This window comes from Tachypleus tridentatus, chromosome 9, assembly GCF_004210375.1.
Source record: "Tachypleus tridentatus isolate NWPU-2018 chromosome 9, ASM421037v1, whole genome shotgun sequence".
NCBI lineage: Eukaryota > Metazoa > Arthropoda > Merostomata > Xiphosura > Limulidae > Tachypleus > Tachypleus tridentatus.
Genome location: NC_134833.1, coordinates 133492196 through 133564284, shown reverse-complemented (window position 1 = coordinate 133564284; position 72089 = coordinate 133492196). Strand labels below are relative to the sequence as shown.

Here is a 72089-nt window from a genome sequence, read left to right as displayed (position 1 = left end):
TTTTTCTACGTTTATTCTCAGTAGTTTAACTTTTAGTTTTAAAACTGTCATTTACGGTTTCGTTTGTTGGTTTCAGCAGAAAGCCGAGTCATCTACGCTCTGTCCACCTAGTGGAATCGGATCCCGGATTTTATCGTTGTAACGTCATAAGTTTACAGCTAACCCACCAGGAGAACGCTATTTTCAGTATTTCGTAAAAGGGTTTGGTGTGGACAATACAAGGATCACTTTAATAAAATAACGGCTCTACTTCTATGTATTACAAACTTCCTTGCATTCATATTGAAAGTATTTAAGTTGCTATGGCTCTCTAAGAAAATAGTATAATAATCATTCGTGAAAGATCTCTTATTGCTAGTGAAACGTAATACACTAATACTGGTTGCGTTCAGTATATACATATGCGAGGGCTTGCATATTTTCCTAAATAAAAAAAGATATGGTTGTATTTGCTGAAAGTTTCTGAATCGATTGTTCATAAAGTGTCTTAGCTATCGACAATATCTAGGCGCCCTGAAGTTTAATTAGTTTGCAATAACATTAGCTCAGTACACACTGTTTGTGGTTAATGACTTGAGCTTTAACAAAAACCGTGGATCTCATGTCAGCAGGATAAATATTATCAAATGCAACAAGTTATTAGCTTTATCTCTTCTCCTTCTCAAAGCACTCACGTTTCAAATCCGTAAGCTCACCAGCTGAGATTTACCTGGCGAAACGAGGTATTGATGTAAGATGAAACTTTCGGCATTATCTTTGAAAATAAGAAACGCAAGTCTTTGTTGCCAGTCATTGCTAATGTTTGTTTATATACTTCAACATCAACGAAAATAATTCAACTAACTTTCCTTAATACCAATACTTTTCCTAATAATCGGATTGATAATTTTCCCTTTGGTTATCCAGTGTTTTCTTCCATTTTGTAAAATGCTCATTACAAGACAAATTTGTCAAAAAAAATCTTAACTTGTATATTGAAAGGATACCAGGTAACTTATCTCTTTAAATCAAGAGGAATAAATATGGGTCCCAGGGGGTTAGATCTAAATGTTGATCTCCCACGTCACTCCCCGGGGGAACCTAAGGGTAGATATTAGGTTTGGTGATAATCGGTCAAGATCTGACAAGTTATAATAGACACATAAACAAGGAATTTTGGGTAACAGTAATTTAGTTATGTGAATGTTTATGAGAGTAGTAAACTTGTTGAGGACTGTTTTATGAGAGTAGTAAACGTCTTGAGGACTGTTTTATGAGAGTAGTGCACTTATTGAGGACTGATAATTCTCAGTACCTAACATTTCTAATGTTTGAATGAAGATCGCATATACGTCATTAGTATTTCTCTCTTTGTTTCTAGTTAATAATCTCAGTAAAACTGGGAATGGAATGATAAAATGCACGAATCTGAATGATTCATACACCAGTTTTAATTTTTCTGTTTGTTATATAAATACCGGTAAAAGAAAATATCCACAAACATAAGACTTTGCATGCCCATGGAAACTTAAGTCACTTTGATTGTAAGCAGTAATAGGAGATTATAAGCACGAATTTATAAAACTCATACGTTCAAGAAAACTTTGTTAATTTCAATGTAAGCTGAGATATGAGATTGTAGGTGGAGGGTATACACATCCATGAAGGTGTTATTATTTTGAATGTAATAATTGCAATAAAGAGTAAATTCACGAACCTGAGGAGTTCACACATCCATAGAGGCTTTACTATTATCAGTACAAAAAGTGATGAACAAATGTGAGTAAAATCTTAAAAGGCTTATACTGAGTCTTACCATGGTGGCTAAGCGACATGTTTAGCATCAGTATATTTTGTTAAAGAGAGTAATATCGTCAGTATTTTCAGAGAAATACTTCACAGCAATTTCTATGGAAGAATATTCATATAGCAAAATATTCACATGGTGTGGACCCGAAAGACTATTTTGTATAGAAGCAAAAACGCTTGCACAGCAGGGTGTTTAGGACAGCAGCAGGGTTTTAAAAAAACACCACTCAGGACAATCTGGTGTAATAGCCTTATCTGCAAAGTGAAGACTGCGGCAACTCTTCAAATCAAAAACTCTATTCTGAGGACAATCAGCGAGGATCTGAGGTTGACAAAAGCTCAAAAGCCAATAGTTTATAAACTTTCAGCCACATCTCAACTTCAAGTGGCTGTTTTTATGAGACAGTTGATTGAAGAAACCAGATCACACAATATTCCAATTTGACTACACATACCTTCACGCCTCATACAGCTCTAGTTGAAACTGCCGTGCCTTTAGTATGTTTAAGTGTAATCTAAGCCAACATCTATGTACAGTAGAGTGACTGAAAAAAGATTTGTCAGGATGTATGCTCAAAGTCTTATCTTACCATCTTTTATAAAAGCTTGTTACAAGGAAAGTTGTGCGCAATTATTTTTTCTGCAATCTATGTACTGAGAAGCAGGGAATGTGTCATTTGCCGTTGAGTTTTGTCAGTCTTATATTTTAGGCTATTGAACTCTAGAACGAAATCTAATTTTGTGGCTGGAGAACAATGGTAGCAGGACTATTATCGAATCAACCTAATAAAAACAGATCCATCTATCAGACTATGTTCAAGAGTGTGAAACATACATAACCTTAACATGAGCTGCATTACCTGTACAAGAAGACATTCTGGAATGGATAGTGTCTTCCTTGTTAAATTCATCGAGTGAACCCATGAGGCACCAACTGGTTGGGAGAGATGTTTCAACGCTGAACTAAAGTAGTGTTATGGCCAATAGGATATTCCTTTCTACCGAGCTTTTAGCAACAACACGAAAGTTTGGCAAACACTTGTTCCCACAGCTTTAGTGTAATTAGACTATTGAACCTTGAGTAGGTAAAGAAATCAGTTTGTATTCAATGGTGTGGCAGCCAGCACAAATAATTCAGAACTGGAATAGCATATCTCATCTCTTTGAAAATACACAGAGATGATGTATAGAGTCTTTAAAACAAAAGATTTAGAAGTACTAGAACTTTTTCTCGCCCTTTTGATGTAGCATAAAATGTCAACAAAGTTACAAATTTGGCATACTAATACTTACGTCATTCTTATGAAGATATGCCTTACCGTTAATACTTATCTTACTGTGGAAAGTTGTAATTTTGGCTAGAAAATCAACTTTTTATGGAGGGACCTACAGCAGAATTTACCTGCTAATATGGTTTGCGTCACAGAAAACCTTCAGTTCTATGGAAGTAATAATTAGTTTCATTTAAAAACCAAGCACAGTGGCATGCGCGAATAATTGTAAAAAAGGAGAGTTTATAATTCCTTCTATAAAGTATTTCCTAAGCAGGATGCATTTGGAATCCGCGGAATAACTCTTATATGCTCATGCCAATAAATTTCGTGATTTAAATTATTACAGAATTCAATTATTTTTATCCATAAGCCAAGCCGTACATGCTATTCATTTGTAACTATGGACAGATGGCTGTGAAACAATTAACTGGAATGGTTGTTGGCTTTCTGTGTGAAGAAACTGAAGCTAGAACTAACTGTTCGGTCGCCATTACTTCACCCACCACATGGTTTTCAGAGCATCTGAGATCATTAATCGAAGATTTTGCTGATAACCGTAATACTAATCTTTGAAGAGGAACCAATAGGTTGCTGGTGTAGCTTTTCGTATCAAGACAGGTCTTAAATAATCACAACTTATATATCGTTGGCATGCATTCTGTTATTCAATAACTGTGCTGTATTCCTTGATCTACCAGCAATCTGTCTAGTGATTAAACCAGTTGGAATGATAGTAATGAGCTACAGTATAAAGTCTCGTGCCCAGCTATTGCACATAGAACTCGGTGATGAAAGTAACGCTTTAAGCTATTTCGCACTCTATATGGACTGTATATGTTTTATGTCGTGTCTACGCTATGTGTCACTAACTTTAGAGCACCTGATGGAACTTGAATTTTGTGGCTTGTAGTGGAAGATGCATCTAATCATGTGGATTATATATTGTTGTCTGACAACAGGGTTCGAAATGCTGCGTAGAATCTGAGAATAGAATTCTAGTAAATAAATAAAATAAATATGAAGTTATGTTGGTGTATATCATGAAAGACACTATTAATTTTAAACACTGCTGTCAGTAGATAGCGGAATCAGAAGAAGACTGGTTCCAAAACTGGAATGTGTAGCGATTTCATCTGCAAGAAATATGGTGAACAGTCGTGAATACATTTACTTCGCAACAAATATTTATAATTGTATTACTTGTCAAACATTACATGCTGCAAAGAATGGTTCTACTGTACAACATCATCCCAGAAATCAACAGAATAATGCAGTTAGATAGCCCTGCCAGCTGGTGAAACCTTGTTTGTATGTGAAGTAATCTTAGCAGTGATAACATGCTACTGTAAAAGCCATCCTCATAACAGTAAAGTCTGTCTACGTACAGTATTAAAATAGGTGACTTACCAGAGACGAAACAGAAAAAAATATCACAGAATAGTGAATATAGCATGGAGACACGTAGTATCTGATCTGATACATGCGATATGATATTTTATGTTATTACTATTACTTGCAAAGTACAAATAGGTGCTGTGATTCAGCTTGTAGTTTCTATGTCTCTCAGAAAGGGAATTATTTCAATTTCGTATAATATAGGAATGGAGTACTACGTATAGTCAACCGTGGAAGCAATTTTCTGGCTACTTCCAGGCAGACTGTAAAGAGGTGGTGTAGACATTGAAACGAACGTCACAGTTATTTATTCAAGAAAATAGGCTTGAATATCACTTAACCAGAGACTATTGATGGTATTTAACATGCACTAATTGTTATTGGTTACTTTGCCACAAGGGATGACAGCTCGCGTATTTGTGAATGCTTGAATATAGACTGTGACTGATTTAGCAGAGCAATGAATAACGTGTTAGAGACTATGGCTGATTTAGCAGAGCAATGAATAACCCGTTAGAGACTGTGGCTGATTTAGCAGAGCAATGAATAACGCGTTAGAGACTGTGGCTGATTTAGCAGAGCAATGAATAACGCGTTAGAGACTGTGGCTGAATTAGCAGAGCAATGAATAACGCGTTAGAGACTGTGGCTGATTTAGCAGAACAATGAATAACGTGTTTTGAAGCACCAGAAAAAAAAATCCATACAGATTATGAAGGAAACTTGAACAGTTTAATATTTGTTGATTTCTGAAGAGGGTTGAATGTAATGACGCTTTGGCTAAATTCTTTAAGCAAACTATCGAGCAGTTAATGATGAGAAAAATACTTCAAATATTTACCTGTCCATTTATAATGAGCTGAAAACAAGCTGGTATCTAAGCAGTGTTACTGGAAAACCAACCATATTGATAACAACAACAAGCATCAAACTATATGGTGGGTAACGATACATTAGCAGATGGATAAAAGAAGGATTTCAGTAGTTTAGAGAACTTCAAGATTATTTGTATCTTTTATTTTATCTGTCATAGTAGACGTTTATAAAATATTATTTGTGAACCACTCGATCATAATATCTCAGCTAACTAAAGGTATTAGGTAAAAAACCGAGAACATCACAGCTAAGAAAGTAGCTCCAGATAAATATGATATCAAAAAGCCAAAAACAAATGCAAATTTTAGATGGGATTCTCTAAGTAAACATTTTTAGTTTTTTGTTTTTAATTCGAGATTTACTTCAACACTGTTTAGCATAATTATGTTCAATTTTGTTTCATATCTACACAAAACACGTTATGTATTTGTGCATGCTTTCCCGATGTACAGCGATATGTAGATTATGAACTTGGACTACATGAAAAGCAGTGAACACTAAGAAAATCACAGTGAAAAATTGATGATTTTACTGGATTTTGTTTCTCATTATTTATTTTTGTACGTGTATAGTACGATATTACTTGTGATTTCATGTTTAAGCTACAAGTACATAAATGTATACACAGAGTCAATCACAAGTCAGTAAAGGAACTAGTCAAAGTACTAAAACTTATAATGTGCATTTTCTGTTTTCAACACCAAAACAAAGTTGTATACACAAAGTCAATCACAAGTCAGTAAAGGAACTAGTCAAATAACTACAACTTATAATGTGCATTTTCTGTTTTCAACACCAGGTTGTGTGGCTTTTCCCAATAGCTTCAGTTTAATAGAGTTGAGATGTTGATAATTTTGCAGCTTTTCCGAATCTCTTTCAGTATTATTTCTTTTCGAGTCACAGTATACACACTTAGTGAGTACTGTTGTGTTGTATAACTTAAGGTATCTAAGTAACCCTATAGAGCATTGCACTGCTTTCCTTCAAGTTTTACGACACTCGAATCAGATGTATTTCTTGTACAAACTGAACTCTGGGTTTTACTATTTCTAGAAGTCCATGAGGAATAGTGGTAAGCTGCATTTGAAGTCAGTAACCCTTTTCAATAATGAGCATGCACTGTTTTGAAAAGCAGATTTTACCTAGTTCCTCACCAAATGACCACATTACTATAATAGTCGACCTAAGAATGAACTTTTATTTAACTTTTGACCTATAAATAAATGGACAAACACTGTTAAGATACACCCTATTTGTTGAATTAATATTAAGTTCTTGATTGCTTTAACTGTCTACATGCTCAAGAGACTACGCTTTATTACTTATATAAAGGAGGATACCTAAAACCCTTCCAACAATGAGGACTTCAAAGATTTATTGAAGTTAGCCTTCTCGATCGCTTTTGAGGCTCCACTTTATATGAAGAACTCCAATGAAAACCTTGAGAAGCCAAGAAGCAGTGACACAGAAATTAGACCTGCCCTTACATTCAGTGAGAAAATCAAACCCTAGAACAACGCTAGGAAGAAGGTTTCGACAACCGTGGTGGGCAGAGCACAGATAGCCCATTGTGTAGCTGTGTTCTTAATTACAAGCAGTCACTCGAAGTATCTGTTTTATTTATTTACGTAGTAAGTCCTAATTTTGTGTTAAAGTTTTATTTAAATACAGTTAATTTTATCTTCGTTGTATCCTCTATTGCTGGGTGCTTTATCTTACAAGTATCCTCTATTGCTCGGTGCTTTATCTTTGTAGTATCCTCTGTTAATGGGTGCTTTATCTTCGTAGTATCCTCTGTTACTGGGTGCTTTATCTTCGTAGTATTCTCTATTGCTGGGTGCTTTATCTTAGAAGTATTCTCTATTGCTCGGTGCTTTATCTTCGTAGTATCCTCTGTTAATGGGTGCTTTATCTTCGTAGTATCCTCTGTTAATGGGTGCTTTATCTTCGTAGTACCCTCTGTTAATGGGTGCTTTATCTTCGTAGTACCCTCTGTTAATGGGTGCTTTATCTTCGTAGTATCCTCTGTTGTTAATGGGTACTTTATCTTTGTAGTATCCTCTGTTGTTAATGGGTGCTTTATCTTTGTAGTATCCTCTGTTGTTAATGGGTACTTTATCTTCGTAGTATCCTCTGTTACTGGGTGCTTTATCTTCGTAGTACCCTCTGTTAATGGGTGCTTTATCTTCGTAGTATCCTCTGTTGTTAATGGGTACTTTATCTTCGTAGTATCCTCTGTTGTTAATGGGTACTTTATCTTTGTAGTATCCTCTGTTGTTAATGGGTACTTTATCTTTGTAGTATCCTCTGTTGTTAATGGGTACTTTATCTTCGTAGTATCCTCTGTTAATGGGTACTTTATCTTCGTAGTATCCTCTGTTAATGGGTACTTTATCTTCGTAGTATCCTCTGTTGTTTGGTGTTTATTATTTTTAAAACTGGATTACAAGAACTTCTGAGTGAAAGAATAGTGACCGATAAATACATCACCCAGATCACATGTTATATTCAGTGCCTTTCTATATTAGTTTAGCTATATCTGAAACTGTTTCACCCATTGTAATTGTATAATATTCCTGATTTTATTTAAGTGTCAACTACATTGTTTCCGTTCCCTGTTTCTTTATATTCGTCTTGCTTTTAATTTTTAAGAAGGACGTAGAAATAAAATCATGATACTCAGTGCTTACAATCAACAGCATTGAAAAAAGATAGTTGTATTTAATATTTAGATACTCAGTGCTTACAATCAGGCTTAGAACGCTAGAAACAGAAATTCGATACCCATGGATGACAGAACGCAGATAGCCCATTGTGTAGCTTCGTGCTTTATTCAAACCAACAACAACGACAGCTTACAATCAACAGCATTGAAAAAAGATAGTTGTATTTAATATTTAGAGCCCCGTCCACGATAGTGTACTTATGTTTATATTTTTGAGTTATGTTTTTTCATTCAGTTGTTTTTACTTGTATCGATGAAATATTCTGTCTCTAACTCCTTAATTCTTAGTTGCGTTACTCTGAATAAAACTTATGTGAATAAATTTTTAAGAACCTGCCGACCGCCGGTGGGGCAGCGGTAAAATATTGAAATCCAGGGTTAGATTCCCTGCGGTGAGCATAGCAGATAGGCCGTGGTGTCTTTGTCCTACAACAAATAAACAAACTATGAATCTGCTCAATTGGCTCAACAGTAAATGTAAAGGCGTATAACGTTAAAAATCAGGTTTCGATACTCGTAGTTGGAACATGAAAAAATATAAACCATTATATAAGTCTGTGCTTAATAAAAAACAAGTAAATGTTATAAGCCTTCTATATATTTATTAACCTGTATAGAAGATATTAGACTGACCATATCTTGGAGATCCACCTGTTATTTGTCAGTGGGAAGTTGTTTAATATTACTGTTTTATATGCATGAATGGTATCTGTGCGACATGCATTATTATTTAAAAATGATTTTGTTATAGAAACTTCAAAACAACGTACTAGTTGTAAATAGAGTTTTGAAACGTTTGAAATAGGTAATTTTATTATTTACTTAGCTCTTGTTTCCACCAGAAAGGTTTTAATGAGATATATAATTATCCTACTTCAGAGATAGCTCTTTGTCGGCATCTTTAATGTTAATATAATATCTTGAATCCTATGTATTCAAGTTAAGAAATAAACAAATTAAACGACTTCAGAAGTGGTGCGATACGTAAGATTGACAGATCTTTTGTCTCTAGCGCCCTCTGTTGGAATGCTGAAATATATTTCATACTATATGTAATCATTAAAAAAGTCCTCCAGTGGCACAACGGTAAGCAACGACTGATAACGCTTAAAATCGGGTTTAAATACCCGTGAAGGACGTAGCACATATAATCTATCCCATTGTGTAGCTTTGTTTGTAATTAGAAACAAGTGAACCACCAAAAAACTAATTATAAAAATTTCATATTTTCAATTGCTCCCTAATGATAAAATACAGACTGAAATTACCAGACACTATTCTGGCTGGAATTTTAGTCAAGAGTGATAGTGATATCCAGAGATGTGAAAATGAAGATAATACAATGTACAAGATGTGATAGCTATATACATACAAAGGTCCTTACTCTATTAAATATTTATATGGTCGTTGTTATAATTAAAATAATTGTTAAAATATAACGTTATAAGAAATAACTGTGGAAAATTGATAACTTACATTTTGCCTTGCTTACGTTACACTAGCATATATTCATTAGCTTATGAACAGTGGGCAAAATTTGTTTGAGTGGTTAGTACTTTTGATACGCATATTCGTACTGTTGCTATACTTAAATGAGTTAATTAAACCTAATAAAAACAACTCTATAAATGCAATGATATTTCTTTTAAGTGTAACCAGTCTGATGAAACATCACAAATAGTTTGGTAATAACTTTAGCAGTTCATTTCAAACTGATATAACAAACATCTGTGGTAAACAAAATATATATTAAAGTTGTATTTACGTTTAATGTTTAATAATTAAAATAGTGTTTGAACAAAAATGTTGAGCGTCGTGAACTGAAACAGCCTAATGAGTTCTGGTTTAGAGCGAAATGCCTCTCGGCTGCGGAATGCATCAAAGAAATGTAATTAAAATCTACTGTTTTCGTTTTAACAAAAGCCCAGTAAGCCAGATAATCTTTAATTACTTGAAATTAATTCTTTGTGCGTTATTTCAACACACTTATCGCCCAAAAAGGCATCTGCCCTAGGTGTTGTTCAGCATACGTTTCGATAAATCAATGACACCGTAATGTATTACTTTGCAACGTTTGCAACGAGTAGTTTCAATCTGGAAGAAACAACAAAAGAAAACCGGTTAACATTATTTTACATTATATATTTTTTTTCTGCTACTATAATACAGTTTTAATACAAAAAAGAACGGAGATTGATAATCAAAATAACATTAGCACTTTGCTTTTTTTTATAATTTATCCCCTCAAGCACAGCTTACAGGGAGCTGACTTCTTTCGTGTGATTATCTGTTTTGGTCTAGCATTTAATAGCACATTCCCCGTTCAGTTTCCTTCATAATTATTACCACTGTCTGTTTCGTCTTTCTGACGTTTGGAGCGACCTTTCTTTATAATCATCACTTATTTCAGGATTTTTAATGTCCGTAGAATAGAATAGTCACATGACATTCCAAGTCAATCTGTTTGAAGAAGTAGTTTTTAAACCCGTACACCTAGGGTGACAATATTGAGTTTCCGAGCAATGATCCGTAGGCAGAAGCAAAGATATAACATTTTTGTAAGTTTCACGTGTTATCAAACCACGGTCAAAGCGTGTAGTTGTTATTACAGCTCAGACAACGTCTGTAGGTTTTCTTTACGGAAGCCTCATGGTTGGTTACAAAGTCATATTCATTTTTATCTATTTTAAATGCTCCCTCCTAGTGGCCAAATAGTGAGTCTGCAGGCTTACGACAGTAAAATTCAGGTTTCGATAACCGTGGTGGGCAGATAGCTCATTTCATAGCTCTGCGCCCATCAACAACCACACCAAACTTATTTTAAGCGTAATATATTTCTCGTCGAATGAATTAATTTACAGCAGTTCGTAATTGTACACAGCTCGGTTTGTGTAGGTATATGAGCAATTTCTATGTATTTACCGACTTTATTTCTTTAAAGTTCACATATGGATTATTAACACATTCTGCTATTTAGTGTGCGATTGGAGGGCTTCCTCATTAAGAAAACAATGCGTTTATGGTCGGGATGTCATTAACTGTGTATTTCAATATACAGCGCAATGTTTTCGGTTGTTTATCATTAACAATTCATTGATAATAACTGCTTGCTACTTCAAATAAGTCGTAGAATGCGTTTGATTTGAGAAACAACCTATAATGAGTACGTGATACAATGAAAAAGAGGATAATGTTCACTTGACACAATGAGCAAGTGAGTATAACGTACTTGATACAATAAATAAATCAGTGATACGTGTTTGCTCTAGCGAGATACAGCCACAGTGTAAGCTTGATATAATAGCTTAATGGTTAACATATACAACTTCTACTGGTAAAAATACTGAATAGTGTTCTTATATATTTTAGTTTTGAAGTTGCGTGTTAAGGTATGATCTTCCAGGTGTATTAGACTGATTATTTTAAAATGCCCTACGTAAAGTCATTAAATAAGTTATATAAACCACAAACTTCAATTCTTTAATGGAATAAAATAAGTCCGAAAGGAATCATTCCTGTTGAAGAGAGATACATCCAACCACGCTGTTACTCTACCTGATCATGTCATTTCGATCCTAGAATATGGAACTCCGTTTACTTTCTCTTCATTCGACTGTCATAAGACACACTGACAAACACATTCCCATTATGAAAATACCATATAAAGTGACAGTTTACCCAAGCATCGTTTTTTGGCTTAGCATAATCATTTTCGTTTGTGAATATTTATTTATTAATATTGTTATTTAGCCATATCGTAACTAAACAACCAATGAAATATTTAAGTTAAATATAACTTAATTGTGACAACTTAGGAATCCAATAAACGTTCAGAATTTGAAATACTTGTTCAATTTAACAAACGTTAGGCAGTTTGTATAACAATTTTCATATAAAATATGACATTACTTTTCTTTGGCTCTGTTTTCCAAGTGTTTAGAATCTTAGGGTTAATTAATACTTTCTTATACACTACAAATCATATGAATAGAGGAAATGTGACATAAACTCTACACTTTTAAAACACAACATAAATAACTTTCCTGGAGGAAATATTTTAGTAAGATTGTACAGAACGAAACTTGTAAATAAATAATTAGTTGTTAGTTAAACTGCTAAGCCTAATTATGATGCGTAATGCCTTAAATAAATAGACAAAAATTACAGTTCACCAGTTGAATCTTGTTCCCACCGAAGCAGTTATTTGTTCAAGTACTGGTTGTGAAAGTAGCTCCATGACAATAACTATGCCTGTTGAGATCTGGGTTAGATTGATGACCTCCATTATTAGCCAAAGGCTTTACTGGTACTGGATATAACATATATGACCATGATTTCTGTATAATTACATTCTTTTGTTTGGTTGTTTGTAATTAAGCACAAGACTACACAATGAGCTATCTGTGGTCTGCACATTATGCGTATCGAAACCCGGATTGTAGTGTTGTAAATCCACAGACATACAGCTGTGCCGCTAAAGGTAGGGGCTACGTTTTTCAGTGATGTCGAGAAAACCCACTTGTAGAGAAATATATATGTAAAAACGGCTCGTTTGGGTTGAGAAACTTTTTACGTAGAGGAGTGAACAACGTTTCGACCTTCTTCGGTCATTGTCAGGTTCACAAAGAAAGAGAGAGGTAACTGACCGGAAACTGACCACATTTTGAAAGGGGTTGTGTAATGAGTGTCGGAATAATATACAATTTTATATTATTTATTTTATTTTTATTATTATTTATTATATTATATTATATTATATTGTAATATAGATATAAAGGTGTTCCTTTGTATTGGTTTATTTTGGGCTTAAGTTGTTGCATAAGTAAGGCTTCTTTAATTTTGCGTTTGTTTATGTTTGTTTCTTTATTTAGTATTTGAGTGTTTTCTATGGTTATGTTGGGTTTATTTGACTTACAGTGTTCGAAAACGTGTGAAGGTGACTTTTTTATGTTCTTTAAATCTGGTTTTCATTTTGCTACTTGTTTCTCCAATACAGAAGTCGTGGCAGCTATCACATTGTATTTTATAAATAATGTTGGTATGGTGTTTGTCAATGCAGTTTTTACATAGTATAGACCTCAGTTTTGTGCCTGGTTTTTGAATAAATTTGGTATTAACTGGAATGTCATATTTTGTTACTAGTTTTTGCCAAATGTTGGGTATTTTTCTGCTGATGTCGGGAATATATGGTATGCAGCAGTATATGGTTTCGTGATTATTTGATTCGTGAGATATATTTACTTTTGTTGGTTGATTTTGCTTTCTGTCTAGGTGTGTGCGTATAATGTTTTCTACGGTTTGTGGGGGAAACTTATTGATGTTGATGAAGTATTGTTTTATTTTGTCTAATTCATCGTTAATTTTATCTGGTGAGCATAGTTTTGTGGCTGTGTTTATTTGGTTTCTTAGTATGTTGAGTTTTTGTTTTGTTTCATGTGCTGAGATTATTTTTAATCATACAAAAACAGACATTAATTCCATTAAAAACCTAAAACAAGGCAAAAACATAAAAATTCTAAAAGCAGATAAAGGTAACGCTATAGTCATAATGAATACGAATAAATACATTCAAAAAATGAAGAACATCCTATCAGACACTAACAAATTTAAACCAATACACACAAATCCAATAAAGACACACGAAACGCAACTAAACAAAATACTACTAAAAATGAAAAAAGCCAACACAATTTCACAAACACTTTATTCCTACCTACGTAAAACCGACTCACGCACACCACAAATATACGGCATCCCCATAACCTCATAAACCAGATTGTCCATTACGACCAATAATGTCCACATATGACTCGTTTAATTACAATCTTGGTAAATACATAGCATGGGCATTCTCCAAATATGTAACATCAGCCAGCTCATTCATCAAAGACTCTTTTAATTTCAAGTCTAATCTTAATCAACTTAATCATAAAGCCTTAATGGCCAGTTTCGATGTTATATCCTTCTTTACAGAAGTTTCAACCGCTGAAGCCTGCAAGATAGCCTTAGAACTCTATATCCGAGACCCTAACCCATCTATAGACATTCCCAGCAACCAATTAGCAACCTTCATAGAATTCACCACGATGAAGACAAACTTCATGTTCAACAACCACAACTATATACAAACAAATGGCCTAAGCATGAGCAACCCAGTATCACCAGTTCTAGCCAATATTTTTACGACCACACGTTGAAACACAAGCAATTAACACAGCATTACATCCACTACTATACTGGTACAGATATGTAGACGACACGATTGCGGGATTCACATCTACAGAACACACACTTAATTTTTTCAATCACATTAACGCTATACATCCCAACATCAACTTCACATGTGAACAAGAAGGAAGCAATCAAATATCATTTCTTAACCTCAAAATTACAAGAACCGACACACAATTTAAAACAGAAATCCACCGAAAAATCACCCACACTGAACTATACATTCTTTGGGACTCAGCACATGAAACAAAACAAAAACTCAACATACTAAGAAACCAAATAAACACAGCCATAAAACTATGCTCACCGGATAAAATTAACGATGAATTAGATAAAATAAAACAATACTTCATCAACATCAATAAGTTTCCTCCACAAACCGTAGAAAACATTATACGCACACACCTAGACAAAAAGCAAAATCAACCAACAAAAGTAAATATATCTCACGAATCAAAAAATCACGAAACCGTATACTGCTGCATACCATATATTCCCGACATCAGCAGAAAAATAACCAACATTTGGCAAAAACTAGTAACAAAATATGACATTCCAGTTAATACCAAATTTATTCCAAAACCAGGCACAAAACTGAGGTCTATACTATGTAAAAACTACACTGACAAACACCACACCAACATTATTTATAAAATACAATGTGATAACTGCCACGACTTCTATATTGGAGAAACAAGTAGAAAAATGGAAACCAGATTTAAAGAACATAAAAAGTCACCTTCACACGATTTTGAGCACTGTAAGTCAAATAAACACAATATAACCATAGAAAACACTCAAATATTAAATAAAGAAACAAACATAAACAAACACAAAATTAAAGAAGTCTTACTTATACAACAACTTAAGCCCAAAATAAACCAATACAAAGGAACACCTTTATATCTATATTAAAATATAATATAATAAATAATAATAATAAAATAAATAAATTGTATATTCAACATCTAAGTCCGCCCTCTACATTCCGACACTCATTACACAACCCCTTTCAATCATGTAGTCAGCTTCCGGTCAGTTACCTCTCTCTTTCTTTGTGAACCTGACGATGACCGAAGGTCGAAACATTGTTCACTCCTCTACGTAAAAAAGTTTCTCAACCCAAACGAGCCGTTTTTACATATATATTATATTTTTCTTTACTTTCGTCTGTACGTTCTGATAATTACTGGAGAGTTGATTTAAATAAGCTCTGATCCTTATGGATAAATAAATTCTGTGTTACTCTGTGTAAACCATTTTCAACAATAACAAAAACAAAGATGTTTGTTTGTCTTTTGAATTTCGCACAAAGCTACTCGAGAGCTACCTGTGCTAGCCGTCCCTAATTTAGCAGTGTAAGACTAGAAGAAGGCAGCTAATCATCGCCATCCACCGCCAACTCTTGGGCTACTCTTTTACCAACGAAAAGTGTGATTGACCGATACATTATAACGCACCAACGGTTGAAAGGGCGAGCATGTTTGGCGAACCCGCGACCTTGTAACTAGTTTTACGGGCGTTTGGCTGTTGTAAGTTTCTAATGATAATTTTCAGGGTGTTTGGTTTACATTTTCAAGTAGTTTCAAGTAGACTGTAGTTCTATGGATGTTTGACTTGTACTAGTAAGTCTTATCTGTAGTTTTATGGGTGTTTGGTTGTGCTTTGTAAGTTTCCAGCTGTGGTTTTATGGGTGTTTGGCTTGTGCTCGTGAATTGCTATGAAACCTTTTGCCCTATGTACAATACTTGAGCGAATGACACTTATTAGTTTCATGCAAAATTAAGTATAATGACAAAACAAAATATTAGGTAATTAATTTTTTATATCGCATGCAGCATTGCCATCTAGTGAGGAATTGGATGTTTAATTATTTAATTATGTTTAGTTTGTTTTAAAGTGTTTTCTAGAGACGCTATCTAATAAATAAATAGAAAAACAAACATGCCGTAAGTGAATAAGTGAATAAAAGTTCAGAAAATACATTGATATTAAACAACTTTTTTCTAATAATTTAATATTTTCATTGTATATGACTAAATATATATACACTTGAGTATTGTTTGTAATTATTGAAAAAATAACTTACCAGTCATAGCCAGCATAAAGTCAAACAAATTTTACTTTCTATCAGTACTGAAAAATGAACATGTTTTTACTAAAATCCACGATAATTTTACAGAAACATAACAAATAACCCTAACATACAAATCATGTTTATACTAACATCCACAGGCCCGGCATGGCCAAGCGTGTTAAGACGTGCGACTCGTAATCTGAGGGTCGCGCGTTCTCATCCTCGTCGCGCCAAACGTGCTCGCCCTTTCAGCCGTGGAGACGTTATAATGTGACGGTCAATCCCACTATTCGTTGGTAAAAGAGTAGCCCAAGAGTTAGTGGTGGGTGGTGATGATTAGCTGCCTTCTCTCTAGTCTTACACTGCTAAATTAGGGACGGCTAGCAGTCCCTAGCAGACAGGTAGCCCTCGAGTAGCTTACTGCGAAATTCAAAAAACAAACAAACTAAAATCCACGATAATTTTACAGAAACAGCACATTCTAATACAAGTTTTTCTTCATTGTTAATTACGAATGATCAACGACCGGCCATTAAATTCTCACCCCCAGTAGGAGACTTACACTACTAGAAACTGTGTTTCGATACTCGTGGTGGGCGGAGCACAGATAGTCCACTGTTTAGCTTTGTACTTAATGTCAAACAAACGAATCAAATTATTTGCACTCGTTTAGAAAAATAAATAAATCTATTTGTGTTAATTTTATTTCTCACGTGTAAATAAATACACTTAGAAAACTGTTTCGTCAGTAACCTTCCACATGGGGTATACAAAACATAGTGCAAGTTAATGACAATCAAGTAATGAAAAATACTCTACTTCATGTGTAAAGCAGTAAACAAAGTACACGTAAGAGTATAAAGTATCCGTGTGTACTTGTAATTGTTTTGTCTGTCTTAAAGAAACATCACACAAACTTCTTAACCTTGCACATCTACCTATAATCCACACCGGTAAAGCTCTTTGGAAGGTACGAATAGGTAGTTTTTCGCTCGGGTTTTGGGTGTATAATTAATGTTTCTGAACAGTTTCGAATGAATTCTAGGCTTAAAGAAAACTATTAATCTCATGCATGAGTTAACATAAAATTGACGTTGCGTACTGCCGGGGGTTTTTGTTTTGTTTTCTATGTTTAAGATGTGGAGATCTTATAACAGTATGTCATATAGTACAATCCATTGATTACACATCATCATTGTAAATATTATAGTTAGAAAGGACAAATTGTTCATTCTTTTCGCATTTTTCCTCTTCATTTTCTGGGAGGTTATCGGTATTACCAACGGCAAACTATAAGCTTATATTTAGGAAAGCGAAAACGAAACAGTGTAGTTATCTGAGAGTTTTAGTTAGATTATTCGTGGAATCAGCTTTTGGAAGGCATACAACCTCAAGCTACTCGTTAATTGAAACGAACCTCTCTAAATATTTAATTACACATTCTAAATAAACACGACGCTTTGTATAGTCTTCACTGCGTTTCATCAAATTGCTTGCTGTATCGTAGTACACCGGTCATGATGTAACTTTTACAAAATATAGCTTCATGAACGTTCTATGTGGCTCTCTTTTTCATTTTCAACGATGAAGAAAGATTACTTTAATTAGAACCGCAAGGTCTTTATAAGTAAACGTGAGAAGTGAGTATACAGGATTTTTATCAATTAGCTATGAAGGTATCCAAAGTTTTGCTAATAATTAGTTTGTCTCATTGTAAATAACTTTGGTTAATTTCATAATGATGCTTCTAAACATTGATCGCTACGATTCACTGTTCTGTGTAAAGTGCAAACCATACAAAAGTGTTTAACTCACGTCTTTTAATTCTATTTTTTTAAATACAGAAAGACGAGTAGAGCGTCACATCAAGGTCTCTTTTGGAACTTCAGGGAAAAGTGTTTCAGTTTTACTAACGAATCAGTGACAGAAGTCAAAGAAAGTGAGTAATACTAACACTGGTATTTTAAAATAATTAAAGTTATGGACAATCTGTGAGAATGCTGGTAAATCGAGAATGTTGTTGTTTGAATACCGTATAATTTGTGTTGAAAGAAAGCTAATTCAGGTGATAATGACTCTGAGTATTTATGACAGCTTAACTATAGCGAACATAGGAGTACCTTTACTTGGTGTAAGACGTGTTTTTCGTTATTAATCTAAAGATAGCGATTGTTTGGGGGTTGGAAGTTTTTCTTTTTGTTTTTTTTAGCGCAGTGTTACTCAATGAGCGCCCTGCTCACATCGGGGAATCGAACTCTGAATTTTAAAACTGTACGTCCTTAAGCTTACAGCTGACCGACTGAAGAGCTCGGAAGGTATGGAATTAAAATATAACATTCTGTTGAAAAGAAACACTCATTACTTGTATTCTTCCAAACAAAGTTTTCATTTTCTCATCATTCGGTACGTAAATGTTTTGTTTTTGTTTGTTTGAAGTTAAGCACAAAGCTTCACGATGGGCTATTTGTGCTCTGCCCACCACGGGTATCGGAATCCGGTTTCTAGTATCTTAAATCCGCAGACGTTCCTCTGCGCCATTGGCAGGGCATTACGTAAATAAGTTTGGTTTGTTTTTAATTTCGCGCAAAGTTACACGAGGGCTATCTTCGCTAGCCATCCCTAATTTAGCAGTGTAAGACTAGAGGGAAGGCAGCTGGTTAGCACCACCTACCGCCAACTCTTGGGCTACTCTTTTACCAACGAATAGTTGGACTGACCGTCACATTATAACGTCCCCACGGCTGAAAGGGCGAGCATGTTTGGTGCGACTGGGATTCGAACCCGTGACCCTCAGATTACGGGCTCGTAAATAGGGTATCAATTCGAAAGCCTGCAGATGACAATTAGCTGTACAATATACAAGAACGCTTTCAAAAATAAGCCTAGAATTTACAGCTGTACTCTATAAACGTGTCTGAAAATTTTACAGATATCTTGAAAGAACATATTCAACAACAAATTAGAAAAGCTTCGTAAAAACGTAACCAAAAGTGTTGAAAGACGAAGCATAATACATTAGAATATAACTGCAAACTTAATAACAAAGAAGTAAGAAAACACTGTGAAAATGAAGAAATAAAATCAGAGTTTCGCTGGAAGAATGTGTGTAGGATAAAAAAAAGAAACACGTCTTTAAAAAAACACAACAGAACTCTGTAGGATGACAGTGGAGTACCAAGTTTTAAATCCATTGAAATCAAGCAAACATATCTTCGAAAGCACGAGACTCCCAAGAGATTGTGTAATAACAAATGTATGAAAGACCAGGTTAATTGGTGGTAAGATATAGATTTCCACAACACGGAGAAATGTGGATGAACTGAATATCGCGCGCAGTACACGAAGAATTCTGAAGCCAGCTAATGATCATGAAGAGACAGCTTGCAGGTTTAACAACTGACGATTTATAGGTCTCCTCTGTAAGCCAATACCCAGGAGCTTTCTCAAAGAGTAATTCAACTTTGGGCAACAACTGACTTCTCCTGTTATTATAACCTAGAAATCATCAGCCTCTTGAGTGTGTCCAGCAACACAATAGATCCAACCTCTTCAAGAGCGACATAATTTTTTATATCAACGCTATGCTAAGTTCGTTTTTAAGACTCTCTGTAAAGTAAATGGATAGCAGAAAGGAAAGTCTATACCATTCTTAACACTAATAAGTCAATTACCGTATTTGCCGGTGTATACGACGACCTCTATTGTTAAGCAAGTCTTGGATGTTACTTTTGTAAAGAAAATTTATAATCTATTTTTTAACTGTGCTAACATACGCTCTGGGGGAATCAATACAACCACGTGTGTGATTTTTAATGTTCTGCAAACGCTACTGACAGCTTCCTACGGTATAACTTAAGTCACAACCATATAATGTGTGTGTTTTCTTGTAGCAAAGCCACATCAGGCTGTCTGCTGAGTCCACCGAGAGGAATCGAACCCCTGATTTTAGCGTTGTAAATCCGTAGACTTACCACTGTACCAGCGGGGGACAAACGTATAATAAACAACTTTACAAAATTTTATCACACTTGAGCTTTTTTTTTTCTAATAAAAAATACTAAACCTTAAGATACAGTGATTTACTACAAAAAAATTTACTAATTTTGTGTACGTTAAAGAACCTAACTTTTGCTTCAGTTATAAATACGTTGTTGTAATGCAGTAGGTGGCACGATAACAAGGCACTTACTCAAAAAAAGAAATAATAATAAATGGAACAATGTAGTTTTAGTTAAATATGTTATTAACTAGAGAGTTCTTACTAGAACTCTATCTTTGAACCTATGTATGAAGGACAATCTTGAAACTGAAAGTTTCAACGTACAATATGGTCTATGAATGATTCTCATATGGAAGGAATGCTTTGGGGGTATAGGATTTTTCTTTAAATGGCTTCTCAATATTTCTTGAAAAAGTTCCGATGTTCTGAATACTGAACCTCGCGATAAACATTATTTTTTTAAAGCATGGAGAATGAAGTAAAATAGAATTCAAGAAGTTTACTTGGGGGATGTTTATTAATTTATGTAGTCCAACGAACATCTTTAGTTTAAGTTATACATGATAAATATAACTAACAGAAAAAATTTCATGATAGACAGGAACTCCCTCCAAATTCTTCCTATTTATGTTTTGTAAAACTTCCTATACAATAAAATGAAAAGACACAAGAAACGGCAGAGAAAAATCCATACTGCATAACATATATATATTACTTCTCAGAAGAATTTAGAATATTTTCAGACTTCTCATATAAGGCCTGGCATGGCCAAGTGATTAAGGCACTCGACTCGTAATCTGAGGGTTGGGGTTTGAATCTCCGTCGCACCAAACATACCCGCTATTTCAGCCGTGGGGGCGTTATAATGTGACGGTCAATCCCACTATTCGTTGGTAAAAGAGTAGCCCAAGAGTTGGCCGTGAGTGGTGATGACTAGCTGCCTTTCCTCCAGTCTTACACTACTAAATTATGGACGGCTAGCGCAAATATCCCTTGTGTAGCTTTGCGCGAATTTCAAAACAAACAAATTTCTTATAAAATAAATGTCCACTAAGTCTTACTTTATGCTTGCTTGGTTATGTGTGAGAGTAATAAAACTGGACGAGGATTATTCACATAAGAAATTAACAAATGTAGATTTTACGTAACACACACTATTATTCAGACACCAAACTCAAAGTAGGTCTTTTCAGCTTTCAAATTAGTAAAGGAAGAATAGTTTCATTACAGAGTAGATTTTGTATTAAAATATCTTTAATACTAGAGATTTTTATATTCCACCACCAAACACTGCTTCACTCTCTTGTCTTCGATAATGTAAAAGTAAATGATCTAACACATCTGACCCCAGAACAAACCAAAAACTGCAAGATTTATTTAGTTTTAAAACTGATCAAGGCCCTTTATCATAGAAAAGGAACAGTTACGGACGATGAGATATCACATTATTTCAATCGATTAAAACTTGTTATATAACAACGAAACTTAAGTTGAAAGGTGTCACTTTTTGATATAGTCTTTGAATAACGAAATTACTTTCAAGTTTGGTGCCACGAGGATTCAAACCCGCGTCGCACCAAACATACTCTCCCTTTTAGCCGGCTCGGCATGGCCAAGCGTGTTAAGGCGTGCAACTCGTAATCTGAGGGTCGCGGGTTCACAACCCCGTCGCGCCAAACATGCTCGCCCTTTCAGCCGTGGGGGCGTTATAATGTTTCGATCAATCCCACTATTTGTTGGTAAAAGAGTAGCTCAAGAGTTGGCGGTGGGTGGTGATGACTAGCTGCCTTCCCTCTAGTCTTACACTGTTAAATTAGGGATGGTTAGCACAGATAGCCCTCGAGTAGCTTTGTGCGAAAATAAAAAAAAACAAAACCTTTTAGCCGTGGAGGCATTATAATGTGACGGTCAATCCCACTATTCGTTGGTAAAAGAATAGCCCAAGAGTTGGCGGTGAGTGGTAACGGCTATCTGCCTTTCCTCCAGTCTTTCACTAGCAAACTAGAGACGGCTAGTGCAGATAACCCTCGTGTAACTTTGCGCGAAGTTCAAACCAATCCAATCCTACCACTGACTTTTATATAACAAGAAGAACAAGAGAAAGATGTGGGGAGGAAATTACTCTTCTAATGAAAACCATAAGAATCAAGATGGAAGATAAATATGGAGGGGTACTGGGAGCAAAGTGTACCTAACTTGGATCAGGAGATTACCTGCGCGTGCCCAGCAAGAACATCTAAGACTGTTAATTATTCAAGCAGGGAACTATAATGTTACCGAGACGTAGTTCCCGCCTGGAAGAAAATTAGTGTAGGAAGGAAATTCCTCCCGCTAATGCTTATCACGTACAATTTATTTTGTTTTGTGATTCATGCTATGAAGCTAACGATAGTTTAGATAAGGGCTTTCCGTCCATCAATAAAACATCATTATTCAATTAGTGATTACTAACACAAACTTCGTCTGAACATTGAAGTGTTGGAAAGACACAATTACGGAATATGTTTGGGGCTATATTAAATATTTTGTTTAATTATAAAAAACAACAACACAGAAAATCAAAGTTTCACGATATTAAACATTGATATTTATTTTGAGTATTTTATTAAATATGACGAATTACAAGTTCCGGAAGACACAATTGTTAATTACAAGTTCCGGAAGACACAACTGTTAATTTGATTGTTTGTAAAACGTATTTGGAGTTTAGTCTCTAGATTTCTTACAATGGTTGAATTGTTGGAGTTTAGTCTCTACATTGCTTACAATGGTTGAACTGTAAGTGTTGTTCTGATGGGAATTTCCCGTCAAACATATTGTGTTGTCATAATCTTATTTAATTTTGTTTTCTTTATTTACAGAATTAGAGATTTTACATATAGCTTTATGACATATTACATACACCATTTTATTTTTGTTGTAAGGATGTAAGCTTTTCTTATTTTACGTTAGGGCTTACTACATAGACCGTCTTATTTCTTTACTGAAACGTTATAAGATTATTTATATTCTGCACTACGACTTACTAAGTAGATAATTTTATTTCTTTGTTGAAAAGTGCTAAGTGTTTTTATTTTGCATTAAGACTTACCACATAAACAATCTTATTTCTTTAAGAGAATATTACGTTTTTACTTTACTAGTAGGCTATAAACTTTCAAGTTCTTACAGTGGCTTGTTTTCGATACTTACTTATATATATATGTATGTATCAGTAAACCAGAGATTATTCAACCAAATGAAACATTTTCATTAGATATTTGATAGAAAAGTTTAAACTTTGTTCGAATAATACCTTATCGAGTTTTATATTGAACGTGCAAATATGACTTGTTGTTACATTGCATACCACATAGGTGTTGTTTAAATACTTTTGTGTAAATAATGTTAACATTTGGTTTGTTTGAAATATTACTCCTAGAACATATTCACAGAAACGTGAAATAAATATCCGTGGTGATAATATGAATGACTAATGAGTATATTATCATATCCTCCAAAGTACCAGTACAAATAATAACGATGTTGTTCATCTATTCCAGAAATGACAAACTCTTTATTTTCGTTTCCAATGTCATTTTACAAGAACTCACACAGACAGAAAAGACTGAGAAATAGAACATTCTAATTCAAGGCAGTTCTCTCAGTTATCTAGTATACTTTACTGTGCTCTTAGGGTTGAGTGATTTACCAGGCATCCGTCGATTGTATGCATATTTTATGTCGTCACTTGACGTCCTACGCGTCAGGTGTTTTGGTTAATTGAAATGAAACTCAGTGCAGGACTTTCTCGATACGTATGCTAAACTCACGTCAAGTTTACTTCTACTCGCTATCAGACTTCCCAGTCAGATAAGTAATACTTACTACCAAATAGACCCGGCATGGCCAAGCGGGTTAAGGCGTTCGAATCCCAGTCGCACCAAACATGCTCGCCCTTTCAGCCGTGGGAACGTTATAATGTGACGGTCAGTCCAACTATTCGTTGGTAAAAGAGTAGCCCAAGAGTTGGCGGTGGGTGGTGATGATTAACTGCCTTCCATCTATTCTTACACTGCTAAATTAGGGACGGCTAGCGCAGATAGCCCTCGAGTAGCTTTGCGCGAAATACAAAAACAAAACAATACTACCAAATTATTTATTTACTGTTCAATAAATTATTTTGTAACTATTTTCCGCACCACATTGTCTGGCTATCCAAAGCCATGATTTTTTCTGTGGGACATAGAGACAGATTCGGTAATCCTATCGCTGTTCTTGGCCCCGTAGAAACTCAATCACTTTTATCATAAATTTACCAATTAAACAAAAATTGAGTTGTTGTTTTTTTTGTAATTTGAACTGTGACGTTTCAGCTCATAGGAGCTAGCCTTCCTCAGGCAATGTATTACACAACAACAATATAAATCTTCAAAATGTAACTGTTATTACTGGCAGTGCATATGTTACACAGTAGAATTATAAGGATTGTTATTATTAAAGATAGAGAGGAATTATGGACAACTGTTGGAAGAATGTTTCTATTTCTTTTATACCAGAGTTGCTTCTGCAATTTTCTTTCTGTTTATATCAATTTCAGTTCGTAACATTTTAATGTTGGTTTGGGGGCAAAGTGTTCCCCGTGATATTTTCTTGTTTAACTTATCGACTTCGGCATTGTATATTTACGTAATTTGCCATTTTATATATTTTGGCTGTGTTTGTGTTTTTGGTATGATATCTTTATATGGATGACTAATGTATTCTGTTGTTACTGGTTAAGTACAAAGCTACACAAAGGGCTATCTGTGCTCTGCCCAGCAGGGATATCGAGACTTGGTTTCTGGAAATATAAATACGTAAACATACCACTTTGCCACTGGGGGCACTTTATTCTATTTTGGCTAATTTTGCACAGGTAAAATAATTTGACCAGATATAACTGTTTGTTGTTTTGATTACAGTTTCCAACAAAAGAAAATTTGAATTTAATAAAATTTTACTGTTGTCTTGTATATTTAAGGTGTATTTTATGGTGTGTGTTTTTCTAGTAATATAAGCAATTCATTCGTTATATAATTTTTTAGATGTTTAAAAGACAAACATCCAAGTTAAAGTAAAATTTCATTCTATGCTATCAGGTGAAAGTGTAACATAGACACTTAACTTCTATCAACGAGACCGTTATTTCATTACCTCATTTCAAATTTTTCACTGCCTTTAGACCTTTACGACGTCACTATCAGCCTAGTCGTTGTAAATAACTAAAATATCCGTAAAAAGGTATTACTGTATGTGCTAAAGTTGTCAAATTATTTTTCAAACTAATATTTACCAGTGAAATGTTTTACATGTCTGTCTTCCTTTGTTTACTACATGTTGTATATGTAGTCCTTCCTTTGTTTACTATGTTTTACGTATCTGTCTTCCTTTGTTTACTGTATGTTTTACATGTAGATCTTCCTTTGTTTACTACATGTTTTACATGTAGGTCTTCCTTTATTTACTACATGTTTTACATGTAGGTCTTCCTTTGTTTACTACATGTTTTACATGTAGGTCTTCCTTTGTTTACTATATGTTTTACATGTAGGTCTTCCTTTGTTTACTACATGTTTTACATGTAGGTCTTCCTTTGTTTACTATATGTTTTACCATTTTGACAAGGAAAAGATCTCGGATCTCGGAAACTATGGCACCGATCATCACTAATCGTAATTGAGAAATATTTTTATAACAAGGCAGTATTTTTATAAGTGAGCAATAAATAAAGCAATTGAAATTTCCCCAAGAATGATATGTTTCAGATTTAACCAATAAAAATTAAAAACAAAAATTATTAAGTTTAAGATTTACCCAATAATAATTACAGGAAAAGGGTCAGCTTGAAATACAAAACAAATTTTAAAAAATATATGTGTTTCTTTAGTGAAAATCTTATCACGAGTGTTGCAACAAAAAAGCAAGGCACCTTCGTTAATAACTGCATCTACAACGAAATACTTCAATAAAAACTACTACGTGAGTAATGATGTGATAACAATAAAAACTACTACGTGAGTAATGATGTGATAACAGCTCATGTTTAAACTAAAATTCCAGTAACAGTGGTTAGAGCTATTCAGAAACATAAGAAAAGTGATATTCCAGCATCTGTTACAGGCGTCGCAATATTCCAGAGTTGGACAGAAGTTTGATCCTGCTTAGAGTCACGGCAGTATTAATTAATCTATCCGTCTAACTTGGTTAGAGTCACTAGTGTGTCTGTATGTACTCAACTTCAGATTTACTGGCTACCATAAGTGACACCTAAAATCAGATTTACTGACTATCATAAGTGACACTCAACATCAAACTTACTGGCTACCATAAGTGACACCCAACATCAGACTTACTGGCTACCTTAAGTGACACCCATCATTAGACTTTCTGACTACCTTCAGTGACACCCAACATCAGATTTACTGGTTACCTCAAGCGACACCCAACATCAAATTTACTGGCCACCATAAGTGACACTCAACATCAGATTTACTGGTTACCTTCAGTAACACCCATCATTAGACTTTCTGACTACCTTAAGCGGCACCCAACATCAGATTTACTGGTTACCTTAAGTGGCACCCAACATCAGATTTACTGGCTACCATAAGTGACACTCAACATCAGATCTACTGGTTACCTTAAGTGATATTAAAAATTAGGTTTTCTAGCAACCTCAAATAATACTAACATCAGATATCAAAAGAAGTACTTGCGTCAGTTTGAAGGGTTTTGATATATTAGTACAGTATTGAGCAAAAGCGTTAGGACGAAGTCAGAATTAGATTTTAAGCTACTTTCAAAGAACAGTTGAAGGTATGAAACATCAACATTTTATTAATCTTCATATTTGGTACAACAGAAACTCAGTGGAAGTGATTGAGTTCAGCAAACATTTAATGTTTTGTTTCCCTCTTTAACTTTAATAACTGGAAGGAAACTTCCAGGTATTGTTGCAACAAATTTGACAATTAAAGTATTTTTTATGATTTACTCCAAATGTTTCCAATAAAGTTGTTGTTTTTTTTTTAAATTAATTTTGATTTGTCAAATTTTTGATCTATCAAATCCAAGATAATCTCAATTGGGTTGAGACCAAGGTTTTTTGGGGGCCATTGCATCATTTGAATGACTTCAGCAGTTTCTTTCTTAGCTAAGTAATTTCTGCATAGGTTGGATGAGTATTTGTGGTCACTGTATTCTTAGTAGTAGAATCCTTTACCAATGACACACAAACCACTGGTTGTACCATGACGGATTAGTAGTAAATGGTACTTGCGCTGGTCCATTATTTCATCTGTTTTGAAAATATCTCCTGTTGTCTCAGCAGAAAAACACTCTAAACCATCACAATGACGGTAGAATACTTATAAGTATCTTTCACTTTTCTTTCGTCGGATGTGTAACCTAGGCTTTGAATCAAATATTTCAAACTTGGACTCATCCATTCATGTCACTCTTTAACAATCATCAACAGTCCATCTTTTGTACATTTAAACAAATTTCTGTTTCTTGACAATATTTGGAGATCGAAGTAAAAGTTTTTTTTAAACTGCTGTACGGTAAAATATTCCATTCTTGTTGAGTTTTCTTGACACTGTAGATCTGGACACTTTTCTGTCATTTGGTACATGGTTGTTTATCTCATGTTTGAGATCAGTGACAGTCTTTCTTCTGTCCCAAAGGCCGCATAAACAAAGCTACTTAACATCAGCATCTGTGTCATTGAGTTTAGGTATTCTGCCTCTTTTTATCCTATTTTTAAATCTACTTGTCTTGGTTTCACTAGCTGTGGTGTACTTGACAGTGTTTGGTGAGCATTTCAAGTCTACAGCAAATTGTCAGAGAGTCCAAACAGCATTATGTAGAGCTCTTATGCAAACTCTCTGCTCTACCGACAATTCTCTGTGATTTTTGGACCGTAGCATGACAAAATATCTCAATATATAGTGTTAAACACTGTTTTTATCAAGGTTTATTTGTGGGGTGTTATTAACGTATTTTTTCTAAAATATGTCTCCTTGTTAGCTTCTTTCTATACAGTTAAGGCACTGCATGGGATACTGTGACCATTATTACGGACCCTAAATTTTATCAGTATGTTCGTTCAGGCAGAATCCTTATGACATGTCCTTGTATATGGGAATTCTAAAGAATGATAAGTATTCTCACCCTGGCTTATTCAGTTGTCAACAAGATTAGTGAAGCATTACTGTAGTGTTGAAATTTACATTCTGAAATGTCATGAATAGAAAGGACGACAAATGATTCTATTGTCCTTACACTTTTACCCAGTATTGTATATACTTTATTTTCACTATAGCAAAAAATAAACAAAGTCTAAGTTTCTCATTCCCTCTTTCTGGACCACTGCGGTATGTCTCCGGGCTTACAACGCTAGAAACTGGGTTTCGATATCTGTGGTGGGCAGAGCACACACAGCTCTATGTGCAGCTTTCTGTTTAACAACAAACAAACTTTCTTTGTACGTGTATAAAGTAACGCAATAAAAAGTCTACTTTAATAAAAGCTTTAGAATTTTAAGATGCTACACTTCATTATACATAACTGTTCAAACATTCTTCTGTTCATTAACGTTCCAATACCATGATTATATTAATGATGATATAATTTGGGAATTTATCTACTTAGTCAACAATCAACCAGTTTCACAATTAGTTATATGTATTGTGGAAAAGTTTGTTTGATACTCTGAGTGTTATCACTATTCTTTTGTACACTTTAGTTTTGATATGTCAAGAAAACATGTCACGTTACAGTAAAATTAACAAGAGAAGTCGTGCTTCCACTAGGGTTGAAGTAAAGGGTAAGTAAATCCGTTATTTCTATGTGTAAGTCTATATCCGTGGAAGAAGGTAACGGTGGGAAACCTTACCTTTCCCAAGGGTGTGTGTGATAAACACCTGAGCCTAAAGCAGACGGAAGTGTACATCTACCAGAAAGAGGGAAAGTAAGACATGGTATTTGTATGCCTTTATTATTAGCTCTAAACAGGTAATGTGAACACACCTCTCGAATGTATATGCTATTCTAATGATAGTGACTTTAAAACAGTTGAGGCTTAACAAGAATGAATACTTTGATTTACGAATAAGTCACGCTTGTGGTGTAATTAAAAAAAAAGATAAATTTAAAAGAGATAGAAAAATAAATAGAAATATGTAAGTTTACAGTATTGTAGTTTTTGGAAAAAGGCGAATTTAATCGGTATTCTGTAAAACTTACTACAAAACAACAATTCGGTATTTACCATATGTGCATATATATTTATTTATGACTTATACTGACATACTCAATCAGGTATCTTTCATACAACAAATAAAACATTTGCAACTAACAAGAGCATCCAGTTATCGACAGCTGTTATATTTGTAAGCTAGCTTCTGTTTGCTACATCTTTTATCGTGTGGGTTTGTTTGGTTGTTTTGAATTTCACGCAAAGCTATACGAGGGGTATCTACCCTTTTTTGTGTGACTGTGGCCTGCAGAAGTAGAACATTACGTAAATATCAATTACTAAATTGGAGAAAAGGAAAACAATTCTATGTTTCATAAATATTTCATTTATTTCAACCATGGGTTTGTCAGTAAAGGCATAGTCAACTGCACGTCATCAAGCCACATTACCAGTATAAACCAATCACTATTCTCATAGCTTTAGTTAATGAGTACTTTTTATTCGTAATTATCCTATTTCTTCCCATCCAATGAAAAATATGGCTGTATTTAGAATTCTTAATATGACGTTTACACGAAGCCTGAAACAACCTACGGGTCACATGGTGAACGCAGATGTCGTATTCTGTATAGGTACTCAGTATTCATGTCGAAAGAAAACTTATATTTTATTCAACAGTTGTGAACTAAAAGATATGCTAATTTTGTATGTATATATTCTTAACAGGTCGGGTTGTAAATAGTGGTTCATGGATATATATTTTAGTCTAAGTTGAAAATGGACTAAATCTATTTCTAACAATAAATGCAAGTGAATACAGTTGTTAGAGCAACGTTTCTGAAATAGATCATAAATGCTTTTATTTTTTTTAAAGAAAATCTGGTTCTTAGCACATACAAATAATATTTGTTCTTGAATTTCACACAAAGCTGCTCAAAGGTTCATCTAATCTAGCTGTCCTAAATATTTAGACAACTAAAACTCTTGAGCTACTCTTTAACATCGTAATCTGAGGGTTGCGGGTTCGAATCCTCACCGTACTAAACATGCTCGCCTTTTACCCGTGGGGTGTTGTAATGTGACGGTAAATCCCACTATTCGTTGGTAAAAGAGTAGCCCTAGAGTTGGCGGTGAGTGGTGGTGACTAGCTGCCTTCCCTCTAGTCTTACACTGCTAAATTATGAACGGCTAGCGCAGATAGCCCTTGTCTAGCTTTACGCGAAATTCAAACGAAACTAATACTCTTTAACAACGAATAGTAAAACTGTAACATTATAAAGCCCCCACAACCGAAACGACGCGGATATTCAGTGACAGGGTTGGATCTCGTGAATCCCAAATTGCAAGTCGAATACCCTAACCACCAGGCAATAAGCTCTCAATGCCAGGGTCTTCATAAAGTACCTCGACTACATGATATTTTACTATATATGGAGATATTCGAAGTCATTTGTGTAACATGGAGAGTATATTAAGTTGACAAACACGACAAAGACCATCCAACAATATGAGCCATGTTGAACAATGGACAGCTTCGTTCAGCTGTTCAATACGTCATTCCTTAGGATGTAGGCAATTGTTGATTTGATGGCGGCGGCTACGTTGAACAGATATCGTCACCTGGTGACAATTTCCAGTCACCAAGAATTCGTTGCCTCCATAGTTTTGAAAGTATGTTCATTAAGAAGTATTATTGCCTGGCAAATAGCGTTCAGTTTATTTATTTATTTAAAAAGAAAAGCGAAACAAGACTTTACGAGAACCAGATCTAGTTAATTATTTCTTATACCGAAGCATAATTTAATGTTATTTTATTTTTTTTGACAAGATTGTGGTCTGGACAATATAATTGTTAATCCTCACTACGAAAGATATCCGTACTTTAAATAGCTTGGAAGAAAACTTAGCTATGTTATGGTGTACTTTTTGTGTGATTTGTCTAGATATCATGAGACGGGTAATTTCCACAAGCGTAACGTCTGTATAATGGAGGCTGACTATTATAAAATATTATAATAATGTTTTATTGCTCAAGAAAGGACGAAAATGAAAAGTAAAATATATTTTTTACAAGAACGTTTTTATTCTGGAGCAAAACAACTGGGATATCTGCTATGTCTACCACAGAGAATCGAATCTCGGTTTTTAGAGTTGTAAATCCGTATGCTTACCGCTCTCTCATTGTGAGGCCTTTATAAGAACAACCCAACAATTACTGTATTTCCCGGCGTCGAAGACGCTATTTTTGCCATAGCATAAATCTCACAAATTTACCTTGCATCTTCCAGGCCGAAGGTTACGTTGCTCATAGGCCTAAACCTAAGCCTATAAGAAGCGTTTTGACATTAGACTGTATTCCCAGCCCTCTGTATAACCCAGAATGAAATGTATAAGTTACTATTAAATAAACAAGAACAGGCCATTGTGCATTTAGTGCTGTAATATTGGCACTCTTTTTAACTCTTTAGGCTTAGAACAACGTTATTACTGGTAATAATACAGATATTCCAGTGGTAATATAAGGTAGATATGATAATCATGTAGCTGACAAAAAACGAGAAGTGGGTAAGAGGATTTACGTACCGTAAGTCACTAAACAATCCACGAAAGATCTTTCAATATTAAGCTAATCAAATTGGGGCTGCGTGTTCGACGCCGGGAAATACGGTATATATTATTCTCAGCAGTATATTTGAACAAATAAACTAAGAAAATGGAGCAACCAAAATCCTTCGATTCTCTAGTTGTGCTTCAAAAATACAAATCAACAATCAATGCTGGGTTTTCTGTTCGAGAACACCTGCTTATTATCATGGATCATGTTACCTTGGTAACTGCTGACCTCAAGGCCGTGCTACACAGCCATCTGGTGTATACATCAATAATTAGTGAAATTAGTTTATTCCTAATACCCAGATGCTGCAACGTTAAGAGACGTATCTTTGGCCTTGAGTTCGTTTTGTTTCTTTGTTTTGAACTTCGCGCAAAGCTACTCGAGGGCTATCTGCGCTAGCCGTCCCTAATTTAGCAGTGTAAGACTAGAGGGAAGGCAGCTAGTCATCATCATCCACCGCCAACTCTTGGGCTATTCTTTTACCAATGAATAATGGGATTGACCATCACATATAACGTCCCCACGAAAGATAGCGGGTATATTTGGTGCGACGGGGATTCGAACCCGAGACCCTTGAGTTTGGAAATTGTAAGAGTTTATAAGAATTGAGTTTCTTTTGTAACTCTTTTTTTTTTTCAAAATACCAAAGATAGAACGAAAATACGTTTTGTATTTAAAAGGCAATAACAATTTTTGTTTTACAGCACTTTCTTAACGAAGGTGGAATTGTCTTAAAAAAAATAACTTCGTCTCGTATTTCAACTACGATTATTATTGTTTCTTTGTATATTCATTAACCTGTAGAATACATAATAATACTAGTATGCTAATTTGAATGTATAGAACGTGTGTTTTTCTTATAGCAAAGTCATATCGGGCTATCTGCTGAGTCCACCGACGGAAATCGAACTCCTGATTTTAGCGTTGTAAATTCATAGACTTACCGCTGTACTAGGGGGCGCTAAAAAAAGGGTCGAACATATTTGGTGCGACAGGGATTCGAATCCCCAACCCTCAGATTACAAGTCGAGCGCCTTAACCACCTGGCCATGCCGGGCCCATAAATGTATACCTATGATATTTACTATACTGCTAAATCTGAAATTCTAGCTTTAAAAAACATAATTAAACATGTTATCTACTGAAATCAAAAATACATTTGTTCCTTCACAACAGGTCAGGCATGGCCAGGTGGTTAAGGCACTCGACTTTTAATCCTAGGGTCGCGGGTTCGAATTCCCGTCACACCAAACATGTTTGCCCTTTCAGCCGTGGGGGCATTATAATGTAACAGTCAATCCCACTATTTGTTGGTAAAAGAGTAGCCCAACAGTTGACGGTGAGTGGTGATGACTTGCTTTCTCCACTCTGGTCTTGCACTACAAAATTAGGGACGGCTAGCGCAGATAGCCCTGGTGTAGCTTTGCGCGAAATTCAAAACAAACAAACATTCCTTCACAACCATGACCAATAATAACACCCACAATATTCCTTGGGCCTGGCATGGCCTAGGGATTTGGGCTCTCGTCTTTCAAACTGTGGGGGCGTTATAATGTGACTATTAGATGTTAAAAGAGTGGTACAAGAATTAGCGGTGGGTGATATTGACTAATTGTCTTCCTTCTAGTTTTGGGCCCGGAATGGCCAGGCGGTTAGGGCACTAGACTCGTAATCTGAGGGTCGCGGGTTCGAATCCCCGTCACACCAAACATGCTCGCCATTTCAGTCGTGGGGTCGTTATAATGTGACAGTCAATCCCACTATTTGTTGGTAAACGAGTAGCCCAAGAGTTTGGGGTGGGTGGTGATAACTAGCTGCCTTTCCTCTGGTCTTACACTACTAAATTACGGACGGCTAGCGCAGATAACCCTCGAATAGCTTTGCGCGAAATTCAAAAAACAAACAAATATTCTTTCTTAAACAAATTTGCAATATGAAGAGAAAAGTCTAAAAATATGTATATATGTTCTATTTGAATTACTCGTCATTGTTCATCATATAACTGGTGCTTGCTTTGCCGATAAGAGTCTGTTTGTAAGAGCTACTAGTTCAAATGTATGAGGTTATCATGGTTGGGTATTAAATATAAATTTGTATGGAAAGTGATTTATTTCAAGACGTCTCTACGTTGCTTTTAATTTTATGCATAAAGTTTTCTACAAGAACAGTTGTTAAGTACAATCTGTTAATCATGTTTTTTATTGAGTTCGACAACCACGTCACTGATTTAGGAACTCTATTAAAGAAGAAGGACGGTTGAACCGTTCTAATTGAAAGTCATTCACGTCGGTTGTTGAACTAATTTAAAAACATATTTCCTTTTTACTGCGAAATATCAAGGTGATAATTCGTGGACGAATGAACGTGATCTCGATGTTGTTGTGGTTTTGAATTAAGCACAAAGCTACACAATGGGCAATCTGTGGTCTGCCTACCACGGGTATCGAAACCCGGATTTGAGCACTGTAAGTTCGCAGACATACCGCTGAGCCACTTGGGGGCGCGTAATCTCCAAGAAAGTAATTCTCTTATAAAGTACCGATTATTATATCCCAGTCATTCTAATAAATTTTATACGTTGTTTATTGCTGTTGTTCGTTTGTTCCGATACAGTGTTTATAAAAGTTTTTAAAGTAGCATCACAGTCCGCGTTGTTGGCTGCGAAAGTATTGTATAGAAAAAAATAGTTGTTGTTATAATAAGTGCTGAAAAAAAGGTTTTCATAATTTACAAGGTATATTTATATTGGCGTTGATATGTTTCATACTGCTTAGAAGATTGCGGATTATAATTAAATGCGTTTTTTAAAGAATAAATAAAAATAATTAATTTCTGTTACATTTCAACGGCCCCCGTTAGTACAGCGGTATGTCCACGGATTTACAACCCTAAATTACGGGTTCGATTCCCCTCGGTAGGCTCAGCAGATAGCCCGATGTGGCTTTGCTATAAGAAAACACACACACACACACGTACATTTCAACAAACTCTTTTAAGACTGCCCCCCAGCTAAGTTTACTGAATTGGACACAGAAGATAGACCAACGTGGCTTTGCCCTAAAACAAACAACAACCAATACCGTTAATGTAGTGAACGATTCCAGTATTCTTTGTGGGGGAACAGGGAGTTAGAGAGATCTCTGGGGTAGCCGGATGAACTGTTTTGTTAAAAAGTACCTTAGTAGTGGCCCTCCAGTGTCACAGTGGTATGTCTGCGGACTTATACTGCTAGAAACCAGGTTTCGATACTCGTGGTGGGCAGAGCACAGATAGCCCTTTTTGTAGGTTTGTGCTTAATACCAAATAACAACAACTCTCAGTTGTGTGGTACTTGGAAAAATACCATGCTTTCTTTCTCGCTTAGCTTAGAAATGTATACTATTTATTATAGTGAAATATTCAAAAACATTTCTTGTATGAGTACTTGTGGAACACTCACCACATTTTAACATATAGGAACTCCACACTCTACAGAACTGACCTTAATTCGTGTACCAGTTACACAAGTTAACGGCGAACGTCTCATTTAGGCGTTTTTAGATGTTTTGCGCAGACAAGTTGGTGTAGATTACATTTTAGGATCTTCTGTCTACTTTCTCTTGTATCTTTAATAGAAATGCCTGAAAATTAAACTTTCCTAAATGACCTCAGTAGCGCCTGCGTTCGGAGTAGAATGACGTTATTATTTCTATTTATGCGATGCCACACTCTCTGTCAAGAAAAGCTAGAGAATTCAAAGCTCTCTTCGTGTAATTTAGTAGCGCCCTCTGCACTCATCATTTAATTTGGTTTTGGGGTCTAGGATGGTCTAGCGGTTAGGATGCATTAATAGAAACCTGGCGGTCGCGAGTTCGAATCACGTGACCAAACATGCTTACCATTTCAGTCGCAGGGTCTTTGTAATGTGCCGTTCAAAACCACTTTTCGTTGATAAAATAGTAGTTTAACAGTAGCATTCTCTCACGTCTCTCACTTCTAAATTAGAAAAAGCTATAGCTTCGCGCGAAATTCAAAAATAAATTGACAAGGTTAATTTTATAAATGAAGACTGATTTTACTTTGTTTACATTTTTTTACTCTATTTCTCTTAATACTTTAATTTCAATTACTTGATTATAATTCACTAATACGTATTTTGGCCACGTACCCACTTCTGTTACTACCCGAATGATAAATCAGTGAAGCTGGTAAGACACACCAGCAGAAGCTAGTGATTACCCCTTTGATTCAAGTAATAGAATGCTTTATGAAGGTAAGAGATGGCCCTGAACATATCGGATATTAAAATGTTAGGCTTATGAAATGTTTAATATTATAAACGTTAAGTGAAATATTATTTTGTCTTGTTTTATACATAAGGAGATTGTGGATTTCAGGTATTTGTGTAATAAAAACTAAACTATTACCAAGGTAAATAAAAAAATATAACGACTGTAACAAGACAAACGTTCCAAAATAATGTATAACAAACACAACTAAATATTTCTGTAAACACATAAAGCTATAAAACTATTTAAAACACAGTATTTAAAACAAACACTAGTGTATACTCTTTAAGCACGGTGTGTGTAACAAATACAGCTAATATACCTCTGTAAGTACTGTGTATTATAAACACTGATGCACAGTCTGTGTAGCAAACAGAGTTATATAGCCCTGTAAACACGGTATTTATAAGAAAAATATGATATACATATATATATACTACATAAAAGAAACTTAAGTGTATGCACTGTACCTATATTGTCTACATTTGCTCAAACGCAACTAGATGTTCCGTAACCAATGTATCAATACTCATAACACAGTTATCTAATGTGGAAGCACTATGCTCTCACTTGTAACAAACACAATTATACAATCTATAAACATTATTGTCTCACATGTAGCATAACTGGATGTTCTGAAACAATGTCAACACTTCTAATCGACTCAGCTTTCGGAAAACGTACTTAATCATAAAACAAAACATGAATCTGATAACAGGAAGCATTCATTAAACGTTTCGGAATCCTCACAATTCAATCATCAGTAACCTAGAGATACAAAACAAACAAACAATATTTGTAATTACAATACAAATTTGACGTACGTGAGCAGTAAACACTTTGAATACGCAAATATAATTCGAGGAAACAAAAACGTTGCATAGTTGAAATAGTTAAAATAAGTTTAAAACTAGTGAAGATGGTGTATTATTTAGGAACGGAAGGAGAGTTTTTTATGTATTATGTTTTTTTATAAGAACTTCAATATCATGTTTAGTTATTGAGAGAATTTCACAGTTAGTGAGAGAAATCAGATATTCTGTTTCTGTATTGTGTTGATAGATAGCAGAATTGAGAGGGTTTGCAAACTTACTTCCATTTTTTACAAATATTATTATGAAAGAAGATCAACACTTAAAACAAACACAGTTATATCATCTGTAAGTACCATGCTCACATACGCAACAAACATAACTAAACGTTCTTAAACAATATCAACACTTAAAACAAACACAGCTATATCATCTGTAAGTACCATGCTCACATACGTAACAAACATAACTAAACGTTCTTAAACAATATCAACACTTAAAACAAACACAGTTATGTCATCTGTAAGTACCATACGTAACAAACATAACTAAACGTTCTTAAACAATATCAACACTTAAAACAAACACAGTTATATCATCTGTAAGTACCATACGTAACAAACATAACTAAACGTTCTTAAACAATATCAACACTTAAAACAAACACAGTTATATCATCTGTAAGTACCATGCTCACATACGTGACAAACATAACTAAACGTTCTTAAACAATACCAACACTTAAAACAAACACAGTTATATCATCTGTAAGTACCATGCTCACATACGTAACAAACATAACTAAACGTTCTTAAACAATATCAACACTTCAAACAAACACAGTTATATCATCTGTAAGTACCATGCTCACATACGTGACAAACATAACTGAACGTTCTTAAACAATACCAACACTTAAAACAAACACAGTTATGTCATCTGTAAGTACCATACGTAACAAACATAACTAAACGTTCTTAAACAATACCAACACTTAAAACAAACACAGTTATATCATCCGTAAGTACCATGCTCACATACGTAACAAATATTACTAGACGTTGTTGAACAATGTCAAATGATTAGTAGGTGATTCAACAAATAAATGTGTTTATTTGTTTGTTTTGAATTTCGAACAAAGCTACTCGAGGGCTATCTGCGCTAGCCGTCCCTAATTTAGCAGGGTAATACTAGAGGGAAGGCAGCTAGTCATTACCACCAACCGCCAACTCTTGGGCTACTCATTTACCAACGAATAGTGGGATTGATCGACACATTGTAACGCCCCGCGGCTAAAAGGGCGAGCATATTTGGTGCGACCGGGATTCGAACCCGCTACCCTCGAATTACAAGTCGAATGCCTTTACACACTTAGCCATGCCGGGCCTGTTTATTTGTAAGTGATTAGTAGGTGATTCAACAAACAAATGTGTTTATTTTTAAGTGGTTCAACAAACTTAAAGAGCCTTCATTTATTTTTCATGTTAAGATTGTTCATGTTTTACATGTACATATATAATAAGTTTCCGCATATTCAGTACGTTTTCTATTTCAAGCTTTATATCCATCTGCTAGATATTGTTTCCGTTCTTCACTAGCTAATTGTTGCCTTAACAATAAACGTGTTCCCTTTATTATTTTTATGTATTCGACCATTCAATGAAATGTATATTAAATTACTAGTTTTTATTAACATTAAATCTTTATACGTTTCCCTACGTTGTATATATATCAAAAAAAATGTTTATTATTCACTATTTATCAAGATGTTTTGCATAATACCACAAAATATATATCAACAAGTAGTAAGTAGGGTTGTAGAATTACAGTATTTTTGTAATATTATTTTTCCTGCTTTCTGTTTACCGATTTACATAATACTTCTCTACTGAAAGAAAAAATCAAGCAATATTTATATGCAGTTAGTAGTATTGTTTCCTGGTCTTTATCTTACTAGCATGGAGATATACTTTTTTTCTCAGTTTATATGCTGAGGTGTATATCGGAAAATCTAAGGTTCGAGCTACGATGTGCCACTGTATACGCTCTGCACTTTCAGTTCTGTGGGTGTCATAGTAATTACAGTCAATTTCTTTATTAGGTTAAGAGTGTATGAGTATGTTACCCTTCCTCTGGTCAGTAGCTCTAACTTAGGGATGGCTATATGTGAACCAAAGTAGCCTCTGACTTGGTCGTTTGATCCGTGTGTTACATAAAGTGGGAAACATCAAATGCTGGAACGTGGAATATATAGTCTTCTGGAAGCGAATTATTATAGAAAGGTTTTTTTCAAAACAATATGGCATTGGCTCATAAAGCCTGTTATATTTCAGAAATTTACTCCTGGTTACTGGTGTTCAAGGTGATTCATTGATTATGGCAGATTAATATTTCTAACTCTTAGTTGAATTTGAGACAAAGATCGTTCCCGCTTACTTACTTCGCTGTTAATTCATTTAAGTATTTAATCAGTATTAGTAAATCATTTCTAGGCCTGGCATGGCCAAGCACGTAAGGCGTGCGACTCGTAATTCAATGCTCGCCCTCCCAGCCGTGGGGTGTATAATGTGACGGTCAATCCCACTATTCGTTGGTAAAAGTAGCCCAAGAGTTGGCGGTGGGTGGTGATGACTAGCTACCTTCCCTCTAGTCTTACACTGCTAAATTAGGGACGGCTAGCACAGATAGCCCTCGAGTAGCTTTGTGCGAAATTCCAAAACAAACAAGTAAATCATTTCAATGTATCGACTTTGTAAGTCAAGTGTTCTCATTTTTTTGCAAGACCCAGCCTTAAATTGTTCTAGGCTGTAACGACCCCCACACACAGATAAAGTGATCAAATTGTTGTACATACTCTAAAATATCCGTTATCGCAATATGATCTCACGATCCGCCCCTCCGTTACAGTCTTCTGGCCCATTTTGAGTCTGGTTTGAAAAAAGCTGTTGGAAGTGAAAATAATTTCGTAAATATTTTGCACATAACATCTAACCATTAAGAGCTAAGATCAGCACTAGCTTTATTAGTATGCAACATTACCTATAAGTTGTTCCCCGCCCGGTGAGAAAGTGGTATGTATACGGACTTACAATACTAAAACCCGGGGTTCGATTAGTTGGCACAGCAGATAGTTCAATGTGGCTTTGCTCTAAAACAGACCGATCCGTTAAACGTCCGTGCTCTAACTCTACACACAAAAACATTTATCTGAATGCTCCTCAGCGACACGACTGTGGACCGCTAGAAACCGGCTTTCGATACCCGTGGTGGGCAGATCACAGATAGCCCTTTGTATAGCTTTGTGCTTAACTACAAACAAAGTTATATGAGTAATGGAAAGTATTTTTGATGAATTAATTGGACGATACATATATACATACATTAAGAGAGAGGAAAATAATGATATAAATTAAATTGTTATATTAAATCCTGCAAATAATTAACTGTTATATATAATGTTGGTTGACAGCCCTGTCCTAACAAGTTGCATCACATTTAATCACCATGTTCCCCTGACCTCACTCCTCTTGAATACAAACTACAGAGCTTTCTGGAGACATCAATTTTGACATTATCCAGTAATCGTACCTCAACGGAAGAATGCTATTACGACAGAGCTTCGAGGGGTTCCTGGGGAGATGTTGTGTGTTGTAATATGCGATAAAAATTCCCTGATGGTTTGTTTTGTTGGTGTGTTTTTTTTATTTTCGCGCAAAGTTTCACGGGGGCTATCTGCGCTAGCTATTTCTAATTTAGCAATGTAAGACTAGAGGGAATGCAGCTAGTCATAACCATCCAGCGCCAATTCTTGGCCTACTCTTTTTAGCAACGAATAGTGAGATTGACCGTCATATTTATAACGCCCCTACAGCTGAAAGGGCGAGCACGTTTGGGGTAACGGGGATTCAAACTCAGAACCCTCAGATCACGAGTCGAGTTCCCTTATCACCTGGACATAATGGGGCTTTCTAGAATGAAAGCAACAATTGAAAATTATGGTAGAAGCATTCGGCAAATGTTACAGTGGCGCTCCTAGTGCCATATATCCAGAAGCCAGTACAAAGTATCTTCGTGAATTCTAACGCGCGTGCGCAAATCATGTATGTATGCTATACAGTTCACCCTACAAATTGACTTTACAGTCATCCTATATTAACGTACAATAACATAAGTTTAACGTGGAATGAAAGACTTTAATGCTATGAAACGAAATTAATTATATTTTAAACGTATATTTCGTTTTCTAGATTTGGTCTAAATAAAACCAAGAAGGTTTTTGTGTGAACCTGTTGGCTCTGATTGTGTAATTAAAGTTTCTTTACAAAATATTATTTTCACTCGTTTCCGTACAAAGCTAACGCAATATTTCCACTTTTAAAGTCATAACTGCACGAGACAGTGTTGTGTATGTTTTACTTAAAATATCCATATTCCTGTGTTCATAAACTAATCGTTTGGAGTACAGATATTCAAATGAACTCACTTACAATTAATATTCAGTAATAATTTGCATTTATTTATGTATATTGGATTCTTATTATGCATGTATTTATTCTACAGCCCCAAATTATTTTAAATTACTATAGGACTGAGAAGGAAAGGGGGGGGAGATAGACAGAATAGTGCAAAGCAGCTTTACAAAGAATAAGCCATAATGCTATAACTTCGTAGTGATGACTGTTTATGAGCCCCTTGTCTGTACTCTCGAAAGGTAAGTTAGTTTTCATTTACGCAGACTTCACTTTTTGATCATGAACGTTATATCACGCAAGCTGTGAATGAACCCTGGTAGTGTTGGGTACTGTTGAAACTAAAACAGGGTGTGGTTATGGGCGTTTACGACGAAGATCTCCTAAATTCGAACTGAGAAAATTGTTTGTATAATTTGTAATTCTTGGCGGAAGATGAAACGTTCAGATTTGTCAAAACCAATGCATGCTTTTAATTAATAGAAACGAACCTACTCAACGCTAGTCTCAGTTATATAGAATGCAATGTTTTATGTATTTTGATAAAAAATGCTAAAAGTCACAAACAAGTTTTCAGTTTGTTTTTTGAATTTCGCGCAAAGCTACACGAGAACTATTTGTGCTGGCCATTTCTAATTTAGCAGTGTAAGACTAGAGGGAAGGCAGCTAGACATCATTACCCACCACCAACTCTTGAGCTACTCTTTTACCAACGAATAGTGGGATTGACCGTCACATTATAACACCCCATGGCTGAAAGGCTATTTGGTGTGACGGGAATTCGGACCCGCGACTCTCAGATTATCAGTCGTGTGTCTTAACCACCTTGTCATGCCGGCCCTGTTTTTAATTTTAACATCTTTGGTTTTATTATATTATATATTATAAAAATAAACAAACAAGGTTAATAATTGATATAACTATAAGAAAGAATCATGAAAATTTCGCTCGGAAAACGTAACAATAAAAACACTGAACTTCCACCATATTTGTTTATGTATCAAAAATAACCTTGAAAAGTGATTCAAGACAAAAGAGGGTTAGCAAATTTGGCGTAGCCTATGTTTAAAAATATTAATAAAATACGTAGTTGTTCTTTTGTTCTTTACTGTAATAATTTTTGAAAGTTTTTATACAGAATTTCTCTAATGTTATTTTTCTTGAATTCTTGATAAAACTTACTACTAAACACTTGCAAAACGTTATAAAATTATACAATTGAAAACGATTATGCTTAAGCTTTGTAAGTTAAAGATCTACGTTATAAAAGAAAAAAAATCAATTGTTTACAGCCTCTGAAAAAATGAGGTGAGTGAAAAACTATGAAATCTTTGAATAAAAATGAAATAATACTATTATTATATGAAAAATGTCCACGAACGTAGAAAATGTCGACATTTGACAACAATACGTTTCTAAACCGAACCATTTCTTATTTTTTACAAATATATTTAACAAAAACCTTTGCGAATCAAATATTGTAATATTTTCTATTTCGCTTCAGCACGATACGTTATGGTGTTGTAGTTGGCGTTAAGCTTGTTATTGAAACTAAGTAAATTATCATCATATTTGTAAGTTAAAGTAAATAAATGTTTAAGGTGTTTTTCCATGAGCTTTCATATGAATGGAAATATAAGTTAGTAACGTTTTAGAACAGATAACACTTGTAGTGTAGTGTATTTAGTACATCTTCTTATAACAAAGCCTCGTCGGGCTATATGCTGAGCCCACCGAGGAGAATCGAACCCCTGATTTTAGCGTTGTGAATCCGTGGACATACCGCTGTCCTAGCGGGGGCCGCTGGTTGTGATACGCAGGATAATTGTCACACAATTTTGGTGTTAATGTTGACTATTGTGACGTATTTCATGAGGATTACAGAACTTTGTGATTTGCTTATGATATTTAACACAAGTTTGCATTTAAAGCCTAACACGTCAGTGCGTAATATGAATCCTCATAACCATGCTGAGAATAATCCATGTGAAAGCTACGAGAAAATAAGTTTTACTCGCACAGAATTGAGAATATAACGTTACGATAGTGGAAGGGCTAGTGAGCCGTGTGGGACGAAACGTTTCAACAACTGACGTAAGATATCATCCAGCAGGTATATCCTCAAACTTATCTTCTCTAATTAAATCCAGTCACATCTTGTGAACGATGGGTGAACTTGATATGCTGTTCTGACGTCTTACGTACCAATACAAATTATTGGCTGAACATTTTTATTTTGTTAGCTAAAATTTAATACATTTAGAGTTACTGTTGGTTATGTATGTTTAGTTTGTTCATCCATAACCACCTTTTAAATTATTTATTAACTTTTTGTAATAGCATAATAATGACTAAATTCTGTTATGTTTCAGGTTAATAAATTTCTTTTTAAACTGTTGTTGTATTACATTTATAAGTTGTTTTTCTCAATTTATAATTGTAGCAATATTTGTATGTGTGAAAACGTATTTATCTCTCTCATTTCCACGGATCATCCATTTATCTTAACAAAAATATGAATTGTTAGATCTGCTCTGTGTGTTTTTTCTAGAGCGATTGTAACGTCTATTCCTGATTTTTTTTTTTTTTACTGACTCATTCTAAGCAGCAAACATCATCAATTTTGAAAAATCAATCGTGTAACGCAAAAAAGCTGACGTTGGAACATTGGGATGCACTGATTGTTTGATATAGTAAAATTCGCGAGTCTTTTGATGTGCAAAACTCGCAAGAGCTTTAAAATGTAATAAAAAGCTGACGTCTGAAAGTTGCGATTTGGCGTTACAAGTATACTGAAAAGTATTAAGAGAAAATACTTCAGGAAAAGCACGATTCTGATAACAGAAGTATAAGAGTGAACGCTGACATTATCGACGTGTTGCTAATCCCGAAGAACGTTTTTAACGTCAAAATTACTTCTTTCCAAGGATTAGCGGTTCGCCCTAATCTTCAGATAGCAATGAAAAGAAAGACAGGTATATTAGTTTTCACTCGCAACAGTTTAGTTCGAAATATTATCAATATGGCGCTATTGTACGATGCCCATGTGTAAAGTAACAATGTGATAACGAAAACGACTTGAAAGAAAATTCATAAAAAATTGTGGTCCTAATTACATGAATTCATATTGTTACTTACATGATATTTATGTTCTTTTGAACGTTTCCTTTCAATTTAACAGAGTAGATTTCTTCTAAGCAAAAAATACTCTGTCATTCTGCTTTTATGTTTGACAAGTTAAAGCAACTACTTTTCTGGTTTTGAAAAAAGAAGCGGCTGAACTCGTAGACTTTATCAAAATTACCTTTAAATTAATGTAGTTGAAGGTCAAAGTTGCCGCGGATAATTATTTATATATATCCAGAACTGTGAACTAGTGTTTCGTAATATGTTCATTAATTTAGATACCTAATTGTAATAAATAATAATTCATATATAAGGTACGAAAACAGCTAGAACTGATTATGAGTTATTTTCTTTCCCATTTTCGCACCAGAAATAGAAAAACAGTTTGTTTGTTTGGAATTAATTAAAAGGCTACACATTTGGCTATCTGTGCTCTGCCCATCAGGGGTATTGAAACCCGGATTTTAGCGGTGTGAATCCGCAGACATACCGCTGTGCCACTGGGAGGACAGTAGGAATACAAAGAGACTGATTTGAAGATATATGGTTACAACATATACTAATGAAGGTCCACTGTCTACAACGCTCACAGTTCTCTGTAAAATGTGGTGCCACAAAAAATGCCGGTATATTCGTTTGGTTTGAATTTCGCGCAAAGCTACACGTGGGCTATCTGCGCTAGCCATCCTTAATTTAGCAATAAAAGGCAGCTAGTTATCACCACCTATTGCTAACTTTGGGCTACTCTTTTTCCAACGAACAATGGGACTGACCGTAGCATCCCAAGGCTGAAAGAGCGACCATGTTTCGTGGAACGGGAGGGAATTCGAATCCGCGATACTCAGATTGCGAGTTAAACACCCTAACTGCCTGGACATGCTGGGCGGCGGTATATTGGACACTTCGAAAGTTACAAAAAAAATCCATTAAAAATATTAAATGAAGAAATTAAATAGTTGAACGTTTTAGTTTACACTATGTATCTAAGCCTATGATTCACTTATTAAATTACAGAATCGAACCCAGATTTCAGAACAATGGTAAGCAAAAAGAAGGACATTTTGGAAAACAAACTAAAATCAGGAGGATGAAGTTTGTTATAAAAATATTACTTCGAGTAACCACTGTAACGGATTTACTGTTATATGCTTATTTTAATAACTATATATGTTTCAGTTTGATGTATGCGATGTATATTGCTGGATGTGTATTGCGCTAGTCCCGCCTGTTCTGTAAATTTGTAGAAGATTCTTGAGAGTACGAATCAACAATATTTGTGTTACGAAAACAATAGCGTGTTCGAACATTGTTGAACATTCTAGATAATTCGCCTTAAGCTATATAAACCTACTCTCCAAGAGACAGTAAGATTAGTGTTGATCAACTACAGTCAGTGTGCTGTAGACCTCGGAAGCTGTAATTGTGATTAAAGCCTATTAATTGGAAAACTACAGAAGTGGCTCAGAAACGTTTATAGATTTTGAACATTACGAACAGTTCAAATTCAGTAAATTAACCTTGGACATTACTACTTCGAGGACATTAAATGTTTTCATCGGAGGCTCGGCATGGCCAAGCGTGTTAAGACGTTCGACTCGTAATCCGAAAGTCGTGGGTTCGAATCCCAGTTGCACTAAACATCCTTTCAGCCGCGGGGGCGTTTTAATGTGCGGTCAATCCCACTGAGCTAGTTGGTAAAAGAGTAGACCAAGAGTTGGCGGTGGGTGGTGATGACTAGCTGCCTTCCCTCTAGTCTTCTACTGCAAAATTAGGGACGCTAGCGCAGATAGCCCTCGAGTAGCTTTGCGCGAAAATAAAAAAAAAACAAACAAAACAATATTTTCATCGGTAAAATGTCAGCTGCGTGAAGCCAACCAAGCTAGCTTGCTTAACCAAGATGAGTGATAATATCAACTCAGAATTAATTTGTTCGTCGTGGACCTGGATTGTCAATAAAATATTCAGTTCTAGAACAGATATAAGACTCAGTATTGTCTGTAAGTTTGAAAAATTGTTGTATATGAATCATTATTCCTAATAACCGTTTCTATAAATTGTATTGTTTTTTTTATATTAAAATATATTTGTATTAAGAAAGAAAATTGTGTGTATCAATCTTGTTGGCAAATATAATAAATTTAATACATATTAACATTAATTCACTTATAAAATCAAATTAAAATTTCCGGTTACTTGAAACTGTAATATGTAACATACGTAAGATAATAAATCCGATATTCATCCGAGCTAAATTATAATACGTAACATCACAAAGAGAATAAACCATGAAAGAATGGATATACAAAAACAAGATAATTAGCCTGATATCAAAGAAGATGTAGCCTCGAAAACGGAAAAGCTTAACATGGTGTTGAACGTTAGCGAGTAGGAGCTTAACAAAATTAATTTATTAATGTGAAAATTTATCATTGCTCCCAACAAATTTCACAAGCGCCACTAAAAAGACGCAAAGTTAGTATTTTTGTACCTTTCCGATACGAATACAGCCACCGTTATGAAATTCTTGAATACATGTGTCATGTATCGTAAGGGGCACTGTGAGTGTTGGAGTTAATCATGATCAGAGCGGCCTGGTGGTTAGCGTGATAGAGCGTGAATCTGATATTTCATGGTTTTCGCCCGGTTGAATTCAAAAAGAAAAAGTAATCGCTCGCTGCACCTTGTGGTCATGGATACCTTATAAGAGTGGCGATAAGATCCCGTCTTCGGATCGACAAGACCAGTTCAAGATTTGAAGGTGGGTGGTGTTGATGGACTATCTTCCGTGTAACCTACCATTTCAAAATTAAGGACGCCTAGTGCAGATAGAGTTCGAGTCAGAAGGTTAGGAAATGAATGGCACTAAGCTTTGGACATAGGATAAGACATTAATATAATTATTCACAACTTTAAAAACTCGCTTTTGCATTTTGTAGTGGGAACAATTATAAATAGGACGGTAAACTGCTAATCTCTTTGAAATAAGACATTAGTTTAATACCTTTGTAACTTAAGTAATGTGGATTCTAGTAATCAATGCTTTTTATATCTTCAGCAAGTTTGTTTGTTGTTAAGCGCAAAGCTACAATGAGCTACACGCACTGTTCCCACCACAAGCATCGAAACCTGGTTTTTAATGGTATGATTTAAAGTCAGAAATAAAACCTAAAAAGCAGCAACATAACAGCAACTATCCAGCAGGATATCAAAGTGAAAACTGAGGCAGTTTGACAGAATTTGAAATCACCTAAAAACGTATAGCAGTTGAAAAATATTAAAATCTTAGAAAGGATATTTAAAAAATTAATGTACCGGAGTCGTCTAATGATGAGTTTGTGCTTAAAGGATCCTAAAATCACAGTAAATATATTTTCAGTTATATCATCACAGAAGAGGACGCTGTCACACACACGAAAAAAAAACCGTTTCATCATTCAGGAATATTCATGCTACAAAAATACTAGGATTTTTTTTTTGTCAGTTTGAAGGGGTACTTCAGTCGTATCTGTATGTTCTTTGTTGTTTATTTTACATCACTTATTTTGAGTTCGTTATTGCCGGTAGCTGGAAAAATCAGACAAAAGCTGAAAAACATAAAAAATATCTGAAAATTCAAAACCTGATGTCTTGTGTCGCAGTTTGCAAACTCAGGTTACTGAATGATCGTATTTGGTTTCTGAATTTCCTGACTGGTAGCATAAGAATAATAAGAATCAACTGAAATTTTCTGCTTCTTTTGCTTTAACCAAACCTACATTATAAAACCTTATTAACAGATCTTTGGAAGAAACTACACAACTTAAGTTTCAACGCTTGAAGTAGACAGTTACTTCATCTAAGAGTAAATTGAAAGTTAAATTGTTTATTGTCCATTTCAGATGTTGTTAGCGACGTTTCAGCCATGGAAGAACTTAACAACTGTCACCGTTAGGGACTCCTATGAAAAACTGTTGGTTTGACTACAATGACAAAATATTACTATTTCAACCAGCAGAAGAGTTGGGTACGATTATTAATCTCCGTTACAACGTGAAATGGCTAACTATTATACTCGTTTAGCAATTGATTAAGTAACTAGCACTCACTGACCGCTAAGTATATACATAAGCTAGTACCGTTAGTTTAAAATCGGTTGCATACAGGGAGTGATTACTGTAGAGATTTTGCTTGCTGTTATAAAGCCCCTCTCTAGTACAGCGGTATGTCTTCGGATTTCCAACGCAAAATCAGGGGTTCGATTACCCTCGGTGGGCTCAGCAAATAGCCCGACGTGGCTTTGCTATAAGAAAACACACTGTTATGAAATTAAGTTAAATTTATGGATACAATAAATTACTGTGCATTCAAAAAAAAAGAAAGGGAAAGATATTATTCGAAATTAGTATTTGCAAAAAAAAAAACAAATTTTGTTGACATGCAAACTAAAAAAATTCATTGCGCTGAATTTTTAGGGACATAAACATTTCCTTGTCCCTCTGTGGGTTTTACGTTCAGAGACATGATTTTTCACAGATAATTGTGTGGGTTTATAACAAACGAGATTTGTTCACCAATTAACGTTTTAATTATGTTTTGATGACATGCATACCTGTTTAACTAGTTGAATGTTGACACAGTATGGTTAAAAACATTACTTGTATGTTGAAACAATATCACTAAATCGATAGCTAATTGAAAGTTGACACAATATGGCTGGAAGAATGATTACTTCAATGTTGAAACAATATCACTAAATCAATAGCTAATTGAAAGTTGACACAATATGGCTGGAAGAATGACTACCTCAATGTTGACACGATATGGCTGGAAGAATGGCTACTTCAATGTTGACACGATATGGCTGGAAGAATGGTTACTTCAATGTTGACACGATATGGCTGGAAGAATGGCTACTTGAATGTTGGCACGATATGGCTGGAAGATTGGCTACTTGAATGTTGACACGATATGGCTGGAAGAATGGCTACTTGAATGTTGACACGATATGGCTGGAAGAATGGCTACTTGAATGCTGATACGATATGGCTGGAAGAATGGCTACTTGAATGTTGACTTAATAAGAGTGAAAGTATGGCTAGAAGAATTTTCAGACACTGTATGACTAAACGGATGACTAGTTGAACATTGAAAGTATATATATATATATATATAAAGGAATGAATAATTGAATGTTAACAGAGTATGACTAAAGGAATGACCAGTCATATCCTGACAAAGTATAACTAAGGGAATTATTATTTGAATATTGACAAAATATAACTAAAGGAATGCTACTTGAATGTTGAAAAAGTATATATAACTGAAGGGATGACTAGTTGAATGTTTGTTCACACAATGTAACTAAAGAAATACTAGTTGAATGTTAACAAAGTGTGATTAAAGAAATGCATATTTGAATGTTTGCATAATGAAATGTAACACAATAAGGTTAAAGAATAAATAGTTAAATGTTGACACAATATGGCTCACAAGATGGCATGTTGAAAGTTGACACTAAAGGAACACAAGAGGGAATGCCTTTCGAATCTTGAGATGATATGTTTAATATTTCTGGTTGAGTAATAACGATATAAGAGTAAAATATATAATAAAGAACATATGAATGAATGACTTCTTGAATATTCACACAGTATGATTAAAGAGACGGGAATACACACAAGAGTGAATGAGCTGTTGATGACCAGGTGATTAGTGCCCTCGACTCGCAATCTGATGGTCGCGGGTTCGAATCCCCATCACGCAAAACCTGCTCGCCCTTTTAGCCGTGTGGGCATTATCAGGTAACGTTAGTAAAAGAGTAGTCCAAGAGTTTTGGGTGAGTGGTGATGACTAACTGCCTTCCCTCTAGTCTTCCACTGTAAATTAGGGATGGCTAGCGCAGGTAGCTCTCGTGTAGGTTTGCGCGAAATTCACAAAACAGTTGTTGAAAGTTTGTACAATACGTCTAAAGATCTGGTGATCGTGTAGCGTTAATTTACTTTAATTCCAGTTTAAGTCCGTTGATTAAAATTGTCTCTTTAACCTTTAACTGTAATACATCTTCAGTCGTGGCATTGATTTTAAAATAATTCTGATTCGCCAGTTCATTACAATCACTTAATGAAGTGATCCCCAAACTACATTACGCGTATCACTGGTGGTATGTGGAGTTAATGTCTGTCTGTGGTACACGAGACAATTAATATAAAAATGTGTAACGAACTTTATCTTAACATTCCACGTACATATACATACTTCTCTTCTCGCTTGTAGATTCATCCTCTACTTCAATAGACTCGCCAGTATGTTATTCTCTTCCAAATGACAAAAAATGGTGCCACATATCATTCGAGCATGTCAGAAAAAACAATTGAATTATTCGCATGAATGGGTAAGTGTGTGTTTTTTTCTTAAATTAGGCCTAAGTTTTAATTTGAAAAACTTGAACAAAGAGTGGTATGCGAGCCTAAAACGTGTGAGAACCTCTAATTTGATATATATTGTTTAACGTTTTACTACTTTGAAAATCTTACGTAAATATGTCGTTAAATTCTGTATTCTAAGGTACTCATTGAGTCACGAACAGGCATTTTATAGGGGTTACCTAAAGTACGTAAGGAATGATGTCCGGTAAGATCGATAGTGCCTAATATTGATTCTTATAATCACCTATTGGCAGTTTTTTTTGCAAAAGACCTTAAATAGCTATTTCAGATAGTTTTGAGTTTATAAACAAAATTTAAATACGAAAATAGTGTTTGACGTGATAGCTGTAATATTGGATCATTATTCCCAAAGATACCTATGAATGAAATACTTGATGTAGTTGTCGATCTGGTTTATGATTAGAAAAAACAATCAAAAACCAAATCTCCAAATGAGCACTTAAAAAGGTATTGGATTGAGCTTCGCTTAGGCCCGGCATGCGATTCGTAATCTGAGGGTCGCGGGTTCGCATACCCATCGCATCCAACATGCTCTCCTTTTCAGCCGTGGGGGCGTTATAATGTGACGGTTAATCCCACTATTCGTTGGTAAAAGAGTAGCCCAAGAGTTGGCGGTGGGTGGTGATGACTGGCTGCTTTCCGTCTAGTCTTACACTGCTAAATTAGGGACGGCTAGCGCAGATAGCCCTCGAGTAGCTTTGCGCGAAATTCAAAAACAAAACAAGCTTTGCTTAACACAGTCACATTTTGTGCCAAATCAAGAGATTTGTGATCAGGTAAGCAGAGTTCATATGGGGTTTAAAGTAGCACCAATACTGGTTATTCTTTTCGTATATTACGATGAAAATCTTTGGAAGGACAATTGTTCTAAAGAACTTAAGCCTATCTATTACAAAATATCTCTAGATGCCACTTTTATTACATATAGGCAGAAGTGACATATACAAAAGTTTTTGGGTTATTTCAACATCAAATATAAAAACATAAGGTATTCGGTAGAATGTTAAAAAGGATGTAAACCACCATTTCTAGACGCATTAGATGATAATAAATATATCATAAAATATATTTTTTAGAAGTTACTTTTTAACTATGATGACTTTGTACATGAGTTATGTCATATTAATTCAGTTATGTTTGCTTCTTGTTAAGCACAAAGCTACACAATTGCCTAGCTTTACTCTTCCCACGGGTATTGAAACCCGGTTTCAAGCGCTGTAAGTCCTCAGACATACCGCTGTGCCACTAGGGGGTGGTTCTGTTAGTATTTCAGTACTTCATGTATATACCATAAATAGTGCCTTTATTAAGTTAGCAAAATAAGAGAATAACACTGAAAAGTTATTGATAAAAAAACAAGTGTTTCCATGCAAAATTATAAATGAAGTTATTAAACATTGTTTGAACAAACTACATTTACCCTAAAAGATGAATATTACTGTTAATAAACAGAAAGTGTTTACTTTATTTATCTCTTATAAGACCACAATTATTTGAAATTAAAAGAAAACTTAACGGAATACCTAGAGGGACATATTCACAAAGATATATATCTCAGATGTACTTCTAAGTACAAAGGTTCTACGATAAAAAGCCTAGAATGGAGAATTAATTAACATAAATGTGAAGAAACATTGAAACAAAATTGTTTTGAAATTATTGTTAAAGTTAATAGTGAGTTACATTTAAGGATTAAAAAGTTCTAATAAACAAAGAGATAGTAGGTATAGCAAGAGCAGTTGGATTGTTCATTGTTCATTGTCAACATCAACAGTGTGAGTGAAAGGATGGAAACGAACATAATAGTGAATTATTTGTTGAATGTTGAGACAATGTCAAGTCATGCAAGGGAACACAAGAGTGAATGACTTCTTGAATGTTCACATAAAACGACTAAAGAACACAAAAGAGAATAACTTATTGGTCAGAATGTGACTAAAGTAACGGTAATAAACACAAGACTGAAAGTTGATTGTTTCATTGACACGATACATCTAAGAAATGGTAAGAAACAAAAGAGTGACTAGCTTGTTGAGTGTTCACATAACATGACTAAAGGGTTGTAATAAACACAAAAAATGAAATGTTTGCTGAATGTTGGCACAGTATGCAGAAGTGTATAGCAAGGAATACAGGGTAAATGGCTCGTTGATAAACTAAATGGATGTTTAGTTGAATGTTGACAAAATATATGAAAGAGGGTTGAAATTAGGGGCGTACGAGCTGTCACAAACTACTAATTCTAAAATTCTATTGATTAGAAGGGAGAAAGCGCAATAGCTGTGTCACTTTTTATAAAGCAAAGAAACTTACAGCTGAGGTCCTACTACCATGACTGGGTATTTTATTCATCGTTAAATCTTTAACCATGTTTTATTTCTTTTAATTATTAATAAACGTTTAATGGAAATCCAAGTACCATGTTTTATTTCTTTAGTTATTACTATAAGTTTAATGGAGGCTCAAGTACCATGTTTTGTTTTCTTTAGTTGTTACTGAACTTTTCATTGAAGTCCAATTACCATGTTTTATTTCTTTAGTTAGTACTAAATGTTTTATGGAGGTTTTCTTTACTTGTTACTCAACGTTTAGTAAAAGACCAATTACAAATGTATTCTCAAGACGGCTGGTATAGGTATTAAACATTTAATTTAAATAAAGTACAGAACAACGTTTCGACCTTCTTAGGTCATCTTCAGGTTAACAAAGAAGTTTCCTCTAGTTATCACTAAACTTTTAATGGCGGTTCAAGTACAATATTTTGTTTTATTTAGTAACTAATAAACGTTTAATGGAAGTCCAAGTACATTGTTTTATTTCTTTAGTTATTACTGAACGTTAATGGAGACTCAAGTACAGTGTTTTGTTTTCTTTATTTGCTACTAAACGTTTAATGAAAGCTCAAATACGATGGTTTACTTTCTTTGGTTGATACAAAACGTTTAGTCAATGTCCAGGTACCATTTTTTGTTTTCTTTACTTGTTACTAAACGTTTAATGGAGGCTCAAGTACCACGTTTTGTTATCTTTAGTTATTAATAAACATTAAATGAAAATTAACGTAAAATGTATTTAGTTATTAATACACGCTTAACCGTAGTCTTAATAACAAGACTAGGTAGTTTGTTTAATATGAAATTTATAACATATGTCAACTAACATTTTTCTGCAATGAAAGGGTCCTAGAGTTAAGTGTTTTACGAAAAAAAAAATCATTAATTTTATTTGTAAATTATGTTAGATGTATTGGGAAAAATGAAAGTGGTATATAGTAAGAAAAATTAAAAACACTTGGAACCATTAAAACAAAGATATTTTCTAAGTTTAACAAGGCGTTCAGTTGACTTCGATTGTTATGTTTAAAGTTATAAATGCATATGTTTATTGCATTTAAAAGCTGACACGAAACATAAGATGTGTATTTTAGCACATACCATCTATCTGTCTATCTATGAACTTTTAAGTTTGTCTTGGACGTTGTGTTTTGATTCGATGCAAATTATGTACCTTTCCAAGATGGCGGAATCTAAAGACATATCTTCCTTCCCTGAAAGCGTGTACAGTGGATCTATAGATTAAATCATTCTCAAAGAGAAGCGAACGTCGAGGCTTTAATGTGGGTTTTTGTTTCGAAGAATCGATCGGCTTGCTACGTCATGCTCATATTCCCTCCACAATTCTAATGAACTCAGTGCCCTTCATTTCTCCGCGCTTGTGCACTGAAGCACTGATTAGGCCCAGTAGACTTTCTATGTGGCATTACTTATTCGCTGTTACCTCGAATAATGGGGCTTTCTTTTTGTGACGAGTGTTCATTGTTAGTTCTGTTATTTCTCATGATCTGATGAGACTACAGTGCGAATGATTACAAACTCGATGTACACAGATGATGTTTCTAGTAAATTAGACTAGTTTAACGCAATATTTGTTTAAAACGTTCGTGTCCCTAAAGATTTTACCGAATAAGGAAAGCTGTTTTAGTTTATACACTGAATAAAGTACTGCACAATCGAGATGTTCAATAAAGAATTCTTTATAACAAAATGCAGTTAAAGATAAAATCTGTAAATGAATAATAAGCCACTTTCACTTCGCATTAGATTTGCTCTCATATATAGAACGTAGAAAGTTTCACTGAACAGATTAAACTAATTCATCATGGCTCAAGAAAAGTATTAGATGCATCAGAAAAAGATGCCGAGAAACCACACAATGGTATACAACACTTCTGACATATATATATATAAATAAAGTCATAGATACTTTGGAAGCAGTTCAAACCTACATTGAGCGCGAAATTAATATAGATATCCACGTTTTCAAAAAAAAACATGCGATAGAGCCAAAATGAAGATATTTCGATAAATAATATACTTAACGTTCAGAAGAACATATATGGTTTTTATGTAAAAACGTGTTGTGATTACATCAGTAGCACAAAATAATGTTTAAAGCAAATATTTTTAGATATTCCAAAAACCCAGGAAAATTTCCGTGTTTCTTTACTACCTGTATTGAGAACTTAGAATGACGTTGATGTTACTAACGATTCGCTAAAGATATTTTCTCTAACTTGTTCATCTGTTAAGAGAAGGATTTAAATTGAAATCTAAATGATCGTTTTGTTTTCGTTCGAACAGAGTTTCACTAGTTGATATAACACGTGACGTTAACAAACCCGTGTACGTCTTTATTACTTCCGCCATCGAAGGTGAACAGAGATTATGTTTTTATCCATGTGTGTGCGTTTGTCGTCAGCAAGATTTCTCGAAAACGGCTGAATAGATTAGGACAAAAGTTGGTATATGATATGTGTTTGGACTATAATCCAGCTTTGGAGTTATTAGTTTTTGACGGGTCAAGGTCACGAGAATAAAAAAAATTAGACACCAATTTTCCACATTATTTTGGTTCAATAAATCAGTCAAAAATGATAGTATTTTTATTAAACTTAATGGACATATGCAGAATATTATTCCTCATTGTTCTGCCAAAAACGATCAGTGTCCGTTCATAAATAACCCCTTTTGCTATTATAATGATTTATAAAAATCATTTCTAAAATCAAAATTATTCAAGAGGGAAGATTTTTATTTATGTTGCTTCTTCTCCTTACTCCTAAAAGCCTAAAACATATATCGCTGATATACAGGGGTTCACGGTCTACAGTTTAGGAGCCCCTACACTGAGTCATTTGTTTATTAATCCAAATATATAATTACATAATTGTAGCTTTCACTCATCAGGTCCTCCTGTGGCACAGCGGTATGTCTGAGGACTTACAACACCAAAAACCGGTTTTCGATACCCGTGGTAGGCAGAGCGCAGATAACCCATTATATAGTTTTGTGCTCAATTACAAACAAAGCAATCCTTCCATAAGAAAGTAACTACAATGTTAAAACTATAACTCAATTAAAATATTCTAATTATCGGCCACTTAATATAAAACTTAAATATAACATCAGTTCACATTTAGGTCATTGTTCGATATACCGTGGCTATTCTGCATATTATATTTGATTTGAGAATGAAATCTTCAATTTAAATGTTTTAACCGTTTTTGTTTTTTTTTTTAGAATTCTAGCGCAAAGTTACACACCTTTGCAACGAGTCACGAACCATGAACCTTCAAACTCAAAAACACACTTTGCATTTTGGAGTCGTAGATAGTTGTAAGAATGGCGATCAAATCTCACTATTCGCTCGGATACGAGTAACAATAGAGATGGTGAGGTTTGTTTTGTTTATTTTACTTATTGCCATATTAAGAGCAATGTAATTATTTTAAATTTACCGCGTAACGAACAAAAGATAAATAAAGGATGCCAAAGGAAGAAATGTAGTTTAAAAATAAATGGGCAACAATGAAATAATTTTCTACCATGATGAAAAATTATAGTTTGTTGGGTTTTTTTTTCGTATTATTCTACAAGTTAAAGACGTTACTTGCTTTATCAAAGTCAATTTATGGACGCAAGTTCTTAAAAAATTATATTTTTCTAGAAATCACTTCTGCTTATCACAGAACTGTTCTTAAAGATTATCTGAACAAATTGTGCTGCTTGCTATTAACTGATATTTCCAGATAATGTTGTTTATAGTTGGGTGCATTGTTTTCATTTACCCCAATAGGACAAATGTATCTCTGCGGACTTCCAACGCTCAAATCCGGGTTTAGATACCCGTGGTGGGCAGATCACAGCTGTTCATTATGTATCTTTATGCTTAATTACAAACAAACAGGTAAACAAACAATAAGTGAAAATACTTCCTGCATATTATAACGAAGTACAAACAACCTAATGCACATGAAATCTTTGACCTGACAACGATATAAATTTATAGGTACAAAGCAAACGAATCTGTAATAATTATAGAGCAAATTATATTTAATGAGCAAGTAGATGTGTTTCACTAATGTTTACCGATGAATCTAATCTTTCGGTTGTCACAGACTGCTGAAGTATGTTAAACGCAACCCTTGTGTGTGTGATAAACGCTGCTTCAATACTGTTTGTTCATTTCACTAATCAGCAACCAAATATCACAGTGTTTGTGACACGATAGCTCAGAAAATATTGTAGTGAATTACGCTATTTTACATTAAGAAAATGAACAATATTCCTACATAGTACTGATGTCCAGTGTTAGTAGAATATCAACATAAAATCACAGGTAGGAAAGGTGGATATAAAATTAAAGGTAAGAAGAAATAGACGAATGATTTACAACTGTATACTACATACTATCACCCAGAGATACAATACTAAAATAACAACGAAACGTCACATGCTTACCTATAGTGGAGAATAACATACGTATACAAATCCTGATATTCTGTCTTCAAAATAAACTACGTAAATAACACGATAATCAATCTCAAACACTCTGAACGTAAGAGATTAAGATCATCGCAGATGACAGGATGTAACATTGTATCCTGTTCATGTACAAGTTTTGAACGATTATACAAAACATACAGAAACAATTCTCGATTTTTAAAATAGCTGAAGACACCACTTTGTTCCGCTTCATAAAAACAGAACTAAATAGAAATGTTCTGTGCATCGTTGTCTCCCTTCCATCTAACATGTGAAACACCATACTCCATGCAGACTCACCCAAGGCCGTTTTAAGATGAAACTAACACACACACATCAGAAAAATTACGTAGAGTTCATTGTTTGTTTGTTTTTGTTTTTGAATTTCGCTCAAAGCTACTCGATGGCTATCTGCGCTAGCCGTCCCTAATTCAGCAGTGTAAGACTAGAGAGAAGGCAGCTAGTCATCACCACCCACCGCCAACTCTTGGGCTACTCTTTTACCAACGAATAGTGGGATTGACCGTCACATTTTAAGGCTGAAAAGACTAGCATGTTTGGCGCGACGAGGATTCGAACCCGTGACCCTCAGATTACGAGTTGCATGCCTTAACCCACCTGCTCATGCTGGGCCTCGTAGAGTTCATACAATCAGCACAATAAACAATAGTGCTAAGGGTTATTTTTCGCCAGGAGATTTTACAGAATATATAAATTTTCTATTTTATTTTCTTCTATGTAACTTATTACTTCGTAAGTACATTTTGTTGGAACAAATCTTATTTTTGTAATACAGTAGCGTGTTGCTGCAGATGAGAGTCATAGCGACACTTTTAGCGCCTCTATATATTATATTTAGTTTACGGCATATGCATTCCCTACCATTAAATAGTGCAATACTACAGCAGTCTTGACTAGAACAATATGCCACAATCAATTCCAGTGAAGGATAACCTAATAATGAATTTGTTAAACTATGTAGAGCGAAAAGTCATCACATTTCGAAAAAGGGAACCTTTAAAGCTTTCCATAAAAGTAGATATATAAAACGCACATCACAGCTTTAAGGATAGCCGAGATCTGAAATCATGCCTCAAAAACAAATTAAGAGTAACGTCTGCATCAACAAAGTGAAAGCTTTAGTTACGAAAAAGAGCCTTTCAACCCCAAAACCTATTGCGCTGTAGCTAATCATATTTATTAGTATCACTAACAAGACAATAAACAAGAACTTGAAATTTATGAAGGCTCACAAGCCAAACGTTGAAAACGTTCGTGACAGCTCAAAATCAATAGTCGTTTTCATGAGCAAGATGACTGAAGAAATCGGAGTTACAATAAATTATTCAACCACATATACCTGGCAAATCTATCAATTCAACTCCAATGAACAACTATGCTAATAATTTGCTTAAACGTGATTTTCGAAGTTGGAATCCCTGTAACCACAGATGACCTGTGTAAAACTCGTTATGAAATACGATCCAAGATTGGCCTTGCCACACCTTGCAAAAACCCGTTACAATCGGACCATCGGAATAAGCACGTTCGACAATGAAGCACGTAACTGTAACATTATTCTTCTATAGTACAATTAACTTCAGTAAACTAATTTCAACTATTTGTTGCAATCAGTTGTGTTATCTTAATCAAATTCCTATGCACGTTGCTTCTTTCCAAAGTTTAAAGCAAATTCTTGTTACAGTGTTACCCGAATAAGCGCTCAAGTTTTTAAAGGAAATCTCTTTTATTCTGTCACGTTACAAAAAAAAAAACAACACACAATTCCAAAACAAAAATTTACTACTGTCACGTTTGTAAGCACTCATTATCTGAAAACGAGTAAAATGTAAAGTACTAATTACAAAATGGCTAATTTTCATAATGATAAGAAATATCTACTGACTATTCCAAAATTTTAAAATGTGCAATCCGTCATATCTTCTTTCATTTTTCAAATGACATGCTAAAACTGCATAGAATAGAAAATTTTAAAGTATTTTTGTGGGAATGTTACCTCTTGGATTTCGATGTCTCTTTGCTTGTCTATATATAAATTTGAATTTTTACACAGCTTATTAACGCGTAACTTCTTGGCAAGGATTTTCTGCTAATCAACCTTAATTTTGAAGAGATATACTAGAGGAAAAGCAGCTAGTAAACAGCACTCTTTGCCTATTTTTGTGATACTCTTGACTCTCTAAACAATGGAATTCGACTGTCACTCTCATAACGTAACCATAGCTCCAACTTCCGCACTACTTTTGTTTCGGTAAAGGGGCCCAATCATGAGGCCCGCAAATCCACAGTTCGGCAAAATAACCATCGGACTGCTCTAAACCCAACTACTCTACTAGTGGCTTATTAGTTTTTCCTGTTGTTGTTTGAGTGCACTTTGTTTGAACTGAAGTACTGTTGTTCTCTTTTTATAAGGTTTTGTTAAATGTAACGAAAGTTGAAATCATTGTATACGTACAGACCTAGAAAATACGAAAACTTAGTTACATTTACGTTGCTAGAGTAACCCAGACTTTCAAGGTTGTAACCTATAGTTACAACCAATTGTTTATTGTTTGTTCGAGTTTATATAACTAGTCCATGTCAATTCTATCTGTAGGGATACAAATAAGACTAAATCTTAAATTAAAAGACGTCGTCTCATTGGACGTTTAAAAGTGCCATTAACAAAATCTGATATGTAATAATACTCTATTAGAAATAAAAAGCAGACTAGTTCAAAGTAAAAGATTTCTGAGGCTAAGAATACGATTATTACTTACTACATAACAATGCCGTCATTAAATAGTTTGTGATTGGTAGAAAGTCACAGTTCCTTTTATAGGAACGTAATAATCGAAAACAAATGCCGTCAGACAGTATTAAGTATTAGAAATGTTATACCGTTATATTTTTAGCTATCTCATCACCTAACGACAGGTGATTGGCTAGTTTTAGCTATCTCACCACGTAAATACAGGTGATTGGACAGAACTTTATCATGATTTCTTTGATAAAAATAAGAGAAGTAATTCCAGAATGATTGTCATAATTATAGCATTTCTTTACTATAAGTGCGTCATTTGATGTCACTAAATGAGATTGGCTGTTTACGGAATATCCGTCAGAGCACTATTTCTATATCGAGAGAAGAAAATGCCGTAAATATTCATAACTGATGAAATTATTAAAGGCTCTGAATGATTAACAAAAACTTTGGTACACATATATATATATGTGTGTGTGTGTATGTATGTACATTATCAAGCTATTTGGATGGACGTCTTCAAATATTCAACATAGGTAACATTAATAGTTGTTACTGTTGAACTAAACGAAATCAGTTGTAACAGTTAGCCACCAGTAGTTAGAACAGAAACAGTTACCTACCAGTAGCTAGAATAGAAACAGTTAGCTACCAGTAGTTAGAACAGAAACAGTTACCTACCAGTAGCTAGAATAGAAACAGTTAGCTACCAGTAGTTAGAATAGAAATAGTTATCCATCAGTAGTTAGAATAGAAACAGTTAGCTACCAGTAGTTAGAATAGAAACATCTAGCCACCAGTAGTTAGAATAGAAACAGTTAGCCATCAATAGTTAGAATAGAAACAGTTAGCTACCAGTAGTTAGAACAGAAACAGCCATCAGTAGTTAGAATAGAAACAGTTAGCCACCAGTAGTTAGAATAGAAACAGTTATTCATCAGTAGTTAGAATAGAAACAGTTAGCCATCAGTAGTTAGAATAGAAACAGTTAGCTACCAGTAGTTAGAACAGAAACAGCCATCAGTAGTTAGAATAGAAACAGTTAGCCACCAGTAGTTAGAATAGAAACAGTTATTCATCAGTAGTTAGAATAGAAACAGTTAGCTACCAGTAGTTAGAACAGAAACAGCCATCAGTAGTTAGAATAGAAACAGTTAGCTAACAGTAGTTAGAACAGAAACAGTTAGCCACCAGTAGTTAGAATAGAAACAGTTAGCCATCAGTAGTTAGAATAGAAACAGTTAGCTACCAGTAGTTAGAATAGAAACAGTTAGCCACCAGTAGCTAAAACAGAAACAGCCATCAGTAGCTATAATACTCATCCTTTCAATCAGATGTTAAAAGTTTCCTTCCAGCTTATTGGACATGAAAACTTTCGTGTACCACAAAATTTAGCGCCCAGTTAAGAACTGTACCATGACCCAGAATTAATCTTGGGGACGATTTTATTTGTGAGACGGAAAAAGTAAGTAATTTTGGATTGTGAAAAAGTATATAACTAGGACTTTTTAAGGTTAATTCTGGTTAGGTTTCCCCTCAGGTGCATGAAGTAGAAGAGCCAGTTTAAGTTAATCTTGAATATTTTTGTTTGTAAAATTACCGTTATATTCTTTAACAGCCTCATCTGGCTCCAAGAGTATATTTGTTCAAGATGGTTTATAACGTTTATTTAAAAAGAAGGAAATCAAAGCTACATCTTAGAAAAGTTCATAAAACTCGTCCAGTTGAATGACAAACTACACAGATTGATTTGATTAGAGAGACATCTAAATCCTGACCCTATGAATTTTGTAGTCATTACAAATGTTCCTCTGGAGACCTCACCGTGCAATATGAAACGATCAACTCCGTTATACAGTTCTATTCCTAAATTCATTGAGATCGCAAGAAATCAACGCCAGCAAGAGATTGGCATTGAATTCCCCTGAGAATCCATTACATTGTACGGGAATATTTTGTGTTCCATCAGTGCTACATTCTAGGTATCTTATATGCTTCCTGTGCATGAAAAGCTTATTCAATAAAACTTAAGTCACTGTATTGCAACAGAAGATTTGCTGTTTAAGTCTTTCAATACCTTAACAAGCTCAGTGTTACAATACACTAAGGCTTTCTGCCATCATTAAAAATGTTGGAAGGTTTCCATCTGTTGGCTTTTATGGAAAAAACATGTATGTTTCAGCGGACATGGACCCTTCATCGAGCGTCATATCCTGTACGTGCCTTATAGTGAAATACATTTATCAACGCTAGTTGTTTTATGGGAGAGGTAAGTCTTATACAAAATCAATCCTTCGATTAAGGCAGTAAGTAGTACAGTGAGTCCGGAAATTATATTAGTAAAACGTTGTTTACCTGTGTTTCAAAGTTTCAGAAATAAATAAACTTTTTTCCCTTAGTTTCATAACAGTCTTGTTGTTTAAAAAGAAACTCGTGTTCATGGTTTATTTTATTCTTCTCAAGGTCATTTATATTCTAACAACAATTTATCGTCGGAATGAAAACGTGATAAATGATTTCTTTATTTCCAGGTTAGGTTTCTTAGACGATGTGATAACCTATGACAAGACCCAAACTTCAGCATTCATTCACTCTAGAAGGTAAGTTGTTATCGTCTAATAATGTGACCTAATTTTTTTCCTTTTTTTATGCTAACAACTATTAGCAGAACTACTCTAAGCTACTTATTGTCTGTTATGTTTTAGATAATTTAGGTTGATGCCTGGATTTACACTAAATGTTGAGTGTAGAAACATTAGTTGTGTCTTAGATTCAAGTTTTTTTCTGTAGTTAACCTAAAATTTGTGAAATATAAAACTTCTCAAGATGTTAAGAATTTCACTTTGCTGAAACAAACTTGAAAGTTTATAACTTTGGGGTGGGGAACAAAACAAAAACCTTATTTACCATACAGTTGATGTTAAAAACAAATCACCCCTGAGGGGGAAAAAAAAAGCAGACGGTATAGAAACCTCCACTCCACCCAGCAGATGCTGCTCGAACACTTCCCTGTGAATCATACATGAAGATTTCATTTATCGTACTTTAGGGCCCCTCATGAACAACATGTAATCTAAAGCCTCAACGACTCTGTGTGCACGATTTGTGATTGTGAGGCTTAGGAAGCTGTGTGTGTGATCATTAAGAAACATTCGGCTACGTTCAGTAGAGGACTTTCGGTTACCTATTTCTGGGATTTGAGAACTTACTTAAAGTACCTACAGTTGCATATTATTTTTCAAAAGGGAAGATAAAATTAACGCACACGTATTACGAAAATAACTCCTTGAGAGAAACGTACTTAAGACGGAAAACAAACAAAAATATGTGAATAAAAACTTTAATGAAGTAGTTAGAAACGAAACTCAAGTAAAAAAGTTTAAAATCTAGTTCTTGTTAATAAATGACTTACTGAGTCAGTGTTTCTAAAACTTTCTGTTTTTAATGTAGCGCCCCGTTTTTCTTCTCTGTAATACACGTTTCTCCCTCTTAAAACAAAAACGTTCAACTCATTTAAACAATGGCCCGGCATGGCCAAGCGTGTTAATGCGTGCGACTCGTAATCTGAGGGTCACGGGTTCGCATCCCCGTCGCGCCAAACATGCTCGCCCTTTCAGCCGTGGGGGCGTTATAAAGTTGCGGCCAATCCCACTATTCGTTGGTAAAATAGTAGCCCAAGAGTTGGCGGTGGGTGATGATGACTAGCTGCCTTCCCTCTAGTCTTACACTGCTAAATTAGGGACGGCTAGCACAGGTAGCCCTCGAGTAGCTTTGTGCGAAATTCAAAAACAAATAAATAAACATTTAAACAATATATATACACACACACACACACATAACCATTGATGGCAATAATAAACTTATCTTTAAAAAAACAAAATGAAAGACAAAATGTTTTCGGACGCTTTACACGCCCCCAACCAAAATAAATATACAGAATGATTCCCTCTCCCCCCCCCCGAAGAAGCGCGCCCTGCAGTTTGAAAAGCACTGAATTACGTCTCAATACTAGCTTGTTAGACGGAAGAGAAACACATTAGTGTGGCTCGAATTCCAGATAATTTAATGTTAAAAATTTACTGAACGATCCAGAAAACAGAACGAAAAAATCAATTGCGCTAGTCATGTTTTTGAACGTGATTCCCCATGAGGAATTTATTTCATTCAGGTAACAGAAACTTTTACGTACAGTTTAAAAACAAACAAACAAACTCAAAGTGTATGTTTACATTTCTCTGTACTTCACATTTCAGTACCCCTCAGTGGCTCAGCGGTATGTCTGCGGACTTACAACGCTAAAATCGGGTTTCGATACCCCTGGTGGGCAGAGTACAGATAACTCCTTGAGTAGCTGTGTGCTTAATTCAAAACAACAACTTCACATTTAACATTATTTTTTGCCTGTATTTTAAACAGAAATATATTTTATGTTACTTAGCAGTCATGCTTCTTTAAATATCTGATAAAAGTGAACTTAAGCAGGTTTGATTAATGGCATTTTAAACAGTGAGCGAATATTCAGTTCAAGAGTAGCCAAGAAAACTGGGTATAGTCCAATGGGTAGTGCACTGAGCTGCTTATCGAAAGGGTCAGAGTTCGAGGCGTAATATCGCTGAACACGTTCCAAACTTATAGAAAAGGGTCATCTCGTAATTTTGGTTCAAATTAGCCGGGGGCTACTTGCTGGCTGTTTCAACCCCTGGTCAGTAGCTCAACATTAAAGCCTGCTATACTTGAACTACAGTCCTGGTCAAAATGTTTGAATATTTTGTAACAAATAAGATCATTATTATTAACATAGGATGCAAATATACTTTACACTGTCAAACTGAGAACTGCAGGTAATATTAAACGTAGCATCAAAATACGAGACCAGTTCTATGGACATCATGAACGATTTAATGGAACAGCAAATGGTTTTATCAAACACCTATAGAAAAATGTGTAGTTACGCATTTCGCTTATCACAACAAAACGTTACCAAAACATATACAATGACAAAATATATAGCATCAGATTATTATAAATAGCTTCTGTAATCTTATATCAATTCATATTAAACATTCAGTATTTGGTTGCTTGGTTTGTTGGTTTTCCTCCTACTATAATAACCTTGGCAAGAAGACGAGGCATGCTGTCTATGAGGTTATTGATGTAATCCACCGTGATTTCATCCCAACTTGTCACTGCAAAGCACTACAACTGAGCTAGAGTAGTTGATTTAGGATCGTAGTTAGCTATTTGACGACTCGATTTTGCTCAACAGTTCTCAATGGGATTACAATCTGCAATATACAGATTTGGTTGACCATGGCAATCTTATTATGTCTTTTTGGTAGATATAATCCTGTATTATATATGAACAGTATTGGCAGCGACATTGTCATCTTGGAACGCAAAGTTATTGCCAAACATTGCCCAAGCATATGGCAGAAATATCGTCTCCAGGTGATACCTCTAGGAAGTGTAATTTCTCTGGAGAATATGATGAGCAGTTTTAAACTATGATGGATATCTGCCCAAACATGTACTACATCACCTACTGTGGGAAAGACAGACATCCATCATCTGTCCTCCAATCAAACGACGAACAAGAATCCTACCACCAGCTTTAAGAAGCTAGAAATAGAACTAATTTGAAAATATGACATGTCGAAATTGTCTTGGCATATTGTCTTGCCCAAATAACACGGTGACGGCGGTGAATTACATCCGTTTGTAGAAAGCTCTTCTTACAAAATAATCTTGTTTGGTCTATCTTCCAGCCACTGTTCTTCTGGATGCCCTGGAATGAACGAATTAGTGCCATTCCTGTCGTAAAGTGTTGCAAGACTTCATTCGACCTTAACATATTAACCTGATAAAAACACGATCATCATAGACAGTAGTTTTACGGCGTCTACCAGTAGACTTTCCTGGAACAATGTTTTCTTTAACCTGGTAATGTTTAAGGATACTGGGTGCAGTACACTGGAATACTCTGCTGTTCTGATAATGTCAGTCTGCTTCACACCATTTCTGGACAGTCGAACAATTTGACGCTATCTAACTTCTGGTACTTAACGAGGCAAAACTTTACACTGAGTACAATGAAATTGTGTGAACAAAACGCTGGTCTGTTTCTAAAAGGGTCATACCAAGAACACACTTTTTCATACAAAACTGGTGTGTATGTGTATTTTAACTATCAAATGCTCAACAAAATTTATACAGACCAAACGAAGAACCCGTACACGTTTTTTCGACTACATATTACCTTCTCTCTTACTAATCGGACATTTACTAAATAACTACTCCACGTATGTAAACAATAACATGAATATAAACAGTATGCAGGACTGCATATTGGGGTTTCCAACCTGGCTATTTCGTCCACGTGCGCAAAAAGTGCCGTTCAGTTTATATACAGCAATCTACTTCTGTAGTCAGGCTTATTTGCTAATATTCTACAAATGTGAGGGTAGATGGTAGTGATTTGATATTGATTATGATGTTTTGTAGTTTAGAAAAGTAATGTGTTTATAGCATTCAATCTATTGTTCTCCAAGTTTAAGAAAGCAAAGTAAGATTTTTTGCAATTTTTTCTTAAATAAAAACTAAGCATGGATTTGAGTTCTTGTGTAGGATCCCAACAAGAATTCTCTTTCCAGAGTAAATAAAAACAAAATTAAAAGTAAAATATATATATATATATACATATATATACATTTTTGCTTTTGAAGTACATGTGTCATGTTCTGTTGCAGCCTGCGTATTGCATAATTCTTTTCGTGCTTTATGTCATGCGCACGCTTTACTGACGTCATGAACGTACAAATTGCAACGTTAAGCGTCTACTGACTAACTGACAACACACTACTGTTAATTAGTGTTAGTAGTCAAACAGATGTACCTCTCAAGGTTGCCCTCGGTCCCATTTTGGGAAAATAATCGTGCTGACAATTAGTAAAATAAAAATCATATACCGTGATACATATTGTTAGCAATAGCAGTAACATTACAAACTGTATCAAGGCATGGTATTGATATTAACCTTTGAAGGCTAGGTATGATCCACAGTGCTTGTCGGGCTAGGTCGTTAGGGTGTTCGACTAGTCATTTGAGCGTCGCAGGTTTGAATCCCCCTCACACCAAACACGCTTGCCCTTTCACTGTCGGTGCATTATAATGTTATAGTTAATCCCACTATTCATTGGTAAAAGAGTAGTCCAAGAGTTCGCGGTGGGTGTTGATAACTAACTGCCTTTCCTCTAGTCTTTGCTAAATTAGGCATGACTAGCGCAGATAGCTCTCGTGTAGCTTTGCGCGAAATTCCAAAACAAACAAATAAAACTTGCTTTTGTGTTTCGTATCACGTATCGAATCATAAACTAGGACACCTGCTTGTCTTTAAACGCGGCAGAGAAAGAATTAGAATCATTTTCAAGTTATTGGTTTTCAGATGTTTAATGTTATATTCTGAACATAGAAACCGGAGATGACGACAGTCCTCACGCTTGTGACGAGCAGTCGCTCAAAGAATTGAATTTACTTAAATGTTCACAGAAGTTTGAACAATCTGTCAAAAACTTGGTTACTTCTTCCCATTAAAATTGGTAGGGAACTGAAAATGGCGGGTTGTTGGAAATTCCGATTTTTTGTAGAATGTTTTAATGATGTTGGATTGTTATGGAAATCCCTAAAAAGCTACAATTATGGTAAGTTTGTAGCAGGTGGCTTTAATATTCTCCCAATTAACACCTTTAACTCTTCAATGTAGTAGTTTTTTTTTATCAAAACTTTCCCTTCGTTATATTCTTAATTATGAGGAATTAGGTAGTTTATTGTTTTAGTGAAAAACAAAGAAATCAAAACAAAGGTTTGATATATTAAATAATAGAATTTCGAGACATGAGAAGAATCTTAAATTGTAATTACAACTAATCGTGAACTCCAGGAGAATGTAATTCCAAATAAAATATACAAAATCAACTACCGGTTCATAAAAGAAGAACAATGTATAAAAATATTTGTTTCGGGCTTGGCTAACCAGTTACTGTGTTGGACTGCGAAATAACATTCTGTTGTTTGAGATGTGATGCCATAAAGCACGCTCTGCAATCCAGCTGTAGGTGTGTTATAAAAGTGTCAGTCAATCACGTTATTCGATTTAAAGAGCCAGAAAAACTCCTAGAGGCTGCGGGTGATACTGGTTGAATCTCGAATCTGAATTAGTAGTTCAATATTAATACAGCTAAACAGATGTCTCTAACCTATTTTTCAGTCTGCGTCTGCGTAAAATACAATTCAGGTTGAAAAATATAATTCCAGTTTACTCAAACTTTCAAATAAATATTGTTTTGTAAATAAATAAATTTAATATACATGTATATGTATATATATAGAAAGAGAGAGAGTCTTCTAATAACACTTAAAATAGATTAGTATAAGGAGTAATGATATTTTCCACTGTTTTTGATGTTACCCAACACTGAAACTAAGTTGGCTGCTTGGCGTAAATATTACCAACATTGAGAGACTCTTTGCACATAAATCAGTGTAACCTTCCCTGTTTTGAAATAATAACCTTTCGCTGTTTAATTTCAATACATATAGAAAATGTTTTTATATAAATAGCTAAACAAGAAGTTACTGCTAGAGTCTAAGTAGATACCTATGGTCTACATGGACACCAACGACCTTCTCGGTTGCATATATTTTTGTATAATTATTACGATATTATTTCAATATAATGAAAGACCCTAGATCAATAAAACACTGTAGTTTTCAAAATAGGCAGAGAGAATACATACCTGTAATCTAATACGTAACTGGAACAAACAAAGACCTATACTACAACTGACCATCACAATACATGCAGCTCACCCTTATAACATAATAAACAAATTTCTATACACTTACTTCACTACATAGGCTGTTGAAGAGGATAATTCATCAAAGTGGTACAGGACAATGTCATCTGTTTGCTTACAACATCATTGTGGTAAGAATGACTGCACATCTCATTTCTCAACATGTGATCTCTGTGGTGAATGTTTATAATGCCCTATTTTATAGAAACCTTGTTTGATAATTGTTTCAAATAACCTGTTTATTGGATTTTTAATCCATAGGCTACTGTATAGATACATTTATGTTTGGTTTTGGTCCAAAACAACAATTGCGCACTGCACGTTGGAACAATGGGTGCGTTAGAGTAGCGCAAAAGCTGGTGAAGGGTTCTGTTGATTAGCTGCTTTTCTTCTAGTCTTTCATTTTAAACGTAATAATAGCTAGCGGAGATAGCCCTTGTATAGGTTGCGCAAAATCTGAACTAGTAAGTCCATGATCTTAGTATATACTAAGCAATCCTCGTCTGTGTCTCCACATATGATTTCAACAGCTTAGTTATTTAGTATATAATATGTATTTGTGACTCTATTTGATGACTGTGCATCTTGACAAAAGCTATACATCATAGTTTCAATTGCAAAAGGCTCCATAGTAAGGTTTTCATGTTAAGAAAACACACCTGCTCTGTGCTTGCTTTCTATGATCCATCTAATGTACGAAGACGACTGTTTCCCAGCGCTTGTTTCAACAGTTTAATCACACAGAATAGATAAGCACTGCATCTGGGGAATTGCCTTCGTATAAAATAGCATGAATACCCCTTTCATTTTCTGGTTGAATATATATGTGTGGAAGCAGCTGGTGTGCACGTGATTTGTGTCATTTTCAAACAGATCCTTTTCTGTTTATCGTATCTCAGATTTTTGTATAAAACATGTTTGTATTTATCGATTCTCTTCTATTACAAGAGGCTGCATATTACTTACTAATGCTGGGGTACGACTTGTTGTAGGTCTCTTTCTGGATGGTCTGGGGTCTTCAAGATAATCCACACCCCTTTCCTTTCCAGTGCCATTAAGTACAAGGAATATTCTCGTCTTGAAAAATCTAAATCCCCGACCTAAATACATCCTTATGATCTGAGTTAATCAGTATTTTGTACAAGAAAGAGCTGTTTTATATACCTTACCCAAAAGCCTCGAAAACGTCAAAAATGTGACTTTTATAGATTCTGTTCTATACATCAAGACCTTTTTACGTGACTTGCTAAGTTGCATATTCAAAATCATTTTACGTATTCAACTCTACGTATACGAGTGGTTCTCAACATTTGTTATTTCATGGAACTCTTCAAGCATCAAATGTGTGTCACGAAACCTTCGCTGCGTTCAATACAAAAAACATTATTACAATACTAACAGCTCTTTGTTATTATTCCTACTTACTAATTTAAAACAAGACAATGACTTATTATGTTGTGTAATTACGAAAAACACATACTAATAAAGAAATATGATGTAGTCACGTGGACTAGTACGTATTTATGCACCAGAACATGTGGAACTCTTGCACTCTGCAAAACTACGTAACCACAATGTCTCGTAGAACATCTAGACATCCGTCGAGAACTCGAGAGTTCTGTGGAACCCTGGTATAGAAGCACTGATGTGTTCTATTCGGTTTTAGGTTATGTGCTTATATAGTATTTGAACAGGTAGAATATTTTGTGTAAAATAGCGTGTTTAAGACTGAGTTCTAACGAAATGTTTAGCCAACTACAGAATACGAGTTTGTCCTTACCCGCATTATGGGGGTGGGGTTGGGGACTGTATCCTTACATATTATTAACTGACATTAATTAATGTATACATAGTATGTGGTGCGTCACTCACCATTCACATGTTACTTAATAGTTAAGATACTTGACTTACAGTTTGTGGTCCGTCACTTGGTGTTCACATGTTATTTAACAGTTAAGATGCTTAACATATAGTAGGTAGTCCATTGTTCAGTGTTCACGCATTAATCAACATTGAAAATACTAAGGCATGTTATGTGCCCATATCTTAGTATTCACGTGTGGTCACGTATTCACAGCTAAGTGGTCCATTATTTCGTTTTCACGAATTAGTCAACAATTAGTTTCAGCGTTCACGTGTTATTTAATGGTTGGGGTAGTTAGCACGTAGTATGATTCCAGAATATATTACTTAGTATGGTATCTTGACTGAATTAGTTGGATAACTGACGTACCTTGATGCATATATGCCAGTTCTGAATTGAGTTTGACGTATTATTTACAGCTAAGATGTTTCAGAAATAGTTTATGTCACTGGACATGACTTTGTATACTATTAAAACAAATAAAA

General features: G+C 34.8%; 1 long non-coding RNA gene across 1 annotated transcript; it reads left to right on the top strand.

Annotated features, from left to right (window-relative positions):
* The first annotated feature begins 18202 nt into the window (after positions 1 to 18202).
* LOC143226418 (uncharacterized) lies at positions 18203 to 63489 on the top strand. The gene is made up of 3 exons (XR_013014607.1): positions 18203 to 18305; positions 51128 to 51245; positions 63420 to 63489. It is a non-coding gene; the product is annotated as an uncharacterized LOC143226418 (long non-coding RNA).
* The last annotated feature ends 8600 nt before the right edge of the window (positions 63490 to 72089 follow it).